Here is a 68,252-nt window from a genome sequence, read left to right as displayed (position 1 = left end):
CTCCTTTTCCAAAGAACCTTTCATTATCCACCGTCGCATAGGGAGGTTGAAGACGCCCACCCAATGCACTACTACGGCGATGGCTTCGACTTCTTGCAGACCTGCGTCGTCTCCTGTGACGGCCATCGGACAACTAGGAGGACGAAGAAGTGGAATCCGAAGAATCGCTGGAGCGCTGCTAGCAGGTGGCAGGTCCTGGGCTGAAGCAAGAAAATGCTTTGTGCTCTGGAAGCTCTGGGTTAGCAGGAGACATAGGTGATAGGCGTGACAGTAGGCTGACTCAGGAGAGGCAAATCCTATAACAGGACAGAAGAAGCGTCCCAGGGAGAAGCAGAGAATAACAGATTGTGCCTGTACATAGTGCATCGTGCACATGTGCCTGCACCCGCGCCACAACCTCATTGGATAAGCCATCTATAACAAATATGGGTTTTGGAGATTTGGGAGGGGGTGACTCTATGACTAGCCCGGCCTCACCTGGGACAGATCAGATGTTGTGGAGGCAGGTACAGCGAGACACGGCAGGATGAAAGCCATGAAGTGCGTGACTCTCCTCCTGTGCTTTTCCCTCTGTGTGCAGGAGAGGACAACACAGACAACAGGTGAGTGTACGGGAAAACTTCACAAACCTTACTACTAGGTGTTATAGAATTTCATGGAGGCTACAGGGAATCATGGAAACAGTTAACGTGCTACACTAATTAAGAATTTGGATTTTTTTGTGGTGGATCCTGAAAAGTTCTCTTGGTGGGTTGTCCAGTCACACCTATATTCCACTCACTCCCCCAGGGATCTTCCTCCCTTGGAGAGTGGGTGGATTCTTATCTCCAGCCTCTGACCAAGGTACAGACTTTGGATACTATGGACTGGTGTGATAGGTAAACAAGGGCCACATGTGATGTGGTGGCCCTGTACCCATCAATCCCATATGATTTGGAGTTACCGTTTCTGATCAAACACCTCCACACCCACAGTGAGAGTTTTTAATTAAGGCAACGGATTTCTTGTAGAAGAATAATTTCTTTACTTTTGCTGGTAAGTATTATTTACAGGTGCAAATATCTTGATATATATGTATATATACACATAAATTATATAGTGGAAAGAACTTTGTTTATGCCCAGGACAATCTACTTGCTGATGGCATACAATGGTGGCTCAGTGGTTAGCAATACAGCCTTGCAGAGCTGGGGTCCTGGGTTTAAGTCCCATCCAGGTCAAGATCTGCAAAGAGTTTGTAAGTTTTCTCAGCGTTTGCTTGGATTTCCTCCGGGTCCTCCTATTTCCTCCCACACTACAAAAAAACATACTGGTAGGTTGATTAGATTGTGAGCCCCATGGGGACAGGGACTGTTTTGGCAAACACTGTGCAGCGCTGCGTAATCTGTGTGCGCTACATAAATAAAGAAACTAAATAAATGAATGGATGGGGAAGTACATAGAGGGTGTGGAGAAGCATTTCACCAAGAGGATGGAGCACTTAGAACGCTCAGAACTTGAAGTTCACTTATGTTTTTGGCAACAACGAGGTTCTTGGATTTGAGAATTTAAAGTGCAGAGCGGAGGATAGAGGTTCTCCCTTACCGTAAGGAGGTCTCAGGTAACACCATTCTCTTGGCTTCATCATGTCATCCCAGACACGTATTTAACAACGTACCCTATGGCGAATGTGTCCGCCCTAAGAGAAATTGTTCAAGTCTATCGTCAGTGGAACAGGAACTGTCTTTAGCTAGAGATATACTCGAGGCAATTACTTGAAGCAAGGTTAGAAACTTGTCCCGTAACTTGTTACTAAGGCAAAAACCACCTACTAGGTGAAAAGAGACCAGTGACTTCTGTCACACAGTATAGCAGAGAGTTCAATGGGGTAAAGAGAGTGATTAAGACATTTTTATCTATCTTGGCACAGGATCCTGAATTATTTGAGGTGGTGGCATCTGGCAGCATGGTGGCTCAGTGGTTAGCATTACAGCCTTGCAGTCCTGGGGACCTGGGTTCAAGTCTCAGGGTCAACATCTGCAAAGAGTATGTTCTCTCTGTGTTTGCATGGGTTTCCTCCCACACTCCAATACATACTGGTAGGATGATTAGATTGTGAGCCCCATTGGGGACAGGGACTGATTTGGCAAGTTCTGTGCAGCGCTGCGTAATCTGTGTGCGCTATATAAATAAAGGAGTATTATAATTATTATTTCTTTCTAGAAGGGCTGGTACAATCACTGGACATGTTTCCCCTTTAATAGCAAAAATTCCAATACAGTCCTACAAACATGGATTCAGGCCTCGGGATGTCAGAAGCATGGACATGCAAGGCCTGCAGTTATATCTTCAGGAGGAAATATTTTACCTCTTATGCCACTACAAATGCTATAAAATTCAGACATAATAATTGCAATTCCCACAATGTAGTATGTTTTGCAAGCTGTACACAATGCGAAAAATAGTATGTGGGGCATGCTACACCAGCTGTAAAGGATTATCAATAAAGCTTCATTACAGACACCTTACAGCTGATCATTGCAGTCTGGAACTATAGTAATAGCATCTAGAGAGCTTCACCAGACGTCACAGTGGTCAGAGAGGTCCGTCTGTAACTAGGGGTCGTCTGTAAATCGGGTGTCCTTAAGTAGGGAACCGCCAGTATTTTTCTTTTAAGGCCAAACAGGAAGCCATTTGCAACACCCTCGCCGATGCAAGGCAGAGGAGTGGTTGCGAATACGTCCCACCATGTAGCTTGCAGCCTGTGTAGGGTCTAGTCAGCCCCACAGCATGTCACTACATCACACTACATAGTCCTTATAGGACACAGGGGAACATTGCAGTGGGAGATCCTGCCTGGCAAGGCAGGAGTTAACTGTTTTATGTGATGTAAGATGTGTCATCCAATCACATGTGTTACACTCTATTCTCTGTAAGCTGAGATGTAATTGGAGGAGTAGCCACCACCTGACCAGGGGAGTTACAAGACCCTGTCAGGAAACTTCCAGAAGAAGTGAGTCTCTCTCAGGAGAGAGAAGAGACCAGTTCTAGCCAGACCTAGGAGTCTGCAGAAGCAGACTGGAGTAACTCCAGTCTAAACTCTATACAGCTAGCATACCAGACCAGAGCAGGAAGAGCCTAGCCCCTGCCTGAAGAGTGGAACTAATAGCTAAGAGTTAGTGAGGAAAGGGGTATCATCCTACCTTCAAGGGTGATACCTGAAGCAATCCAGGACAAGCTGAAGCATCCTATTAGGACACAGCTACCTCCCAGCCTGCCCTCTGCATCCAGGCTGGCGCTCTACATCCTGTGGCTCCCTCCAACTGCATCTCAGTACTCCACTACTTTGTTAAGGCACGTTCCTGTCGGTTCCAATAAAGACCTGTAAGTTGTTTTTGTTCAACCTCTGCCTCCGTCTGGTCTCTGCTACTACGGCTGTCACCATCACGGGCACCCTGTCCACTACACAGAGACTCATACTCTAGACACCAAAGGGTTGCCCCAGGGAGATCCGCTATAGCAGCCTCTCCCTCATCATTTCTTGCCAACACCACCCTACTGGAGACCTGCCAGGCTGTAGGACAGCCCTCCAGTCCCCATACCAAGCACCGTGACACTAGCGTGCCTAGGCCGCAACCGCCAGCCACTCAGGTACTGCGGGCCCCGGCTGACTCCAGGCCCCGAGAAAAGGCTAGGCCCCGGTGGGGGATGTTGCACATTGAAGCAGGTGCTGTATTCATTCAATATTGTACTTTATTGTTTTTAAAAGATAGTAACCCCTTCGTGACTATGTTGCAGCTATGTGTGTCCGCATGATTTTTAATCTAAATAAAGGAAGATTTGTTTGACATCGTTTGGATCCCAAATTCGTTTCTTCAATTTTTTATAGTTATACACTTCTTTATAAGATGATATCTTTGGAAAATCTTTATATATCATAACAATTTTTACTTTTTATTTTGTGAGATTTTAACTTGGTTGGATAGTTTTATTCATTACATATGTTATTGTTTATAAATTTAGCCAATGACTACAAATGTGAAAAAATAAGCTTCTTTTATCACTTTATTAACCACTTCGCGACCGCCTGCCGTGTATTCACGGCGGCGGTCGGGTCGCGCTGCATGGAGAGGGCTCACGCGCTGAGCCCTCTCCATAGCCGGTAAGTCTTTGCTGCATATTGCAGCAAAGGCTTACCGGTAACACCCGCGATCGGTGCTAGCACCGATCGCGGGTGTTTTCACAGCGATGGCTGCCGGCAAAGCTGCCGGTAGCCTCAAAAAGATAGCGGCGCATGGGCGCCGCCATCTTACCTGGGATCGCCGCTCCCCGTGACGTCATCGGGGGGCGGCGATCCGTCTCCATGGTAGCCTTGGGTCTTCCGAAGACCCGAGGCTATTTCGTTTTAACCCCTTCATTACAATGTGCTGATAGCACATTGTAATGAATGAGGAGGAAAATCCCCATATACTGCCATACTGTAGTATGGCAGTATATGGTAGGATCGATCAGACAACCTAGGGTTAAAGTACCCTAGGGAGTCTGAAAAAATAGTAAAAATAAAAATAAAAAAAAGTTAAAAAAAAAAAATTATAATAAAAAAACCTAAAATTTCAAATCACCCCCCTTTCCCTAGAACTGATATAAATATAAATAAACAGTAAAAATCATAAACACATTAGGTATCGACGCGTCCAAAAATGCCGATCTATCAAAATATGATAACGGTTTTTCAATGCGTTTAACACCGTAACGGAAAATAGCGCCCACAGTCGAAAATGGCACTTTTTTTCCATTTTGAAAAATATAATAAAAATCTATAAAAAGTGATCAAAAGGTCGTACAGTCCTAAAAATGATATAATTGAAAATATTATCAAATTTCTCAAAAAATGACACCACCCACAGCTCCGTACACCAAAGTATAAAAAAGTTATTAGCGCCAGATGTTGGCAAAATCAAAAAAATAATTTTTGTACAGGAGGTATTAATTTTTGTAAATGTATGAAAACATTATAAAACCTATACAAATTTGGTATCCCCTTAATCGTACCGACCCAAAGAATAAAGTAGACATGTCATTTGGGGCGCTCAGTGAAAGACGTAATATCCAAGCCCACAAGAAAATGGCGCAAATGCGTTTTTTCACCATTTTCACTGCATTTGGAATTTTTTTCCTGCTTCCGAGTACATGGCATGGAATATTTAATACCATCACTATGAAGTGCAATTTGTTGCGCAGAAAACAAGCCGTCACACAGCTCTTTACATGTAAAAATAAAAAAGTTATAGATTTTTGAAGGTGGGGAGTGAAAAATGGACATGAAAAAACAGGAAAGGGTCCGGTCCTGAACCGGTTAAAGTTTTTTTTAATGAGTTTTAAACTGAATAAACTTTTATCAAAATCTGTTATAAATATGTACACCGTCATCTCATTGTTCAGCTACAATGCAGAGGATGGATGTACTTCTGCAATTCTGCAAACTATCAGCATAGTCTTTCTGCCTTGTCTTCTATATTCTCCCCTTTAACATGATATACCATATATACTCGAGTATAAGCCTAGTTTTTCAGCACAAAAAAATGTGCTGAAAACCCAAACTCGGCTTATACTCGAGTAAAAAAAAAAAATCAAAACTCACCTTACTGGCTTCCCCTGCTACTGGCTATATACTGGGGCAGGGGGCTGGCTATATACTGGGGGATATGGACTGGCAGGCTATATACTGGGGGGCAGGTGCTGGCTATATACTGTGGAGCAGGGTCCGGCAGGCTATATAGTGGGGAGGCTGTGACCAATGCATATCCCACCCTCGGCTTATACTCGAGTCGATAGATTTTCCCCAGGTTTTTGTGGTAAATTAGGAGCCTCGGCTTATACTTGGGTCGGCTTATACTCGAGTATATACGGTAAGTATTGTGTATGATGCGTCACAGAACCGGAAATACCTACTATTCAATTTACAGTTGGAAATCTCAGAAAAAGAAAGAGTTGATATCTCTGGTTCTATGAAGCATCCATGCACAATCCTTATGCACAATAATATATAGATATATAAATATGACTTCTAGTTAGTGTTTCTAGGTGCCGGGGTTCAGGAGATATAGCTACTTGAATATGGCCACTGTCATGAGGTTTATAAACGTGCTTTTTGTACGGGGCATGTGGAGATAGGAGGTATATAGATATATAGTTATGAAGGGGTTTATGTTTATGATCTGCTTATAATAATATGGGTTATCTATGTTCTTTAATGGTTTATAATGTAGCTCTAGGAAGGGTTTATCCCCTCACATTATTTTAACTTATATGGTTATGTCCTCCTGGTGGATCACGTGGTCTGGTGACTGAGGAGAGGGCTGTGAGATCATGAGTGAGGCTAAGCTGAAACGCGTGGATGGCTGAGGTTTACCCAAAGTGTATAATGCTGTATCATCATTTTCAGAATCAAAGTTGCGACCAAATGGAGTGCTGCATACGTTATTCTGCATTTTTCATATTACTTGGTATCCGGGCTATCCAGACAGCAAAACAGGTTGCAAAACTAAGAACGGTGAGCGTGTGTTACCTTATCTTGGATTTACTGTTCCAGTGACGTTACATGACCCTTTATGTTAATTTCTGCAACATTTCCTACACAAATCCCTTTAATTCTTTCTCTTATTTCCCCCTCCTTGTAAGATTCCCTACACACAGAAGTATATATAAGAGGTTTCACCCTGTAGGTATCCAAATCACTGCAGATACATGCAGGACCCCCTCTGATCTGTCAATTCACTGCTATTTACATGTAGAGGACGAAAAAAAAATGTTTTTCCGAAAACACTACCTAATCTGCTTATTATATCCCTAGAAATATATAGAAATATAGAAAATTAATAATTAGCCAACGGCGGCTAAGGTTCCTTTGTTTTGCAATCCACCATACTATAAATTTTAGGAACTTGGATTATATATTTGTCAGAAAATTACTAAAGACAAAAGTAGTCACACAAACAAAGTACAGGCGGTCCCCTACTTAAGGACACTCGACTTAAAGACGACTCATAGTTACAGACAGACCTCTCTGCCCACTGTGACCTTTGGAGAAGCTCTCTGGATGCTTTACTGTAGTCCCAGGCTGCAATAATCAGATGTAAGGTGTCTGTAATGAAGCTTTATTAATAATCCTTGGTCCCATTACATCAAAAAATTTTGAAGAGCCACAATTATAAAATATACAGTTTCGACTTACATGCAAATTCAACTTAAGAACAAACCTACCTATCTTGTAGGTAACCCGGGGACTGCCTGTATACTTTAAATACCAGTGTAACCTTAAAGTGAACCCGTCACTTTAAGGAGTGCCATTTCCATCTGGTGACAGGTTCTAAATACTACCAGTACTTTATAAAACTTTATTTCACATTACCTAGCAACTGCCTGCAGTGTTTGGTGAGACTCTTAGGGGGGGGGGCAGTTACAGCAGAATGGGGGTCATTTACTAAGGGCCCGATTCGCGCTTTTGCGACGTGTTACCCGAATGTTTCCATTTTGCGACGATTTTCCCTGTATTGCCCCGGGATTTCAGCGCACGCGATCGGATTGTGGCGCATCGGCGCCGGCATGCACGCGACGGAAATCGGGGGGTGTGGCCGAACGAAAACCCAACGGATTCGGAAAAACCGCCGCATTTTTTTAAAAAGAAGTGTCGCTGGACTCGCGCTTACCTTCACCCACGATGGCTCGGTGAACTTCAGTGCGTTCCGAAGGTCTTCTGCGCAGCGACACCTGGTGGACGTCGGAGGAACTACCTTAGTGAATCCCGACTGGACCCAAATCCTCTGCAGAGAACGCGCCGCTGGATCGCGAATGGACCGGGTAAGTAAATCTGCCCCAATGTGTTAGTCTACTCATGCATTCTTCCTGCCCTCCCAGGTTCCTATTAAATGCATTGAGCAGGCAGGGAAGGGGTGTTGTGTAGAGGAGAGGAGAGGAAGAATGCATGAGGAGACTGAGACACAGGCTGCTGCAGCAGCATCCCCACCAGGGACTCACCACACATTGCTGAGAGTCAGGTAATGTGAAATAAAGTTTTATAAAGCAGTGTCAGTATTCGAAATGCTGACAAAGAAATGTTTAAAATCACCAAAGACTATTAGAACCTGACACCAGCTAAAAATGACATTTCAGGGTTCATTTAAAAAATTGTGAATGACAGAATGAGAGGAGAGAATAATAGAACGTGTTCTCAAGGGGTCAGTGGGAGGCTGTAGGGTCATCAATACCACTTGAGAAATTGTCCTATATTCCTGTTAGCAGATTTTCGGCTGCTTTATATACATTTAAAAAAACAATAAAAACCCTTAATATCCATTATTTGTTCTAGGTTTGGCAGTGCGATCATACACAGATACTGCTGCCTGTCCTCCTATAGATAAAGTATTGTCGCCAAACTGTGTCACTGAATGCGATGAAGACCATCATTGTGAAAATGGCGGGAAGTGCTGTCCCAACGCGTGTGGGGGCAAATGTCTGCATAAATATAGGTAATACCACGGTGACTGTATGTGGCTTCATGTGTATAGCTTGAAACTCAACTTATTGTCACATTTTCTATCCACAGATGAATGAGACTACAGATATAGCGGTGTCCAACAACTACACTCACTCCTTCAATCAATAATCACTAAAGATATAGGGGGAGAATTAGAAGTTTCTGAGGTAAAACTGTTCTAGTTGACCATGGAAACCAGTCAGAGCTCAGCTTTCATTTTATAAACTAAATTGAAGTTATGGTGGCACTTATCGATCTCTGTTAGGCCGAGTTTGAGTGCATCCACAATAGGTCCCAACACCAGAAAAAGACCAAAGTAGAGAAATGGCTATTGCATAAACAAGTGTGGGCACGATCAAAACACGGTCTCAGAAATGAAATAAAATTTTTAATTTCAAACAAAGTGTTGGTTTTCTTCTAAAATATAACAAACATTAAATACAATAGAAATGGACAATATAAACACATCTACATACGAATGATGTACAGACCCTAGTGTGGACTTAATTCATCTTTTTTATATATGCAATGTCTTACTGACAGAAAGGTTAGTTTTTAACAATTAATAATAATATATAATCCTTATGAACAATATAGCAGTATATATCGTAATTCCAAATGTGTAGATTCCCAATTTTTCAACAGAAGGATAAGTCCTTAATTGATTCCTCTAGTGTAAACATCAATATATAGAATGGAAGGTAAAGATGAAAATTACATAAAAAGATCGTGAAAAAATTTCGTAAAAAGTTGCATGCATTAAAATGAAAAAGTTAAAAGGTAAAAATTTTTCTGAGGATACCACCGCCTCCCCCCACCGCGTGCCACGGAGCCCGCACTGTGAAGGGAGAGGACCGAGGAGTGGGGAACGTGCAGACTCGTCTTTCTTGGTGGCGTTCCCGGAGGATACACACGGACGCCGTTGCACGTGGAGGACGCCATCGCGTATCGAAAGCAGCCAACAAAGAAATCCCTACAATATAGAACTTCTCCAGACATCTCCGTTAACTAGAAACAGAAATACGGACACAAAGACAGCCACATAAGACCAACCAATCGTGAGTGCTCAAACTTCAAGTATTATTATAAAAGATCTGTAAGAGTCTGAACAGGTGTAGGGCCCTACACTCTGTGCAATTTTAAAACCTCCTGGATACCAATTTATCCTCAGAAAAATTTTTACCTTTTAACTTTTTCATTTTAATGCATGCAACTTTTTACGAAATTTTTTCACGATCTTTTTATGTAATTTTCATCTTTACCTTCCATTCTATATATTGATGTTTACACTAGAGGAATCAATTAAGGACTTATCCTTCTGTTGAAAAATTGGGAATCTACACATTTGGAATTACGATATATACTGCCATATTGTTCATAAGGATTATATATTATTATTAATTGTTAAAAACTAACCTTTCTGTCAGTAAGACATTGCATATATAAAAAAGATGAATTAAGTCCACACTAGGGTCTGTACATCATTCGTATGTAGATGTGTTTATATTGTCCATTTCTATTGTATTTAATGTTTGTTATATTTTAGAAGAAAACCAACACTTTGTTTGAAATTAAAAATTTTATTTCATTTCTGAGACCGTGTTTTGATCGTGCCCACACTTGTTTATGCAATATTCATTTTATAAACAGCTGTGGGAAAATGGAAGCTGAGCTCTGATTGATTTCCATGGGAAACTAAAAGAGTTTTACCTCAGAAACTTCTAATTCTCCTCCCAATAATCTAAATAAGTCAAAGAGGGGGGTGTAGTAATTGAGAATAAAGTCAGTACTGGTAATGATTATTAAAGGCATTTTCAAGGGGAAAACCTCTTCTGTCTGGAGGCTCTAGCATCGCTCTTGTCACCTCTTCACCAACATTCCCAGCCAGGCCACAAGCATCAGCACTTGCCAGCCATTCATTAGGACTCGCCAGTCTTAAAATTCTGGCGCCCATATCTACAAAGAGGCTCTGGGTTCTCAGTAAAATACGGGCGCAATCTACACCAGGCTGGACTTGTTTAGACCAGGTCTGATCTGGTGGAGTTTTCTGCTATAATCTCTGCCAGTTTTCCAGTGGAGACTGTAGTGAATCTGGTGGATTGGGCACTCACGTCCCTGCCCACGCACTAAACGCCCCCATTCCTAGCCACAACACGAGACCCTCTATGTCACAAAACTGGCAGAGAAGCCATGTTCTGTGACACTAGCCGGCCCATGTCTGTTCCCAGCAGGACACTCACAGGAATGTCAGATGGGTCACTGGGTTAGTTACTTTTTGCTGGAATAACAGGGAAAGAGGTTAGTCCAAACTTGAAGATCGTTCCTGCTTTTGATATGATGGTAAATAACTCCTACGGATAAATACCATGAGAAGAAGGGGTGATGTGCTTATATTAGCTGTAGAAACACCCAATTACACCCCCTAGGTGGCTCTAGAGCACAACGCACCTGGGATCAGATCCAGGATTATGGATGAGTTCTAGCATCTCAATGGGAAGTTATAAAATCACAGTTCTGGTTTCATCGGATATGTCTGGATCTATGGATTCTGTTAAGACCAGACATGACCTACTTCCTATGCTCCCATTGAGAGTTCAGTATACCTCCTTTTCCAAAACCACCAGAACAAAGTGAGATGCATTCGCCCCTGCTGCCCTGATCCCAGATGTGTATTTGGTCTCTGGCTGGAATTACTCCATTATGGGATTGGATTTATGACTCTTTTTTCTCATGGTAAAAAGTGGAAGGAACTCTGGTGACGTCAGGTCTGCGGAAGTGTTAGTTGCTAGTACCCCTCCCCCCCCCCCAATCTCCACATGGAGTAAATGACGCTCTCCAGCTTGTCTCCTGACTTAATTAAGCTATTTAAGATAAGGCTGGGTGAAGTGTGTAACATGTGTGAGGCATTGATGTACAAAGTGCCCTCTTCCTCATAAAAAACTGCGCAAAAATAAACAAGCACTACGGTGTCAGTCAATGATTTATTAGTAACATTACATATTATTTTGGATGTCGGCCTCCTGTACCTTGACACATCCCTAACATTCAGTGCCCCCTACAAGAGGTCATTTACAGTTATATGGGATGAGATTCGTACCACGTCAGGGAGGCTTCTGTAAGTACATGATCAGGTCCTCTCCATAAGTACCAACCTCTTTACAAAGAGGAAGGGGTTAAAAAAAAAAAAAAAAAAGACTCACTGAGTAGAGGCAAAGCCTGTAATAAGACAGAAGATGCCTCCCGGGCGGAAGGAGAGAAGAACCGATTGTGCTTTTTACGTAGTGCATTGTGCACATATGCCTGCGACCGCGCCGCACTCCGCTCCGGAGGTGATGGTAGTAAGCAGCAATCTGATTGGATAAGCAATCTCTAACATTAAGGCAAATATGGAATTGAACCGATTTGGACCCTACTGAGCTACGGACCATTGTTATAAGCAGCCTCCATCAGTACCTAGTAAAAAAAAAGAAGCTGGAGAGGGAGAGCAGCTGGCAGGTGAGAACTCTACCCATGGGACGACTGCTCTTCTCTAGAGCCGCAGACATCATGGAGCTCTGAGGACTGGGCCTGTGGCGGGGTGGTGGGCATGACTGTGTAATACATAAGCCCCCCCCCTCCCCCAGGGCAGACCTGGTTTGTTATACAACTTGTTAAAGAGGTGGGTGTGCACGTCCTCAATGATGGTCTCCAAATCAGCCATAGTGGTAGACAAAGTCATAACTGCTGGGCTCTTTGGGGATTGGAGGAGGCACCTCAGGGATCTGTATGTTCTCCAGATCCAGGAGACGCAGCTTCATCTCCATACTGAGCAAAGTGTCCATGTCACTGCGGGTCAGCTCACTGCTCATCTCTCTGCCCAGGAGAGCGTTCACTCCATCGATCCAGATGCAGTACTGATCAAGAGAGGGGAAGAGAGACAATCTAAAACTACTGGTCATTATGTGAGTTTATTCATAAAGCTTCTCTCTAGACAGAGATATCTTATCCATGGCCAGATTACAGTAAGAGCACTTGGGGCACAATTGTATATTATGAGGTTATGCAGCAGCTCAGGTGTGCACCCCCCCAACCGCCCCCCACCCTTAACCCAGTCCTCTACAAGGTACTAAAACAGCACATCACACTTAAGCAAAACAGGGATACTCTAAGGCCTCATGGTTGGCCTGATGGCTAGCATGTGGTCCCATGCATTTCTATTACCTCATACACACAGCTGTGGATACTATAACCCCATGTATGAGCCACCTGATATCCTTTAAGAGACAAGAGACACTTACTGGTAGATCCAGGCACTGTGACTATGGAAATCTTCTTATATTTGTTATTTATGGCCTCCTTTTTTGTAAAAAAAAATACTTTTTAAGTTATGCTAACGAGCAGTAAGGCTCCTGTGGTGCATTACCAGAGCCCCTCCACGCTGTAGCTTCACAGGCTGTTACACTGCTTCCCTCTCTGCTCCCTCAGCACTCCCCCTCCCTCTGTCTGGAGGAAAGAAGTGCTCCTGCACAGTGTAGCAGCCTGTGAGGGTCTATTGGAACTGCCCTAGAGCCCTTCTGGCTCATTAGCATTATTCTAAAAGTAGATTTTTGAATGAAGGAGACCATGGATAACAAATATAGGAAGATTACCACAGTCATGGTGCCTGGATCTATGCCTTACTAAAATGTATATCTCTGCTTCAGGGACAATCTTAGATGGAATCTCCAAGATGAGATTTTGTTAACTAAACTGTCAGGTGACAACCACTTACCTCGTATTTATTTGGTGCAATAAAGTTCAAGGTCTCGTCTGGATCGTACAATATGGAGAAGGCCAGTTCCAAGACCTCCTACATAGAAAAAATAATAATCCACATTGAAGAGGACATAGTGTGCGGACATAGTCATGGGCCATAAAATTCTAGTGACCCCACCTTGTTCTGCTTCAGGGCGCTCTTCTCCTTCATGTGCGGGCAGTCCTTCCCTGTCAGTACAGCCTTGATATCAGCCACCGGGACTGTAAGGAAAGTCATATGATGAGTATATGATGAAGATGTGTCCTTCCTCATTTTGGCTACATAAAAGACTTTTGGTGCAGCCTTCAACTAGAGATATCTAAAGCCAAGAGGAAGGACAGTAGAGGAGACGTTGAGGTGTTCTAGGTTCTTACTCTTCTCCTGCAGGGACTCATACGGCACCTCTCCTTGTGCGTTCTCCTCCAAGTCTCCATAGTGCAGAACCTTATGATTTAAGGCTAAACGGCAGAACCAGAACCTCTCTGTAAGAAAAAAAGCGATGGCCTCAGACAAGCCTCCAGGTACAGACTCAATGAAATTATACGAGACATCTCCAGTCACCTTGCCTCCGGCGGTTTCCGATCTTGCGGAAGCTGCTTCCTTCACATAAGCGGTTCAGCCGCTGCTGTTTGATTAATTCCAGGATTTCGGGTTGGATTTTCTCCCGCAATTCACTGAGTGAGGAAAGAGAAGACACTCAAAAACTTTCAGGAAAGGAAATACAGAGAATTTAGTGATACTGTATATTGCATTGTATTCATTACATTGCCTTACAGCGTGTGTTATTGCCAAGAGCTGAATTTATAATTCTACCCACTTCAGAGCTGACATCTCCCAGCATTCCTTGTTGGCTTGAAGTCTTGCTTATAACTTTTCTAATGCTGCTCATAGGCATAATACAATTCAGTCAAAATGGCCAATTACTAAGGCTGCCTAATGTCTGCAAAAAATATATTCTTCATACAGATGTTACAAGAAGATCCCAAGTGATCTGTTACTCACACAATGGGTGGAGACTGGAAGTCGTCCTGGCTGAGTCTCTCGGACTGGCGCAGGCGGAGGATTTCTGTGTAACTCAAACTCCGAAGCTTGTTCTTCAGCTGCTCCAATGAGTTGGGTTTGGAGGGCAGAGCGCGGGTGATCTGCTCCCTCACCACCTGCATCACCTAAGCAAAGTAGACAATTACTTAAAGGGGTTGTCCCAAGTTTGATTGTTATTAGCTATAGTCCCAGCAGTCTGATCCCAAGCGATCATGAGAACAGGGGTCTCTTCTGACTATTTGCAGTGATTACTTACATGTGTCTTGCAGCTCCATTCAATACTACAGCAAAGCTCTAGTATATCTCCAATATTCCTAATCTCTGTCTATGGGTCCCAGAGATAACTGAGCACTGTGCTTGGCAATTTCCAGAGTCCCCATGATATTGCATGGAGTGGTAAGAAATTGATGAGCAAAGTGCTTTTGTATGTCCAATATCTGAGAGCTTTGCTTCTAGAATTCCCATGGTATTGAATGGAGCTGCAAGACACATGCTCAACCTGCTGCTCCATAAATTAGTGATATCAGGACCTCTGTTCTTCCCAAACATTCCTGAGTTCAGTGGGAGTCCCAGTAGTCAGACCCTGTACTGATGTCATCAATAGGAGTCCCATAAATCCTCTTACATTAGCAAAAACTTTACTAGGGGGCTGGGGGTGGCTGTGAAAAAAAAAAAAAACCTACACTTACCTCCCTCGGCGCTCGCGCTGTTCTGCTCCACCGTTTGTTTACAGGTGCACGGCACCACCGCTCCGACATTGCAGCCCGTCTGGCACGGTCATCGGAGACCGGTGGGTGTGCCAGGTCACCGGAAGTTGTTGGAGCGGAGGTGCTGTCAGGGCAGCAGTGAGGACACTGGAAGCGTCGAGGGAGGCAAGTATAGGGGGTTTTTTTTCACGACCTCAAACTCCCCCCCCCCACCACCATTAACTTTTCTTTCAAGGGTCAGACAACCCTTTAAAAGTTTGATGTTATAGGCTCCGCCATCAGGATTGACCAGTATAATTACAGCTGTCTCCTTACTTACCTTTCCACTTGATATCCTCTAAAATCCTTCATCTCTCACCATGGAAAAAAGTTAAGGAAGATCTCATGCGTATACGATTATTCAGCTTTTCCCTGAGGGCATCCTACCTTATTAAAGTCCTCAGCGGTGGCTCTCATTTCCTTCCATGTCTTGTTAAGCAGCTGGATGCAGATGCAGAAAAACTCCTCAAACGCCTTCTCATGTGTGAAGAACATGGGGTGATAATCGTTCCGACCTTCATTAGCTGAAGGAAAGTATAAAGTATGAGATGAAAGGGATTCATTTTTATATCCATATTCAGTCACAATTCTGGGCTGTGCGCTCAATACTGTACAAGGATTTTCTTAAAACCAGATATACTTTGCCTAATGGGGCTAGATGGAGGGCCAGGGGGGTGTCCTGCCCCGGGGTTAGAGGGTTCTGGGAGCAGGTTCGCACATTTTTCTTTGATAAAATGGGAGTTGTTGTCCCTGATGACCCCCAAGCTTTGTCTCCTTTTGGTGGATCCTGAACTGTTCTAATCCACTGCAGAACGAGGTTTCCTTATTATGCTAGGAAGACAGAAACCTGATTTTGGATGGCTGCACATTCCCCCTCTCTCTCCTTGACTGGATCAAGGCTGTGAATAAAACTCTTCCACTTAAAAGGTGGCTATTTATTCACAGGAAGAAGGACTAGAGGTTCCATATCATCTGGGACAAATGGCTCGACTTTCCCTTTACCGCGGTTCCCCAAATTCCATTCTCTTTGCCGTGGAGACGATCCAGCCATGGTTGGGGACGGAGTCGCATACTGTATAACTGTACGCTGTTCTCTGTATCTCTCCCTTTTATACAGGGTCCTCCGAGGCCACCGTTTATGTGCTGTATCTTCTATGTAAATTTTATCTCCAAATGCCCTTTAATGAAGTTTATTTTTGATTTAAAAACCAGATATACAGTACTGACATTTGATTCTCCTGTAACCTGTTCTAACATAACAAGGACTGGCCATTTAAACCAGTACATTCAATGTTACTTACGCAGTTCTCCAACCTGCAGGATTTCACATAACATTTTGGTCAATTCGATAGCGCTGCGACCAAATGGACATTCGTGTTTGTCTTCTCTACTGCTATTCTCCAGGACAATCTACAGAGCACAGAAGTTCAATGAAAGGGAGATAATACTGACCGGCTACAAAAAGTGCAAAATTAAATGGAACCTGTCAGGGGTATGTTTGACAAAGTGGCAGCCATATTTCCTTATTGATCACATTGTTTCAAATTGTTCTATGCGGTTTAGGGCCACTTTAAAGAAAACCTCCACACTCCCCTAGTGCCGCACAGATCCTGAATAGTATATCCCTATTTCATGCACATGTGCAGTGATGCTAGGATGTATTTCCCTGACATCAGTGAACAATTACACAGAAGAACTGGAAGTGGGTCTGGTGAGATGCATCGCCTTATCGCCTGCACACCATTAGGTAACTGTGTGTTGTGGTGTGATAAGCTTGTGAGCTCTCTTCATACACAGTAGGTGTCTGCTGTATTATGTAGTACATCCACTGTAAACTGTTACGAATGGTGTTGTCGCCAATCACAATAGTCAACCTGTTAGCAGGAGCAGTGGTGCCACCTATCTCGTCATGGGGGGACTGATTGGTTGCAATGGCTACAAGGAGCCCAGGTCTATTACTCAAAAGTATCTGTAATATAGTCCCATAGGCAGGGATCAAGAGCAGTGAGTTACTCCATTTTAGACAGCCCCTCTAAACTGTCATAGACAAGTACTCATTAAAAAAAGACTCCACTGTCAGGAGACAAAGGGTTACTAAGTGATGGACTCACCCTAACGTAGGTGTCCTGATGAAACTTGGCCAGATACAGCATGTTGTCCAGCGCCAGCATGCCAGGGGGCGTCTGAATGAAATCCAACGCCGGGTTGACGTGATTCTGAAATGAAAGTATATGGATGTGTCAGCGCTTCTCTCCATCCCGAAAGGTGAATTCAGGTCTTCATTTGGCAGCACAAAATCTACAATTTCTATCAAACCCCGAGCTCATTATTATGGGGATCAACGCAGAGAGAAAAACTAAATTATACTTTCAAATCATCCGATGAGGAGACGTCAAGGGCACAGAACGAGTAAAGGATCACATTCACGTTGCACAGACTGTTTTCTTTTTGACTTCATTAAACCACAAAATGAAACATATCAATTATTTCTGATTTTATTTTCTGATTGTATATTTTATTCTTCTATTTTATATCTGCCTGATACATAGTGAGAACATTAAATCCTTTAAATCAATCTATATAGAGGTCATTGTACAGGGAGGGGGAGGAGATAAGCTGTGACATCATCTATTGTCAGTAGTGATGTAATGATTGGTCAGTGTTATCTATATAGAGGTCATTGTACAGGGAGGGGAGGAGATAAGCTGTGACATCATCTATTGTCAGTAGTGATGTAATGATGGGTCAGTGATATCTATATAGAGGTCATTGTACAGGGAGGGGGAGGAGATAAGCTGTGACATCATCTATTGTCAGTAGTGATGTAATGATGGGTCAGTGTTATCTATATAGAGGTCATTGTACAGGGAGGAGGAGGAGATAAGCTGTGACATCATCTATTATCAGTAGTGATGTAACGATGGGTCAGTGTTATCTATATAGAGGTCATTGTACCGGGCGGGGGAGATAAGCTGTGACATCATCTATTGTCAGTAGTGATGTAATGATGGGTCAGTGTTATCTATATAGAGGTCATTGTACAGGGAGGGGGAGGAGATAAGCTGTGACATCATCTATTGTCAGTAGTGATGTAATGATGGGTCAGTGTTATCTATATAGAGGTCATTGTACAGGGAGGAGGGGGGAGATAAGCTGTGACATCATCTATTGTCAGTAGTGATGTAATGATGGGTCAGTGTTATCTATATAGAGGTCATTGTACCGGGCGGGGGAGGAGATAAGCTGTGACATCATCTATTGTCAGTAGTGATGTAATGATGGGTCAGTGTTATCTATATAGAGGACATTGTACAGGGAGGAGGAGATAAGCTGTGACATCATTTATTGTCAGTAGTGATGTAATGATGGGTCAGTGTTATCTATATAGAGGTCATTGTACAGGGAGGGGAGGAGATAAGCTGTGACATCATCTATTGTCAGTAGTGATGTAATGATGGGTCAGTGTTATCTATATAGAGGTCATTGTACAGGGAGGGGGAGGAGATAAGCTGTGACATCATCAAGTTAGTAGTGATGTAATGATGGGTCAGCGTTATCTATATAGAAGTTATTGTGTAGAGTGGAGGAGGAGATAAGCTCCAACATCATGTTTTCTTTTGAGACAGTTTTCTTTAAGGGAACCTACCACCATGATTCTACCTATAAAGGTAGAACGGGTGGAAGGTAGATGTATGGGATGTGAGGATAGCCCCTTTGAGAGCCAATCTTCACGTCCTCGCTATCTTTTTAAAATCTTTAATACCCTAATATGTAAATTTTGTAAAGCGGCTACTGGGGCGTAGAGTAGCCGGGCATGAGGCTACACGTCGCGACTACTTCACGCCCCAGTAGCCTCTTTTCTCCTCCTACCCCAACATCTTCGGCGCGCAGCTCCTCGTAGCTGCGTGTCATCGTCCGAGAAGCCGGAGTTCTGCTTCAGGGTAGGAGGAGAAAAGAGATTACTGGGGTGTGGAGTAGTTGCGACATGTAGCCTCATGTCCGGGTACTCCACGCCCCCTTAGCCTCTTTACAAAATTTACATATTAGGGTGTTAAAAGATTTTAAAAAGATAGCGGGGACGTGAGGATTAGCTCTAAGAAGGGCTATCCTCACATCCCATACATCTACCTACCACCTGATCTACCTTTATAGTTAGAATCGTGATGCTAGGTTCCCTTTAAATGTTCTCTGTCCCCTACTGATTTATTACATCCCATATTTCTATACTTTGTGTTATTCATGAGTTTGTAGTGTAAACTCATCTTATATGTAAGTGGTGAAACCTTCCACCTAGACCTACAATCTCCTTTATTGGCTTATTTCCTAGCAGTTCTCAGGCCGTTGGTTACATGGAAGTGATACTCACAGTGAAGCCCAGCATCTTGTAGTCCTTGCTGTACATGGCTTTGCGTTTTTCAGTACCAGTGCCAGACACACCGCTACCATCAGACTCAGCATCAAATGCAATTCTTCTCAGCTCAAATATTATGTCTCTTTGCGCCTAATAAAAAGCACAGAAAACAATACATATGTATAAAGCCGGATATACGATCATGTGAGATATGTCACCCGGGGCCTTCTCCCCCCCCCTGTTAGTGGTGGAAGAGTGAATATCGTCAGGAACCAGTACTCCCAATGTTTGGGGTCTTTCCCCAGTGATGGCACTGTCCTTATACAAACAGTGACATCACTTGGGTCCTCCCTACTGTATAGGTACACGCTCAGAAAAGGCGGGGTGGGGATGCAGTACTGCAACATCCGCCCCCATAGAATTGAGTGGCTTACTACGTCTTTCAAACCTGCTTTTTGCACAGTATGCAGCATATACTGGGCAGACGAAGGCAAAAACTATGTGTCCATCTGCCAGTATATGTCTATGTATGCACTGAGCAAATATGTCAGAAGCCTTCCTGGCTTTTACATAAAATGTGGTATGAACCTAGCCTAATACGTAGTGTCCTGTCAGCAGGCAGCATGTCATAGAGCAACAGGAACTGAGCAGATGGTACATAGTGTCCTCTCTGCAAGCAGCATGTTATAGAGCAACGGGAGCTGAGCAGATGGTACATAGTGTCCTATCTGCAAGCTGGATGAGCTGAGCAGATGGTACATAGTGTCCTATCTGCAAGCAGCATGTTATAGAGCTGGAGGAGCTGAGCAGATGGTACATAGTGTCCTATCTGCAAGCAGCATGTTATAGAGCTGGAGGAGCTGAGCAGATTGTACATAGTGTCCTATCTGCAAGCAGCATGTTATAGAGCTGGAGGAGCTGAGCAGATTGTACATAGTGTCCTATCTCAAAGGGGCAACTTATAGAGCAGGGGGAGCTCAGCAGACTGATCTATAGTTTTGTGGGAAATGCAGCATGAATTATAGGCAGGGGGTTCTACTCAGTGACTGACAAAGTGATCTCTAAAATATATAGAGATAGTCATCAGTGAGTTGCTCCACCTACTGAGCACATGGGCAAAGAATGACAAATAAATTATGTTATCTAAACTCTGCTCTATAACATGGTATCCCCAAATCAAACACCATGCTCCACAGTAGCTGGTTCCCTTCCTAAGTTTGCTTCTTTGATAATTCTTATTTCTGGTGCAGATGATGTCACCTGATCATTGGGGTCCATTTTCGTCATCATCCGCTCCTCCAGGAGATTGAAGGTCAACACCTGCAGCACATAGAGTTGATGCGCCATCTCTGTCTTGATTGGTCGATTTCCTCGAATAATGTGCTAAAAAACATAGAGAATTGGGCATTATCTGCAAGTAAAACATCCGATTCATAAACATCTGAGTGGTGAACAGATTCACTATGCCAGACTATATAATGTCAAGGGCCATGACCAGAGCCGAGGGGGAGAGGAGGTAATCAGATGTGCCTGGCACTTGTGGGGAGATGTGCGCGTATCATACAGATCTTCACTTCTGCTGCTCAGCTATTAGTGCAATGTCCAGAACAATCCATCACCCGCCGCTGCACAACAATGCATCCAGATGGTGAGTAATAGCACTGGCCGGGGGTGAGCATCTGCCACCTACACGGACTGGCACCCGCACTCATAGCTAAGGCTCTGTTCACACTACACATTAGGTAGGGAGATATTATTAACATTATTACACTCCAGCTTTTTTGCATTTCAATAATTCACTCCCCTACTTTATAGGTTACAGGACTATATGAGGGCTTGTCTGCAGAACAAACACTGCTTCCAAGTGGCAGAATACATTTTTTTTGTTTCATTAAGTATAAGTAGATAACAGGATACTGTTATACAAAAGGTAGAACAAACCAGCACAAGAGTATAAGAAATACAAAGCACATGTCAATCCTGAATAGGGCAGTATATAAGTCGTGACCCATTACACAAGTTGTGCTGTAATTACTAATGGCGTATGTACAACCCAGATCTCACAATCATTCTATCAGGACCTGACAGATTGGACCTGTTCAGCATAGGAGACCATGTACAGAGTGACAGGAAAGTCGCACTATAGGCCCCACACTTTGTCAGGATACCTACTATTTTTATATACTAAGTGACTAAGAGTTTAATTGTCACCACATGGAGAGAGTGATAGTACTAAGTGCCATCCATTACACAACTATGGATTTTTGAGCTAAAACCAATGATTCCCTAAATATATTTTCATTTGATGATGCCAGGATTCCTCATCTATTACACCTAACAGGAGTTAATGGTACAGCCGAACTCAGGATGGATGATACTAGGTCCATTACTTCCTGCCCATAAGATTGGATCATTGGATAGTCCTAGACGAGTGATGGCTAACCTATGGCACTGGTGCCAGAGGTGGCACTCAGAGCCCTTTCTGTGGGCACCCAGGCCATCACCAGAGATGACTCCAGGCATCTTCCTGCAGTCCCAGACAGCCCAGGACTTGCTGTGCACAGAGCTATTTTAAAGTGACAGCTCTACCTGGGACTATTTTCTGCTATATTGGTGTCCTCAGGTGCTGGTATCAATGAAAACTGTGACAGAGCAGGGAGTATAAATCACAAATTAAATTTCTGTGTTGGCACTTTGCGATAAATAAGCGGGCCTTTGTTGTAGTTTGGGCACTCGGTCTCTAAAAGGTTTGCCATCACTGTCCTAGACCATATGCCAGTAATTGGCGTATAGCGAGCTACATCTAATTCACTCACCAAGGGGTACCCTCCCCATTCTTTAAAGTATCTTTGAGGAAGAAAAGTTGGATTATCTTATCATTGGCCGATGGGAAGATTCTAACTTCATTATTTAGATCAGTCGGGGGGTGGTTAATTATCATACACTGGCGCTTGTGCGCTGGCTAATGATAGCCCTGGCGCTCCTCCGGTCTAGTCGGATACATCAAGCGGCATCAAAAGATACATCTTGATGCATTCGGCGGGTGACTGCGCATATTTCTTTCCTACGTCAAGTCCTACCTGTTGTAGAAATAAGTGCAGCCAGCGACTTCTCATATTTAAGAAGTTGCTGGCAGCAGCAAGTGCACCGGCGTGGGGACAGAAATACTCAGCGCCGGACCACTCTCCCGCTGGCTGCACCCCTCTTTATGCCCTTCCACACCCGCCTGGACTGGAGGTGGCGGAAAGGGGGGAATTATCGCAAGTACTAGCAATACGTTAGCATTTGTGATAATTTTAGGGATTCTACACCACTTCAGTGACGTAAAAGTCCTGATACATACCCCCCAGGGAGTCTAACTGAGAAACCATAGCACTAATCGGATGGGAGTAAATTATAGAAGTCAAAGCTTGGACCCGTGAGAAGACAGAAGTAAGGGGATAACTAGAAAACACCAGGAAATTGTACGGACAAATCATCCTTGGGTGCATAGCAAAGAGAGTCAACTTTATGAATGGACTGTGGAACGTTACAGGCATGGCGAGGAACAATATAGGGATAGTTGTACTGCTGTATGAGGGCAGTTTTCATACATCTGTTTAGTTAGTACAGGTCCGTTTAACTGATTAAGTTTGCATCACTATTATAACCTGCCTCCCTCTTGATATGGCCACATCAAAGGAAAAACTACAACCAAGAGATGTGAAATAAGAACGGATAATGCAAGTATGTGCACTTGTGCCTAGTCAATGGATATCCCACTAATAACAGGATCAGTGGGTTATGTCCCCACATAAGGTGGCAGTCAAGCTTGTAAATGGATCAACGTCAATGGTAAAATGTAGCTTCTTATTACTTACATTCAGTATAATGGACCGGAGATGCTTCTGGACAAAGATATTCGCCATTTCCTATACAAGGAAAGAAGGAAAACAATTACCTGTAAGTCGGAAGTGTTAGCGAAACCAAAGTAAGCAGGGAAAGTGTCACGTGGAGAAGAAAAGGCTTGAAATTACTGAGGAATGTCACTAACAGTAAAGGTAGAAAGAGAATCCATGGGTGAGGAACAGAAGGACAACAGAGACTCCCACACGTGGTACTCACACTAACAGGAACCTCCATGATATTCTGCGGCTTCTCCTGAGTGCACCACGCACACAAACAGAAGCAGAGATGGGAGTTAAGAGCAGACAGCAACCAAAAGGACGCCACGGGATAAATACACAAGAAAACATGTAAGGACGTAGAGTTATGCGCGTCGTAGAGCATCAGCGGGGGGAATCACTCACCTGCCGCTTCTCCTCCGGAGCCTTCAGGAACAGGGCGTTGATGAGTGCAATGGCGTAGGTCTGGATTTCCTGGTTACAGCTGCAAATGAGGGGAAAAAAGCATCAAATCAGATTATACACAAAATATACCCAGAGCTAAGAGATCACTAAGAGGGATGGGTAGAGACTTACACTTGTAGGTGGCAAATCAGTTGTCCCACAGTGATTTCCTCAGCGATCTTATGGTACAGAGCCTGGCTGTTCAGCACCATGCTCTCTAATATAGCTAAAGAGCGCTGCAGAATGGACACATCCACTGACTGCTGGGATACATAGCCACAAATCTGAAGAGAAACACAAGAAACACAGAATCTGATAACATCCTAACAATATAGGCGGGTCCAATTGTAACAACAAGGACATTCAAATGAAAAAATTAAGTAAAGGCGATTTAAAAAATCGCTGAGGATTTTGCATTGTACTCAGCTGCTATATGGACTTATGTGTCTCTGTAGTAACAGACTATAAACAAACCATGTGTAGTCTGATCTTGCACGTATAATGTCATCTATATCCAACTATCAGAATTGTATGTTAGTGAGAACGCGATATGAGTAGGGGTTCAAAATACAATTTTTATTTACTTAAGGGAGTTGTCCAATCGTAGCAAGTTAGGCACTATCCGCAGGAATCGGTGGGGGTCTCAGTCATGGGACCCCCACAAATCATAAGAGCAGGGGTCCCATGTACTTCCTCCGTACCCCAAGATGACCGGAGCAGCTGGTCGTCCCGTTCATCTCTAAGTAGGTGACGGAGATTGCTGAGTATGGCGCTCAGATATCTCCGTCAGCTCCATAGAGATGAATGGGGCAGCCTGAGCATGCATGGCCAACTGCTCCGGTCATCTTGGGGTGCAAAGGGGGTACATCGGACCTTAGTTTTCCTGGTCTGTGGGGCTCCCATTACTGAGACACCACCGATCAGCAAGTTAGGCACTATCTTGTGAACAGGGCCTAACTTACTATGACCAAACAAACCCCTTTAAAGGTGAGAAGGTGTGGAGAAGGACTTATATTCATTAGAGCTTCTTCTCTGTAATTCTTGCTATTTGAGGGGCCCTAGAGAAGCTCCAATCAAATCTGAATTTTTCCCTCCTACTTGAAGCTGATCTCCAACAAACTTCAAGGATGTCAGAGAGCAATAATATAGCAATATGTTACTGCTGAGATTGCTGTGTTGGCACTCAGTTTGGGCGCTTGGCCTCTAAAAGGTTCACTGGGTTTAACAATCAGTAAAGGGTCCGACTACTGGGACAGGACCCACAGCAATTTAGAGAACAGGGGTCTCACTAATGGGTAAAGCGGCAGGTCAAGCAGGCGTCCTCGCGGTCTATTCAATAGTATGGGAGTGTCATAAATTGCTGAGCACAGAAATGGGGTATATTTGGCAATTCCATTCACTGTCTATGGAAATGCGAGAAATAGTCCAGCCCTGTGCTCAGCAATTTCTGACAATTCTTTAAAATGAATGGAGTAGGAGGATGAATCTTAGTCCTGACGCTCCACTCTTTAGTGAAAAGGGGACCTCAGTTCTCTGAATTTCTGGGGATCCCATTCTCATGATCGGTGGGAGTCCCATCAGTCCGATCCTCACTGATAAGTTTGTTATCCCCTATCCCTATAGGGGACAACTCAAATAGGTGGTACAACCCCAATAAATATGTTATAAAGTGGCAATAAACTTACCTGTTTTATAAAGGTTAGAGAGACCATGTCCCAAGAGACTATCCCATGATCCATTAACTCCAAGAAGGCTGTCAATGTGAAGGCCAACATCTCACTGTAACTGAGAAAGGGGAGAGATGGGGTTCAAGATTCCGCTAATAACCATGGATTACTATACCTGGCTACATCATGCATCATCTGGTTGGCACCAAGCAACCAAACAATGAACATGGAATCGGATCTGTATCCTAGTAGCTGCCAGCATCAAGTGGAGGGCACCACATCTGTAATTACAGCATCCAGTCACTACATGGACACAAAGACTCTTGCTTCCTTCTCGGTGTTTTATATTTACATTGAACAGGTTATCAACGTGTGAGCTATGTATCACCTCCCACCCATCAACTATTGAAGCAAAAACTTTAAACTCAATGGACAACCCCTTTAAGTGCAGAGGTTGCTAATTAGAGCTGAAGTCTTATATTACTGGCAGGCATCCCAGAAAAGTGAACGTGAAGCTCATGTGTAAGACCAGACACAAGGTTCTTTCCAAATACTGACTGTGACAAGAGCTTTGTGCCTCCTTCAACCAGTCGGGTGAGAACAGTCACTCCTTCCATATTAATGAACTCGGTAGCAAAAGTAGTGTCTGCGGAAAGCTTAGCCAGTTCCTTCATAGCGTCTAGCCTGGAGTCCATGCTGGAGCACTGTATCCTCTCCAGGAGCTGGCGGGCTGCACGGGACTGAGCAGAAGAAAAAATCACTGTTAGATGGATCGCAAAATATAGGAGGGGAATCATCTCAACCTAATAAGGCTGAGCTACACAACAGTCAATTTAAGTGAAAAGAGCTGTAATGTAAAGCATGGGGGAAAGATAGAGCAGAAATTTCATGGGGTTTTCCATGAATTGAAGAATCTTCTTAGGAGCAAGTCCTGCCACCCAGAGCACCCCCACAGCTTCAGCAGGTCATCTGCCATGACCCACTTCAATGTGAACCGATGCCTCTGAACTGTTCTGATAATAGGCTCCAGAAACATAAATAATTGAAAAATTGAATAATTGAAAAATAATTGATAATGTATATGTAATGAAAAGTTATACAATTTTCCAATATACTTTCTGTAGCAATTCCTTACAATTTTCTAGATCTCTGCTTGCTGTCCTGCTATAGGAAGCTTCATTGTTTACTTCTGAAAAAAACAGTCCCTGGTCATGTGATGTCACACAGGTGCACCACTTGTTATATCCCTGGTCATGTGATGTCACACAGGTGCGTAGCTTGTTATATCCTTGGTCATGTTATGTCACACAGGTGCACGGCTCATTATATCAATGGTCATGGGATGTCACACAGATGCACGGTTCATTGTATCCCTGGTCATGTGATGTCACACAGGTGCACGGCTCGTTATATCCCTGGTTATGTGATGTCACACAGGTGCGCGGCTCATTATATCCCTGGTCATGTGATGTCACACAGGTGCACGGCTCGTTATATCCCTGGTCATGTGATGTCACACAGGTGCACAGCTCGTTATATTCCTGGACATGTGATGTCACACAGGTGCACAGCTCGTTATATCCCTGGTCATGTGATGTCACACAGGTGCACGGCTTGTTATATCCCTGGTCATGTGATGTCACACAGGTGCACAGCTCGTTATATCCCTGGTCATGTGATGTCACACAGGTGCACGGCAGTACATGACCAGGGACCGTTTTTTATCCACTGGAAGTAAACAATGAAGCTTCCTATGCGATGACAGCAAGCAGAGATCTAGAAAACTGAGTGATACAAAAAGTATATTGGAAAAATAGATTAACTTTTCATTACAAAAACAATGTCAATTATTTGGTGAAAGTGCACACCCACTTCAAGGCCCTACACGGGACTTTATCACAAGTCACTTACACTTAAATCCATAATAGGAATCCATTCATAAATATAAAAGTGACTAAATATGATTAGTTCATTAACATCAAAAAGTTTTTAAGTAACTTACCGGTGACACAGCCAGGCGTAAGATGGTTCCATTCTTTATGTCTCCACGAGTCTGTAATACAACAAAGAGTTAACAGTTAAATAGCCCAGAAGACCCGGATATATACAACACAAAGAGAAAGAGCAGTAACATGAAGTGCATGGGATTCCATACGTAATCTGTCGCCCCCTACAAGCCATTTATAATATTCTTCTTGAGTCAGGGCGTTTTGGACTCCCCAAATCCTTACAACTAGAACGTGACTGGTATACTTACACCCCTGCACTATGATGGTGCACGGCCACTCACCTGCTCAGTGATGTACAGCTGGGGTCCATCCGCATAGCGAAAAGCGTAATATTCTGGATTTGGCAGGGACCACCTGAACGTGAGAAAAAAAATGGTGAAAAAAATATTTTTTTCAAGTATCTCTGAAATTATAAGACTGTAGCCACACAGAAACAGATTTTACACCAAAACATGCTTCACTAGTTAAAACCATTGTTCCCCAGACCTACAGGAAACAGACACGTATACAATACTCTATACATAGGAGGTAAGTGTCTTCCATCTTACAAGGTAGGTTCATATAGATGACACCTGAGCTAGCTGGAGGATCAGTATTGGGAGAGTGACCGAGCATTCATCTCCACCATCTCCATACACTCCCACCACTAGGGGGTACAACACAATACTATACAATCATTATAAGACATTGACATGAGTCCGTTATCTGTTATCTGCCGCATACTGTGCACGAAGTCTGTACCGGACCATACAAGTATGAAGAGAAAATCGTGACTACTAACCCGTCACACACCTCCTTGATAATCGACGCCAGAGGCCGTTTCTACAAGGGAAGAAAGATGTTACTACTGAGGAGTCCGAGTATTTCACTGGAATCAAAATAAAAAAAATTATGAAGACCATGTACCATCCGCAACAGGGGATTCATCTCCCATCCAACTGGAAGTTCTGGGAGAAGGGTCACAGGACCTGCTTCATCCAATGAGTGTTCTCCCCTAGACACAGGACGCAAGGGGACTTTACTTCCCGTGTTGTCCCCTGGTCCGATGAGGTCACATATTGGCGTGTCCCATAAACCCCCCCACCCTCCAGATCTTCCAGTCAGCGCCCCACTCCATAGGGACACCTGGTGCCCGGCCATACATACGGAAAAGATAGAGCATGCTCTAACCCAGGAATGGTACGGTAATACACATGTGCTCACCGTACCGTGGCCGGTTCCATATGCACCTATGGGCATGGATATCTGCCCCAGAAAGGCCTGTGAAAGGGGCCTAGGTATGTATTTGTTTTTTTGCTTAACCCCTTTAAAGGGGCTGCCTAGGCATAAGTTCCTACCTGATCTGACAATGTAAATAGAGGGATAGAACTGGAAACTTACTGACACTCAGTAATCATACATGCATCCTTAAAGGGATTGGCCACTTTACCTCATGTATTTTGTAATGTGTAAGCGTATGGGACGAGATATTAGGTAATTTACTAATATACATCTATTATAAGTTCTGCTCCGCTTTCTTGATATGTAAAGCAAAGACTCCTGTCTTTTATCTCATCAGCCAGAGATTCCTGTCCATAAAATGGATACTAACATAAAGTCTTGGCAGGGAGTTTGCTCATGGATAATAAAGAACACATGACCCTCCAACTGAGCCCATTTTATGGTCAGGAATCTCTGGTCTGATGAGGTAAAAGACAGGAGGCTTCACTTTACATATCAATAAAGCATGACAGAACTATTAATAGGTGTATATTGGTAAATTATCGGCTATCCTGCCACCAACACTTACTCACACATTACGGAAGGCATGAGGTAAAGTGGCCAATCCCTTTAACTCATAAATGAGACACATAACACCCAGCAAATATACTGCCTAGTGTATAATCCCAGCTGTTCAGCTCTGGGTGGGAGAGCTCCTGTAATCAGGGTACACCTGGGGGTACATGGTCCCATGTCACTGACCTGGTCTATTTCGATCAGCTGGGCATTAGCCCCGGGCCACTCGATGGCCACCTTCACAATATCTGGCGGTGGAGGCATGTCGCCGGGTGGCCAGCCTTCCGCTGGAGCGCTCACTCAGCTCTGAAAGAGGAAGAAAAGACAAATCAATAAAGTACTTCCGAATACCACTGGTTAGATATTGAGTGATGTCCCTGACTGACGCTCATTTCATCAGGGTAAAAGCCGTCGATCGATGGCAGCCATTTCTCTTTGTGACAGATTTCCAGATCTATTCCTACACAGAGAGCAGAACATTGTCTTCAATTCACCATCTGAAAACCCACCACACACGTAAGATATGAGACGCTACACCGGACTGATGTGTATGGGTCCAATGGTGCGGTCCAGTTGTTTGAGCAGGATTTTGCCCTACTTGACTTGTTGCTACTACTCTACCTAGGTCTGACTTGTAGCTACTAGGCCCCAATGCTGTATATGCAGCAGCCCCCACAACTACAGCGTATTATCTACAGTAGTAGCACCCCCCACCTTGTGGGCATCCAGCGAGGCTTCAGAGCAGCGCTCCTCGCATCTTCCCCTGCTATAAACAAGTCTCCGGTGCTGATGAGAAGAGAATTTCGCCCACACGCTGCTCCCGCTACACACACCCTTCACTTCCCTCCACATACAGGGGATTACGTCCGCGGAGGAGCTTACACTTGTGACTGCTGTAAAGTTAGTGATGTGCAGGGCACATATGGCCGATGATTAGGAGCTATGGCATCCAGACATCTGTTTCTATGGTGATTCTCGCAGAGTATTGCTCTGAAAGAGGTGATGTCACATAACAACAAGCTCCGCCCATTCATATCATCCCTCCAGCTATATACTGCGTATACAATCAGTGTATATATATTATAGATATATATAGAAAGTGTATGTCCCACCCGGTGCCTCAAACATGTGTGGGTAGGCAGAAGTCCCATAGACACGATGATAGCCCCATCTATAGAGCTCCAGCAGATACAGCCCCGCTGATAGGGAACCTGCAAATAACACCCCGCCCATAGGGCACCGGTAGTTTTAGCCCCGCCTATAGGGCACCAACAGATATGGCCCTCCCCAGGTACACCGAGAAACTAGCTTGCATAAAAATTAAACTCAATTATCTCTGCACTAACAAACAATTGAGAAACTTGCAGATATATTTGCATGTCCATGGATAGTTTGAGTCCAAAAATGTCCGTTCCTGCTCTGATTAACATATTTTTTTGTGCTCGGGCGTGTTCTATGGATCTGTCACCAATATATTTATTGGTTGAATTTATAGATCTCCAGGATTACAGGAAGGACGGCCGGACTGATGTCAGAGAGGTCTTACAGGCAGTGACATACAGGAGGAAGGACGATATTAGTCAGCGCAAAACCACAGCGTCCCCTCACGCTGCTCCTCACAAGACCTCAGTGGACGGAGTAAGACATAGTGTATATGTGTATGTATATATGATGTATATACCTGGTGGGCAGCTATTGGCATACCTCCCCCATACGGTGCCATTGAATACCACCCAAATGTCACCTCTGTCTAGTTCCTTACAATGATGGGGTCAAGTCCACTTAAGTGGTGTTAAAAACAATGAAAAACACATCTATATTCCAGGATTGTAGCTGGACTTGGCGCACTGGTGTGTGATATCTCATCACTGCTCTGCCCGGATGCTCTGATGTAATGTGCATGGAGTCTAAATGACATACACACAGGATTCACTACAAGTAGTGACATAATAATAAGATGGAGAGGACGCTCCGCTGATAAGACGTGTGCTGCATCTGCTGAGACATCGGAAGGAGTTGTGGGTAGGAGATAACACTCGAGTAGCCACAAGCAGCGCAGATATCATCTCTATTACTGCTGCACATTTGGTGGCGCTCCAGTCTCTTGCTGCTGTCATCAAAAGGTGTCACAAGTGACTGCTCACAACCCGCGCAGCCGTCTCATGAGCGCAGTGTAGTAAATAAGACACCCGCACAAACAATCTGCTCTCTGCATAGTGTGATCCTAATCTGCACCAGTACATTTAACCATTTATGTGCTTCTTCTTAGGGGAGATTTAGTGGCTGAGAGCAGACCTGCTCTAGGTGCTCAAAGAAACCAATCAGAGCTCAGCTTTCATTTTCCAACAGCTGTTTATAAAATGAAAGCTGAGCTCTGATTGGTTTTCATGGGAAACTAGAACAGTTTATCCTCAGACACTTGTGATAAATCTCCCTAATTGTCTTTATAAGGCAGATCATGCACATTAGATCAGGTGTCAGCTCTCCGGCCATTGTGGAACTACAATTCCCAGCATGCGCGCTCGTTGGCAGACATGAAGCTCACTAGGAGTTGTAGTGGTAACGTAGCTGACCATTGCATCAGAGAAATATCAGAAATGCCTACAGATCAGATCTTGTATTTGTTATCCATGAAGTTGTTGCTTCTAAATATCAACATTTAAAATTATGGTAATGAGCCTACAAGGCTACTAGTGGGGTTCCCAGAGTCCCTCTGTGCGTCAGATTCACGGGATGTTACACTGTTTCACTAAACACCCCCCCTCCTTCTGCCTGATGTAATCGCACTGCAGCACAGGACATTTCAGCCCAAAGGGGGAAAGGGAAGTGCTCCTGCACAGTGTAACAACCTGTGAATCCTGTATCTCCACATGGAACCGCAAAGCTGTTGCAATTTGAAAGATGAGATAAGGGAATCTGAAGTCACACTCCCCATGCAGCCTCTAAAAGTGATGAATCTCAGGTAAAAAAAATGACACTTCTCTGCTCATCTGCAGTTGACTTTGGAGATTTTTTTTTTTTTATAGGCCAACAGTGAGATTTAGCATAAAAGAAGAAATTCTATGAAAAAAATCCCATCTGAGGGGGTTGCTGGCTTTGTTGTGTAAAAGTTGGTGACAGAGTCCCTTTAATTATATGTTAGGCCCCTTCCACACTCGCGTTGCATTTCACGTCAGAGTTTGATCAGGGGGCGATCAGGGTTTGGTCAGTGAAAAACGCGCATTTTGCATCAGAGTGCAATCAGTTTTCAGTCAGAGTTTGTTCAGTGTCTCAGTCTTTCAAGTGCGTTTTCAATACAATTTCAATGCGTTTTTCACGTGCAGATAATCCGCGTGAAATGGACTCAGGACTGAGCTCTATCTTTTCTATGGCAATTGATGCGTGAAAAACGCATTGCACTTGCATTGCACTTGCATGTGTCTCAGAGTGCAATGCGTTTTTGATGCGTCTCCATAGACTTGGTGCGTTTTTCAAGCGCGTAACTTGCAAAAGTAGAGCATTTAAACCCGCGTAAAAAAAACATGCTTGTGTGCGTGAAAAAAATGCAAGTCTGAAAAGATCCATTGATTACAATGGGTCAGAGTGCAATGCAAGCTCTGCGCGTCAAAAGCACGTGCAGAAAACGCGTGTTAAAAAACGCAAGTGTGGAAGGGGGCCTAACAGTCTTTATCGACTAGCACTCAGTCCCACAATGTGAAGCTGTGACACATGGGACCCCACCAGTCACAGAATAGTGCAGAGGTCTCACAAGTCTGATGCATTCCTAGAAGTCTCAAAGGGTGATGCCACACACGGCGGTTTGAACCCGTTTTTGGTCCATTTTTAAGCAGTCCATTAAAAAACGCATGCGTTTTTGAAAAATGCATGTGTGGGTTTTTTAAAAATGCATTGTATTTGACAGGTTTTAACAATTATCTTAATTAAAACTGGTCAAAAACGGATGCGTTTTTAGACGGACTGCTTAAAAACGGACCAAAAACGGGTTCAAAATGCCATGTGTGGCATCACCCAAAGAGCCGTTTCAGAAGACCGAGTTAGGACCAGAACACAAGGTGCATTACATGAACAGGACTCCTTGCATCAAAGTCATACACGAGTCCCCGGAATCCCTATAATGATATTTCTGGTACAGCAGAGTTTTCCTAAGGGGAAGCAGGGACTCCTTGCATCATACATGACTATGATGCTTGGAGTACCCACCTTGGGGCAGTGTCTCATGGATAGAACGCATCATCTGATTCACGGCAGAAGAACAGAGGAGCAGCGCACACCCCCAATCCATTTAGATCTGGGATCCCCATTCTCATGATGGGCACCCAGCAGCACCCACCAATCCGATACTTACATTATACTCTCAGCCCTGCCCCTTTACTTATAATAAAGCATATAACAGAGCATCATGTTGTAATTATGTACGGCCTCTTTAAGGGATGTGTCCTGACATAAACCAAGTGAAATTAGAAAGTAAAATTAAACGCATCCCCCCCTACCGATACATTACACGAGACCCTGACAAGACCAGACTGATCTCCTGCCCCCCAATACAAATCCAACATCACACAGTCAATAGGTGATGGCTGGGGGTCTGGGCTGTTATCACAAAGTCTATAAGTGACGGCTGGGGGTCCAGACTGGATGTTGGGTTATGGCGGAAGTTGGTGTGTGCTGCGATATGTTGGGAATGTCTTGGGATGTTGGGGATGTGCTCGGATTTTGGAGGTGCTGGAGTGATGGGGTCCCGACACTCAGGGGTGATGGAGTGTTGGGGTGTCAGATCTCGGGGGTGCTGGAGTGTCAGATCTCGGGGTGCTGGAGTGTTGCGGTGTCATATCTGGGGGAAGCTGGAGTGTTGCGGTGTCAGATCTCGGGGTGCTGGAGTGTCAGATCTCGGGGGTGCTGGAGTGTTACAGTGTCAGATCTCGGGGTGCTGGAGTGTCAGATCTCGAGGGTGCTGGAGTGTTGGGGTGTCAGATCCCGGGGTGCTGAAGTGTTGGTGTGTCACATCTGGGGGGGCGGGGGGGCTGGAGTGTTGCGGTGTCACATCTCAGGTGCTGGAGTGTCAGATCTCGGGGTGCTGGAGTGTTAGATCTGGGGGGTGCTGGAGTGTTGGAGTGTCAGATCTTGGCGGTGCTGGAGTGTTGCGGTGTCAGATCTCGGGGTGCTGGAGTGTCAGATCTCGGGGGTGCTGGAGTGTTGCAGTGTCAGATCTCGGGGGTGCTGGAGTGTTGCAGTGTCAGATCTCGGGGGTGCTGGAGTGTTGCAGTGTCAGATTTCGGGGGGCTGGAGTGTTGCAGTGTCAGATCTCAGGGGTGCTGGAGTGTTGCAGTGTCAGATCTGGGGGGTGCTGGAGTGTTGTGGTGTCAGATCTCAGGTGCTGGAGTGTCAGATCTCGGGGTGCTGGAGTGTTGGGGTGTCAGATCTCGGGGTGCTGGAGTGTCAGATCTCGGGGGTGCTGGAGTGTCAGATCTGGGGGGTGCTGGAGTGTCAGATCTGGGGGGTGCTGGAGTGTTGCAGTGTCAGATCTCGGGGGTGCTGGAGTGTTGGGGTGTCAGATCTCGGGGGTGCTGGAGTGTTGGGGTGTCAGATCTCGGGGGTGCTGGAGTGTTGGGGTGTCAGATCTCGGGGGTGCTGGAGTGCTGGAGTGTCAGATCTCGGGGGTGCTGGAGTGTTGCAGTGTCAGATCTCGGGGGTGCTGGAGTGTTGCAGTGTCAGATCTCGGGGGTGCTGGAGTGTTGCAGTGTCAGATCTCGGGGGGCTGGAGTGTTGCAGTGTCAGATCTCGTGGGTGCTGGAGTGTTGGGGTGTCGGATCTCAGGGGTGCTGGAGTATTGCAGTGTCAGATCTGGGGGGTGCTGGAGTGTTGTGGTGTCAGATCTCGGGGGGTGCTGGAGTGTTGGGTTCTCAGTTCTCAGGGGTGCTGGAGTGTTGCGGTGTCAGATCTCGGGGTGCTGGAGTGTTGGGGTCTCAGTTCTCAGGGGTGCTGGAGTGTTGCGGTGTCAGATCTGGGGGGTGCTGGAGTGTTGCGGTGTCAGATCTCGGGGGGCTGGAGTGTTGGGGGTCAGATCTCTTGGGGGCTGGAGTGTTGCGGTGTCAGATCTCAGGGTGCTGGAGTGTTGGGGTCTCAGTTCTCAGGCGTGCTGGAGTGTTGCGGTGTCAGATCTCGGGGTGCTGGAGTGTCAGATCTCGGGGTGCTGGAGTGTCAGATCTCGGGGTGCTGGAGTGTTGGGGTCTCAGTTCTCAGGGGTGCTGGAGTGTTGGGGTGTCAGATCTCGGGGTGCTGGACTGTTGGGGTGTCAGATCTCGGGGTGCTGGACTGTTGGGGTGTCAGATCTGGGGGGTACTGGAGTGTCCGGGTCAGATCTGCCGGGTGTTGGGGTGTCCAGGGATGTCTTGGGATGTGCTGGGATATTAGGGATGTTGGGGGGAGTAGTCAGGACTGTACCAGACTTTCTGTGTATGGGAGCAGCAGATGAATGTCCTCCGGCAGTGAATGTGTTAATGGGTTAACCCTGTGTGTGCCGGGCTGCTCTCACACTGCGGATAGCGCTAAATATAGAGCCGTGATCACAGCGCCCGCCCCGGCCTGCAGCCCCCTCACCCGCCCGGACATCACTGCCCGGTGTCCCGCTACACCCCGCTAGGTGACCCGGATTAACCCCTTCCTGCCTCCCAGGGCCTCTCTCACCTCTTCCCGGCTCCGCCGCTCCCTTCAGTCTTGTTGCCGTGGTAACGCCCCGGGGGCGGGCCTTGCCAAGTCGTGTGCTCATTGATGCGATGAATCCGTCACTCAAAATGTGAAGCAGGGAATCTCCTGGCAGGAGGGGCGTGGCTAGTCATCTATTCTGCCTGTGATTGGTTGTGTCCGCTGTCACTCACCCGCCAGTTGTCCAGGACTCTGACTTTTATTAAAGTGGTAGATGGGAGCGTCCCACAATGCACTGCGGCAGTGATCCGGCCATAAGGGGTCAGAGAGTGCGGTCTGAGCTTTATAAAACGCAATTCACACCCTGCAGATACACTGCAGAAAGTTGTATCACTTCCATTCATCACATCAGGGAATTAGCACTGCAGGGATGTAGTGATTCCTATGTGATGTCTTGAGATTTCTGCGGGTCATAGGGGTCTTGTACCTACTGGGAAAACCCCAACATATAATTCACATTATTCCCTTCTGTAATATTCAAACAGCAGTGACTCAGAGCAGAAGGGAGGGATGTGCAGCAGTACAATAAAGAGAACTCAAAAGTCCAGCTACAATCCTTCAATATAAATGCATTTTTTACAGTCCTGCTGCTACACACACAAAGGTTACACAGATCTCCAGTGACAATGGCTGCAGCTTTGTATGGTCCAAGCGAAAGATTAAAGGGAACCTGTCAGGGCAATTTGATTTCTTTATGGTTTAGTGTTCCTTATCGGAATGTACTGTACTTTACACTTTCCTCGTCCTTGTCAAGGGAAGCCAGTATATTACATCCCAGCTACACTGCACAGGCATCACAGGTACGGCAAGGGTTGGATTAAGGTTGGTGGGGGCCCCTGGATGCAAAAACTGGTTGGGGCCCCCATTAAATGTAGTCTAGACAGGGTAGAGCTTTACCATATACTGCCCCCCCCCCCCAGCAATAACTATATACAGCTCCCAGAATTCACTATATACAGCCCCAAGTAATCACTATATACAGACCCCCAGTAATCACTATATAAAGCCCCCCAGTAATCACAATATACAACCCCCAGTAATCACTGTATACAGCCCCCAGTAATCACTGTATACAGTTCCCCAGCAATCACTATATACAGCCTCCCCAGTAATCACTATATACAGCCTCCCCAGTAATCACTATATACAGCTCGCAGCAACCACTATATACAGCCTCCCCAGTAATCATTATATACAGCCCCCAGTAATCACTATATGCACCCCCAGCATTAACTATATATAGTCTTCCCATCATTACCTATATAGTCCCCTATAATAACTGTATACAACCTCTTATAACTATATACAGTCCCCCTATGATAACTATATACATCTCCTATAATAACTAACTATATACAGTCCCCCTATTATAACTATATACTATAAAACCTATATACAGTCCAAGGTAAAATAATCTAATTGTAATTCCCCTTCCTCCGTTCCCCCGATGCGCCGACCGTCCTCATCTTCTTCCCTCATGGTTACCCTTGCGCCAGCAGCAGGGTGCTGCCATCTTGGTTAGTTCCAATTGTCTAATGGCAGAGCAGGGAACTTATTGTTCCCTGGCTCTGCCATAGGCTGAAGTCGGGGCATGCCCCAGATACGGCCCGGTCATCCTGGGTCAAAATACACATTGGGCGATTTGCGCAGTCACGTGACCACTTGAATTGCCCACATTTGGTGGGGGCCCTTTTAAAGGGGTATTCTCGTCTCGGCATTCAAATTTAATTTAACTCATCTGTCATATATATACATTTTTTCAAATAGATGTTATTAAAAAAATTACCTGTGTGAAGATAATTTATCACAAATGTAGTGATATGGTCCCTTAGAAACAAGACTGTGTCCTTGGATACGGCCACCTCTGCTGGAGGTTTTTATATGTGAAATTTCCGGGAGTTACTGCATGTTCCACAGCCGTCCTGTGGTAAGTGGTGGGGGCCCCGGGGCATGCACCCCCCTATAATCCAGTCCTCGGTACGGCGCATCCGAAATGAAGCTGTGGTTTTTTCTCCATGTACAGACTTCATAAAGATCGATTTGGAACCCTAAGCAAGAGCTCCATAAGGACCTGTAGTTGGTTTCGAGTCTGAAATCGACCTGACAGGTCCTCTTTAAGGTACAACTTGCAGCGGCCTGTCCCCCAGGATCGATCTCTGTATCTGCCATAGCCTGGCCCCCACCATGACACCTGTAGTTAACAGACCGTGAGACAAGGATCACACATGTGTAAAGTGCAGAGTCCAGCATTGCCCCAATCATCAGCTCATAAACCTCTGAGAGGAGCCGCGTTCTTCCTGTTAGTAGAAGAAAATCACTGCCCAGGCCAAGCCTTTATACTAGATCCAGGGAAGATTTGTGTCAATTTACTAACACATTTGCAGCTTTTTGATAAATGACAGCACCCGACTACTGGAGACCGAGAGTCAGCGAAACAAGAATAAAGAGACAAACAGTCAACATTCAATAGTGAATGTTCGCAGGCTTAAGAAAATGCGCAGGTCCAGGACCACTCCACCACTGGTATTAGAATTATTTTAGAATTTTTATGGCAAAAAATGGCGTACAAATCCTGATAAGTCTCCCCCAAAGTTTCTGAAGAGAGTGGATCAGGCTCTGCTTCAGTATATGTTGCAGTCATATTTCCCTCAATGAACTGGAGCCCCCACAGCTTTCAACCTTGTTGGACTGTAGGCAAGACCCATTTTTCACCATCTGAACCAAATAAGTTCATGTTCTTGTCATCAGAACACATGGCATGGTTTTACTAATCCATGACCTTAGTCTGTTTGTGATCAGTACAATATTTATGATGGAGAGGGTCTGGCCAGCTCTCCCATTCTACCTTTAGACTGCCTTCCCCTTTAAAACTGGAGTTCCCCGGATTTGACATCTATTTCAATAGTTATTTTTTGCCCCCGCCCACTGCCAAAAAGTAGTATTGTCACTTGCAGTAGATTATGCCTACTATTGAAGGGTTAACGTGTGCGACTTGCCGGCGGGCGCACAGTGCGATGCGGCGGTGTTGCCGCTGATGACGTCATCAGCGGCGACACCGCTACATCATATTGTGCGCCCGCCGGCAAGTCGCATAGACGCGACTGCCGGCACGTGAAGATAGAAGAGAGAAGCCGCCGCAGAGCATCGGGAGCTGCCGCCGAGGACCAGGAGCCGCTGCCGAGGACCGGGAGACGGAGGGTGAGTATTAATTTTTTTTTATTATTATTATTGACTCGTGTATAAACCGAGATGAGGTTTTTCAGCACATTTTTTGTGCTGAAAAACTCGGCTTATACACGAGTATATACGGTAAATGTTTTTTCGTCTAAAATAAATGCTGTGGCCTAACCACATACCCACAACAAGTATGGTGTAGCGTTCATTAATGGTTGATTAAGGGGGATTTTTAACAAGTCCTGGGTTAAGAGCTTATTTCGGGGTTTTTGGTTTACAAAGTCCCTACAGTCTAGACTACACTGTCATGGATAATGGGCTTGCATGGATCCCCTGCTCGAGCCAGCACATGTCCAGACCCATTTTAAGTTCCCCACTGACCATTTGGATGATCCAGATGAGGCATGGGAGAAGGTCACACTGTTTTTTATGTTTGGTTGCTCAAACATGCTTTCCGATGAAGTGCATCGAGCTGCCGAGCAGCGATCTGCGCAGGTGCCAGAGTGTGCGGATCACCACGCAGTTTGAGCTATTGTGTTGAGCTATTTTGAGGCCACCAAATTTACAGTGTTATACAAGCCGTGACTACATTACATTGTGCCCACTATGACACGCTCTGTTCACCTCTATGGGACTGTGGAAAAAATTGCGCTTAGTTCTGTCTTCATCGGTCCCATAAAAGTAAATGCACATAAAACTCTGTTCAAACAACATGCTAAGCGAGACCATTCCCCCCGGACCCCAATCTCGTGACCAGTGATCAGACATTTATCAATGCTCTAAACCCTTTAATGTCCATCTTGTAGTGTTCTAGAATATCACAGGGACAGGCCATCACATCTTGATTGTTGGGGATCTGACCTCCAATACTCCCACAGATTTGGAGAACAAAGGTCCATTTTGCTTTATTCGGATATATTCATGTTCCCAGCCGGCAGCTATGGAAGAAAGCATTAAAGTGAATGAGGCAGTGCTGCAGTTTCCTGCATAGCGGGAGGCCAAGAGTGTAACCGAGCAGGAAAATCTGTAAAGAGCACATACACAAATACATACATACAGTACAATACACAATGCATCATATACACAGACATACCCCATATACACATCACATCATATACACATCACAAATACACACATACAGCATATTCACATCCAAAAACCCAGATGCAGGGGCCCCCAGACACTCTGGGCCCCATAGGAGCTGCTATGGCTGCTACCCCTGTAGTTACACCTCTAAACAAAGGTTTAAAACAAACAGATCCCTAGGGACAATACCTGACACTGCCTGCATTCTTGAAAAAAAAACTACATCTGTGTAAGAATTTGTAAGATCAAAATAGTTTATGGTGGAATGAACTAATGGAACTAATATTTGTAATCAGGACAAAAATATGTGACAAAGATATGTTGCAGGTGGCTTAAAAAAAGTGACGGAGAACAAGATGAATATGAAGATAACCTTACTTTTCTTTCTATTCTCTTCCTCAATGGTGACACAACATCAAAGTCATAAAGCTCGGTCTGCACAGCCTTGAAGCGACACAAACCACAAGTGAAATGGAGAAGCATTGAGATCTATATTCTTTTGTAACCGCACCCATAGGTGTCATCTGCACCATCTGAACTTTGCCTGTTCTTTTATTTGCAAACTGCTTGCACTTGTATTTAAGAAGTGTCCGTGCACGTTACACTTTTGTGTCTTGGCTGCACTATACCCGACACGATACTGGTAGGTTGTCCCGGATTTTCCCTCCAGGTCCAGCACTTGCTGGGGTTGTCGCGGCTCTGTGTCCTGCATAGTAAATACTTTCAAAGCCCGAACTCATAGTACTGAATGGCTTCTACAGACATCAGGCAGGGAATCCTTTTGAGAGATGTGTCAGGTTAGTGGAGAGCAGGGACCACGTCATCAGGTTCAGATCACCATCTGTCCATATATGGTCACATCTCCTAGGGTTCCCCAGACACAAAGTTCAATTAAATAATTTTTTGTCCAGCCTGGGATTCAACCCCAAACCCTCTGAATCCCAGAAACGCATATCAATGTCTAGTAAAAATTTAATCATTGTCTAAGTCGGGGGCCTCCACCAGATTTTGCGCCCAGGGGCCCCCACCAACCTTAATCCGGCCCTGGCCATCCATATAGAGGACCCTGCACTCAGCTCCTGCCATCCATATATATAGAGGATCCTGCACTCAGCTCCTGCCGTCCATATAGAGCAGTGGTGGCGAACCTATGGCACGGGTGCCAGAGGTGGCACTCAGAGCCATTTCTGTGGGCACTCGGGTTGTCACCCCAGGACAAAGTTCACCCGAATGGAACAAATCCTCCAAATCTTCCTGCAGTCCCAGGCAACTTAAAGAGAACCCGTCATGCAAAATAACCCCCCTAAACTAAATATATTTTCATAAACTGCCATTAGAGAGCATTGCCTCTATCCCTTCATTGTCCCTCTACATGCCTGTAAACCTAAGCAATGAGGTCCTAAAGCTGTATGCAAATGACCTGTGAAATGTCCAATGAAGCATTAGCATATTCAAGCTGTCCACTCTATTCATGAGTGGGAGGCACAGCCACACCCCCAGTGCATGACTGACAGCCTGTATAATGGTGTGAGGCTGTATAATGATGTGCTTCCTGGTGCTGGCGCCCTCTGCAGCCTGTGTGTGTATAGGAGAGATACAGTAGCTCCTGGCTGCAGCCATGTTACAGCAGAACATGTCAGATTCATGTGTAGCTGATGTCTGTGTCTCTCACATGTATATTAGGACGATGCAGCATGTCAGCAGGTACAGCACACACACTAGCCATGCTTTACTATACATTACAGACAGACATGAGCAGGGGGAGGAGAGGGGAGGGGGAACAGGGGTGACATCACTGCCTCTGACCATGTGACCAGCCTCATTTACATGATAAAAAATAGATGATTTTACAATGAATAATGTATGAAATAACTAGATAAAGGCTGGGATGGGATCCTTGTGATCTGCTCCAACAGGTAGAGGTGACAGGACAAGTGACACAGACCTGATGACAGGTGTCCTTTAAGGGATGCTGCTCTCAGAGCTATTTTAAAGCGACACTTCATTGGCTGTTTGGAACTGCGGGAAAAGTGAGAAGGTGTGGACAGGGCTGCATTGTCTGTAGATCCTACTGCTGGACTTTCAATTCTTCCTCTACAGAGAGTGCCTGGAGAGAAGCTACAATGAGAGTCTGTGGCCTCTAGGGCTGATACAATTGAAAGATGTGGAAGAACAGGTAGCAATAAGTTACTGCTTAAAATTCCATGTTGGCGCTTCACGGTAAATAAGTGGATTTTGGTTGTAGCTTGGGCACTCAGTCTCTAAAAGGTTCGCCATCACTGATATAGAGGATCCTGCACCCAGCTCTTGCCATCCATATAGAGCATCCTGTCCCAGCTCCTGCCATCCATAGAGGATCCTGCACCCAGCTTCTGCCATCCATATAGAGGACCCTGCACTCAGCTCCTGCCATCCATATAGAGGATCCTGCACTCAGCTCCTGCCATCCATAGAGGATCCTGCACTCAGCTCCTGCCATCCATATAGAGGATTCTGCACTCAACTCCTGCCATCCATATAGAGGATCCTGCACTCAGCTCCTGCCATCCATATAGAGGATCCTGCACTCAGCTTCTGCTATCCATATAGAGGATCTTGCACTCAGCTTCTGCCATCCATATAGAGGATCCTGCACTCAGCTTCTGCCATCCATATAGAGGATCCTGCACTCAGCTTCTGCTATCCATATAGAGGATCCTGCACTCAGCTCCTGCCATCCATATAGAGGATCCTGCACTCAGCTCCTGCCATCCATATAGAGGATCCTGCACTCAGCTCCTGCCATCCATATAGAGGATCCTGCACTCAGCTTCTGCTATCCATATAGAGGATCCTGCACTCAGCTCCTGCCATCCATATAGAGGATCCTGCACTCAGCTCCTGCCATCCATATAGAGGATCCTGCACTCAGCTCCTGCCATCCATATAGAGCAGTGATTTTCAACCTTTTTTGAGCCGTGGCACACTTTTTATACTTAGAAAATCCTGGGGCACACCACCAACCAAAACATCACAAAATGACACTAAAACAGTCATATAGTTAATAATATAGATTCTAAATTTATTTTACTCAGTGTGAAACCTGGGCCTGTTTCGATAAACACAAAAGGGATATCCTGGCAGGAATGGTGGAAGGACACACACGAAGCTCTTCCTCAACAGTTCTCAGTTTCTCCCTGTTTTTAGTATATGGTGCTGATTATTATGTGGCTCATATACTGCAAAATAAAGGGGTACAATGAGAAGTACTATGGCCATGAGGCCAGAGTACAAGTGCCAGCTCATATACTCAGCATATAAGCTGGTACTTGTAGTACTCCAGCCTCATGACTATAGTATTTCTCATTGTTATATGCAGTATACTGCTGGAGTACTAAAAGTACCAGCTCATATGCTGAGTATTTTGCCAACCGTTCATATACTCAGGCAAAAGCTCATATAGTCAGCATTATTGGTGGGCATTACCTTGGCGGTGGGCAAATGTGAGAGTCTCTCCGCTCTCAGGATGATGCGCTGGCATCGGTGACGTCATTTTGTCGCGCGAGGTTCAAAGCTTGCGCATGTGTTATTGTACACGTCTCCTACATTGTAAGAAGCCGTGACTGCACATCGCTGCGCATTGCAGGGAAACAAAACACAGGGGGCACCATAGTTTGGGGAACTTTCCCCGCGGCACACCCGACCATGTGTCACGGCACACTTGTGTGCCACGGCACACTGGTTGAAAATCACTGATATAGAGGACCCTGCACCCAGCTCCTGCCATCCATATCGAGGATCCTGCACTCAGCTCCTGCCATCCATATAGAGGATCCTGCACTCAGCTTCTGCTATCCATATAGAGGATCCTGCACTCAGCTTCTGCTATCCATATAGAGGATCCTGCACTCAGCTCCTGCCATCCATATAGAGGATCCTGCACTCAGCTCCTGCCATCCACATCTCCCAACCTTACTGCATCCAGGACAGTCCTGGTTTTCGGGCTTTGTTGCATTCTAAAAAAAATGTGCTGGGACATCAACATCCGGCAGCTCCCTGCATTATCCCTGTGCCTCTGCTTCGGCTTTGTGTAGCAGAGCCTGCAGGCATTATGTAATGATGTCATCATTGTTTGGCTTTAGAGTTACATACAGCAGGAGCAGAGGGAGGAGCTGCTGCATGGGAATGGGAAAGGTGAGCATCTGTGTTTCTTATTTTACTGTGGATGCACATTAAGAAGCAGAGCTACTGGGTGGGGGGCACAATAAGAGGGTGAACTATTGGAGGGGGGGGGGGAAATAATGTTGCAAATGTTGCTTTGTGCAGCGCTGCATAATCTGTGTGTGCTATATAAATAAAGAATTATTATTATTATTATTAATGTGATGCGGAGTTGGGGGGACAAAATGTCAGGGGGAGATGGAGGCCACTAATTGGAAAACTATACTGTGCGGGTATAAGGCATGTTTTAGGGCAACCAAAGTTTTCGACCCAGTGCATAGTGCACTGCATCTTTTGTCCCTCTCTCTGTCTGGAAGGTCTGGTGGTATGATATCAGTAAGGGGGATAGCACGGTGGCTGAGTTGGTAGCATTACAGCCTTGCAGCACTGGGGACTTGGGCTCAAGTTCCACCCAGGTCAACATCTGCAAAAAGTTTGTATGTTATCTCCATGTTTGTGTGGGTTTCCTCCAGGTCTTACGGTTTTCTCCCACACTCCAAAACATACTGGTAGGTTGATTAGATTGTGAGCCGTATTGGGGACAGGGACCGATTTGGCAAACTCTGTACAGCGCTGCGTAATCTGTGTGCGTTATATACATTATTATTATATAATAATATTATTATTATTACCGTATATGATTAGGAGGTATTGTGTATGGAATCTATAGTCTGGGGGAACAGCCACATCAAGTATTGTACTGTTTATTGGTAGATAAGAAATAGCAGTTATGATAACTCTCTGACCCCTATACTACAGTGCACTACACATCACTGCCACCCTCTCCTCACACGTTATGACTAGTTTCCACGTGTACTGTCCCTTTAACTCCCCTAGCGAGTAGAGCACTTCCGGGAGGGGCGGGACTTAGCGTGCAGCCGCTTCCGGGTCGTGTAGCTGGTACACACGTGTGTTGCCCGTGGATCTTGTGCATCCGTGGACCCGGTGCTGTCACGTGACCGCGGTGTTGTCGGTAGGACCATGTTGACGGATCTGGATCTGATCGGAACCATCGAGGATGATGATGATGTCCCGGAGGAGCCGGAGTCTGAGGAGGACGACGAGGTAACAGCCCAGAACTACAGCTCCCAGCATGCCCTTACATGTGCCAGGCAGTATAAGCCGATGCTAGAGCACAGCAGTCTTCACTGAGGGAGAGGTTGTTGTGGTAAAAGGTGGTGCACAATTAGAAGAAGATAACAGATCATCCCTGTACAACAGTGCCCCCCTGCTCACAGGTCATGTCTGGTACAGCACATCTGTGCAGTTATATTGAATTGAGCTGCATAATCGTTTTTTACACCACATCCCCTTAGTGGTTAGATGATGGATAACCGGGGGTCCAACTTCTGGGACCCCCAGCATCAAGGAAAACAGATGACCAATAGCCCCCCCCCCAATAAATGAAGTAGTGACATCATCTATTTACTACGGATGATCACCGTTCTGCAGCAACAAAGAAGTGAATTCATCGTTGTACACACATACGTATATATTACGTATATAGACTCTTATCTTTAAAATTATATCATTCAGTGGCTGCTAGCAGAGTTTTATCTAAATTAAAAAAAAATTCCAGGTCGTGCACTGCATTATAACCACAGAACAAGGAACCTGAGAGCTGTCAGACCCCCGGAGCAGTGAGGGATTGGAGTGACTCCGCTGCTGAACATCCATATCCATACAGCCGTTAGACTCATTGGTATAGTCTAATGCATTATAGTGTACCCCTGTGCATTACAACAGGTTGGTATGCTGCAGCATCAATCTATGTGGACATACCCGTTAAGGAGTGTTCACCTTTCCAACTGATTCCAAGTTTCTTTCTATTTGAAGCTGTCTAGCAGCTACTTACTCCACCCTTGGAGGATGCATGTGTATGGAGACAGTCAGGAGGAATAGCTGTCCAGTTATGGAGCATGCTCAGGTGACAGCTGCTTATGCATCTTCATTCCCATGATCTCCATCCTGATATTGCAGAACCAGCCCATCGTCCTTAACCGAAAGAAGCAGAACAATGTGAAACGCAGCGGAGACTTCAATACAGACTTTGTGTTTGGTGAGCGGGATGGCCAAGCGGATGACAGCTGGGTGATGGACGATGTGATGAAGCAGCTGAAGAAGGTGAGGCTCCCGGGAGTGCAGTGGTGGGATGGGATGATATACTCCTATAGGTAGATTGTGGGGCTCATCTGTGACTTATATCATCCACAGAAAGTGGCCACCAGTCTGGATGAAAAAATCGAGACTGTTAGGAAGAGGAGGAAGAACCAGGTAAGTGAACGGTCATCCATCATCTCTCTGCTGCTTCCAGTAGGAATTTCTAAAATGTTCTTTTTAAACTCAGGAAAAAGATGAGAAGGTTTCTCAAAAGTCAGAGACAGAGGAGGAAGTGAAAAGTGAGGAAGAAGAAGAGGAGGAGGGGGAATCTTCAGAGAATGAGGAAAGTGAAGAAGAGTTCTCATCAGGAGAAGAGACTGTGCTGACCAAAGCTGGTGAGAGGCGCAGCTCGTGTACCTCCCCTGTGTAGTCTTATGGCATCTCCTCGAGTGTCCTAATTCTGTTACCTCTTGTCAATTCATTGTAGACACCCTGAGAGTAAAGGAAAAGAAGAGGAAGAAGAAAACTGGAGGGGTAAGATTTGCTCAAGATTGGGGTAGGAGATGCAGAGGTTGGAGTCACAGCCCAGCCCTGGAGTCTGAGAACCTAAAATCTCTCTCTGCCCTATATCAGGACACATTTTGTATAAACAATGGGTGATCGTTTTGGGAAGTTTCTCATATTTTGTGGTTGGAGCCAGGAGCGTGACCTTGCGCCTCTAGGGGGCTGGGACCTTGCGCCTCTAGGGGGCTGGGACCTTGCGCCCTGAGCTGTAACCTCTTCTGTACAGTACATGGTGCTCTGCTCGACTGAAAAGTGCTGTCAAGTGATTGGTGGAGGTGATGGACAATTCCAAACCCTCCAGGAAAATCCTTCTCCCCTCTGTAAATCCTTATTATTATATGTTATTATAAGTTATCTCCCATAGAGTTATATATGTTGTACTGTACCTCTGTATGACTCCAATGGCATGTCTAACGGTACCATACGGAGCCCGAATAGGATGCAACATAGTGTGGTACCTTGCGGAGTCCACATATGTTGCCCACACAGGATGGAACATGTTATGGCTCCATAGTTCATTCGGTTGTGATTCTTATGATTGGTTGTGTTGGTGTCCGGCTCCATCTGGAAAAATTGACTCTTTCCCTTCTTTACAGAATTCCTTTTTTGAAGATGCTTCTCAGTACGATGAAAATCTGACCTTCCAAGACATGAACCTGTCCAGACCCTTACTAAAGGTATTGCAATATATTAAGGATTGTAAAGGGTACAATCACAATCGTCCTCCACTACAGATTTTGCATGTATGTCTAATATTTTTAGCCTTATTTCAGACTTTTTTTTTTTTTTCTGCAAGCACAAAACAGGATAGTAGTAGAGGCATCTTACTAAAACCAATCATTATGTAAGGCTCTGGTTTGTAGGATATTTAATTATTATTCTGTGACTTCTCATCCCCCCAATATTCAAAGAATCTGTATTGATTTTTTTTTTTTTTTGGTAGACTACATTTTGGATTTAAATTTTTTTTATTTTTTATTATTCCCTAGGCGATTTCTGCCATGAGCTTCACACAACCAACCCCCATCCAAAAGGCCTGCATCCCCGTGGGGCTGTTGGGAAGAGATATGTGTGCCTGCGCTGCTACTGGCACAGGTGAGAAGATGACTTCAAACCTGGCTTTATTACTGCTGTATAATGTCCTTCATGCTGCTGCTTATATGTATATGAGAGAAAGTGATGGGGGGGTCATGGTTTCCACTTCATGTATGGGATTTTCGAAGGCAAATTATAGGATATGTAAAGTTACTCTTTAAAATCTTATACAGATACATTATCAGATACATTAGGCATTGTCTGATTCTGGGTGATAAGTTTGGAGCAGTATAAGACTGGCTAGTCTAAGTTTTAGATACACAATGTTGCATGACTTTACAAACACGTGCAGTTGCTATATGGTACAATTGTGGCCTATACAGTGTCCTGCCACTTACTCATTTTTATTGTCTTATAGGAAAAACTGCTGCTTTTATGCTTCCGGTCCTGGAGCGTCTGATCTACAAGCCACGACAGGCTCCCGTAACCCGTGTGCTGGTTCTCGTACCAACCCGTGAGCTTGGCATCCAGGTGCATGCAGTGACCAGACAGATCGCTCAGTTCACAGAGGTGACATGCTGCCTGGCAGTGGGTAAGTGCTCGGAGATCCCACTGTGCTGGGTCATAGGTCATTGAGGTTTCATGGGGTTTTCTGCCCCTGATGAGATTTGGACACTGATGACCTGTCCAACATGATCTATTGCTTTTATGTTACAAAAACCTCTCCTTTCTCTTCTTTTAGGTGGTCTGGATGTTAAAACGCAGGAGGCCGCCTTACGAGCTGGACCCGATGTTCTTATTGCCACCCCCGGAAGACTCATTGACCACCTACACAACTGCCCCTCGTTCAGCCTTGATGCTATTGAAGTGCTGATTCTGGATGAGGCCGATCGGTAAATACTCTGTACTTACTTAATAATATGGAAGGATTCCCCAGTCATTGTAAATGATTTTAAAGGGGTTGTATGAACATCAATTGTTGTCACCTCTCCGATGTGATCAGTTTAAGTCTAACTGCTGGGACCCCTGACAATCACGACAAGCGGTTCTCACTTAAAGAGGGGCAGATGGAGCATGGGTCCTGCCTCCTACGGGAGCGTCAAATTGCTGAGCACAGCAATTCGCTTTCGCTTTGGCATTCGCTTTCACAGTCTTTGTAAGTGCCAGAAATATTCCAGCGCTGTGCTCAGCATTTTCTGCCGGTCTCTTTGTATTAAATGGAGCAGCAGGATCCATGCCACTCTATCTCAGTAGTCGGACCCCCGACCGATCAGATTGTTATGTTGTCATATTGTTGATGGGGCATAACATTCACACTTGAGAAAACCCAAAGTGAAGGATGCCTGGCCAGAGCCATCCAATATCATGGTCAGTCCTATAAAGACTGAATGACGAGGCAGTCTGCATACTCCATCGTCTGGAGGGCACCTGACCTGTGGATAGGTGATTGCCGTGAGACCTTTGTGTAGTGTGACTAGAGATCTGTACAGCATCTCCTTCCATTACATACCATTATCGTATCCTCCGCTGTTTTCTCTCCTCAGTATGCTGGATGAATACTTTGAAGAACAGATGAAGGAGATCATCAGACTCTGCTCCCATCAGCGGCAGACATTGCTTTTCTCTGCGACTATGTCTGAGGAGGTAACGCTGCAAAAATGATCAGTCCTACTCACATATCCACATCTCACACTGCAAATGTATTGAAGATTTTCCCCCCCCCCGGAAATTCTTATCTTAACCCGGTGACACCGAGATAAACCTCCAAGCTGTCTCCTCCATCTCCCCCATAATATACACGGCCAGATCAGTGGTATCTATATTTGGTTCCATAGTCATGTCCCCTGCTACTTGGTGTCACCAGTCAGGACCTTGAAGCTCTCGGACTGTGTTTGGTAGGATTTTCCCAATCTTGTTTTACATTGTTGACTTTTCACAGGTTGAAGATTTGGCTTCTGTGTCCCTGAAAAACCCAGTGCGCATCTTCGTAAACAGTAACACTGATGTTGCGCCATTCCTGCGTCAAGAATTTGTGAGGATCCGACCCAATCGGGAGGGTGACCGGGAGGCCATCGCCTGTGGTGAGTGCACTTAGGACCTGTCATGTCCCCCTCTGAGTATAATTTGGATCATCTTGTCCTTTTGACAAGGCAACGCGCCCCTCTCCTCTGTTATTCCTAATGGAAAGGCATGGATTGACAACTGGGTGTTATTATTCCTATTGAAAATAAGACCGTCCCTTCCCCTGCACCTTCCCCATTTTGGGGATCAAGATGAGGTCCTGTGTACAGGCACATTGATATTTTGGTTATTATGAGGTGATATATTTTGGGGCTGACCCTCTTCTCTTCCAGCTCTCCTCACTCGCACCTTCCAGGACCACGTCATGCTGTTCACTCAGACCAAGAAGCAGGCGCATCGTATGCACATTCTCCTGGGGCTGATGGGGCTGCGGGTCGGAGAACTTCACGGGAATCTCTCCCAGACGCAGCGTTTAGAGGCCCTTCGGTAAGTAGGTCCGAAGTCTCTAGAGCTCGGCGCTGAGAACTGGTAGTCTGTGAGGCTTTTACAATTTCTCTCTCGTCTTGCAGACGGTTTAAAGATGAACAGATTGACATTCTGGTTGCTACAGATGTTGCCGCTCGAGGGTTGGATATTCATGGCGTAAAGACGGTGAGTAATGGGAGAAATGGCGCATGGGATTTATTGTCATGGCACAATTTATCCCAATCTGTCCCCTGTGCAAAGGGATACAGGATAAAAAGCTGAATGGTGAGGGTCTGACTGCTCTGATGCCGAGCGATCTGTAGAATGGGTTTTTTTTTTCCTAATGATCATGTGTCCAGCTGCTCCATTCAATAGTTTCAGATTGTTGGAAATTGCTGGGCACCACGCTAGGGTATTTCTGGCATTCTCACTCATTGACTGTGTGAGTACTAGTGATACCTGAGTGCTGTGCTCAGCAATTTTCAACAATCTCATAATATAAAATGGAGCATCAGGACACATGCTCAACCTGCCTATTCACCCATTAGTTTTGGGACCACCATTCTCGGGATTGCTGGTGGGGGTCCTCGTTCTCGGGATTGCTGGTGGAGGTCCTCGGGATTGCTGGTGGGGGTCCTCGTTCTCGGGATTGCTAGGGGTGAGCAGTTGGTCCTTCGTCCATCAGCTTGCTTGTTGGGGGGATATGATGGCTGAAAAATGTTTTAGTTCTACTAAGTTAGTGGATTTTTTTTTCTAATGTCGATTATCTTATTTTGATTAATTTGTGGTATTCTTACATAAGGTAATAAATCTCACCATGCCGGCCACCGTCAAGCATTATGTGCACAGGGTCGGCCGTACGGCGCGTGCTGGTAAAGCCGGGCGCTCTGTATCACTGGTGGGGGAAGAAGAACGCAAAATCTTAAAGGAGATTGTTAAAAAAGCTCAGGCCGCTGTAAAGGCGAGAATCCTTCCTCAAGGTGAGAGGTCATCGGGGACTTGATAGGATAAAAAAAAATGTTTTCCCATTGGATTCATTGTGACCTGTTTTATTTTATTTATTTATGTTTTTTCAGATGTCATTTCTAAGTTTCGGGAGAAGATTACCAAACTGGAAAAGGAGATCTATGCTGTACTGCGACTGGAGAGGGAGGAGAAGGAGATGCAGAAATCTGAGGCCCAGGTGGGGGAACTTGTATTAAGACTAAACGTCCATAATTAACACTTATACCCTACCCTAGAGGACATGTTTCTCATTGTTAGGGGTCACATCGCTGAGAGACCCCCTTTATTTACACATGCTTGTCATGACCACTACTACTAGTGGTTGTGCCGCCTTACCCACCTTTCTTGTGAAAGTAGTGTGGACCCTATGGCTCTGGAATAAGGCTGGGGGGGCACGTGGCCATGGAGCAGAGGATAGGACTGTGCGGCATAGTGATATATTCTTTAGCAGGGAAGAAGGGACTCCTTGAATTATAAATCTCTTCAACCACAGTCATGCGTTTTATTACTCCTAAAGGAATAATAATGCATTAATCTCTCCTGCGGGATCCCATGATTCCAGCAGTGACTATGGAGACACTGGAGCTTCCAGCGTCTTTCAAATAGATGTAACCACTTAGTAGGGTATGAAATGTCAATTCCTTCTTTGAGGTGAAATCTCACCCATTACCTATAAAAAAAAAATAAAAAAATAAAAAATCTGCTCCAAAGTCATATGCAAATGATCAAAGAAGAGTCAGATTTGCCTGAGATGAGTTAATTTTAGAGGCTGCAGGGGTAGAAGAATCTCACCATATCAGGCTAGTGATTCGTTACTCCACTCATAGTTACAGATCCATAACATAACTGTCATTTTCGGCAATACAGTCTCCTTTGCTCAGCAGCTTTACCTGGGGAGGGTAGGGTGTACATGTGATGTCACCTTTAACTCCCAATGGCCAACGGATGATGCATCACATTAGGGAGAGAAATGTCAATGAAGAAATAAAATACAAATTGTAATATATTGGACTTTTTAGCAAATCGTTGTTATTTTTCTATAGATTAGTGTAGCAAAAAAGAAGTTGGAGCCGGGGACTGATCCCGAAAGTATGGAAAGAAGCTGGTTCCAAACCAAGGAGGAGAGGAAGAAAGAAAAAAGTAAGTCACATTTGAAAACTTTTTAAAATTTGAGGTCCAATCCTTAGGTAGACGGTCATCCTCCAACCATTTGATTCCATGGGTCTGTCTTTTGCACCCTAGGTGGCTGTACAGGGTATTGTACCTTAGTCCCATTGTAAGAATCTAGATGCAATGCCCCTGCACGGCCACTGGTACGTGTATGGAGCAGTGTGAATTATGGAGAGGACACAATGCTCGGCAGGGGCACTGAGCGCTAAACTACACAACCCTCAACCTAGAGATTAACCCCTTGTAGAATATAAACAAACAGTTCATAATGAACTTTCCTGACCCCCTCCAGTGTCCAAGGCTCTTCAGGAGTTTGATCTGGCAATGAGAGGAAAGAAAAAGAGGCAGAAGTTCTTAGAAAATTCTAAAAAGAAGAAAGAACTGACGGTAAGTGACTTCCATATTGTTGTCCCTTTTTCCATCTTTTGCCCTCGTCTCTCCCTAGTGACGTGTAAGTCATTGCCCCCTCCCACGTGACCTCTGTTTCGTCCCTCCCACGTGACCTGTACTCTTTATCCTTGTACAGCCAGAGGAGCGCTCCCAGTTTGAGGTCCTGAAAGCTCAGATGTACGCAGAGCGCGCAGCCAAGAGAGAGCGCAGGCCGAAGAGAGCGAGGGCCATGCCTCCTGAGGAGGAGCCTGCGGGTAGGTACTTGGGGGCACAGTGCCAGGAAATATTTTGTGGTTGTGTAAATAAATTTACTAGGAATGACACGTTTTGTACTATACATTTACAGCCAAGAGCTCCAAACCTAAGAAACAGAAAGTGAAGACGGTGTTTGATGAAGAACTCACCAACACGAGCCAAAAGGCGCTGAAAAAGTACAGAGCGGGGTAAGTGACCACACGTGATCATATACTAGGACACAGCCCCAGGATAAATGATGGTCTGCAGCCACATGTTCTGCTATAGTTCACTGCTGCGATATGTAGTAGCTTTTATATGTAAATTACTGATGAATAATGGACAGAGTGAGAATGTAGAAGTCGCGGTGCGGATGGGTTTCCCTAGGTCATCCGACCCGATTATGATGAATTGCTTGTATAGATTTAGAGATTTTGCTACACTAAATCAAGGGTTAATGTGACCCCTAGTACAGGTAATGTGATATTAAAGGGATATTCTAGAATGGAAACATTAATCGCTTATCCATAGGATAGGTGATCCGTATCGGATCTGCGGGGACTGACAACCGTGATGTCATATCCATTTGTCAAGGAGCCAGTGGACCTTATTAAAGTGAATAAGGGGGCACTGCATTAAATAGCACAGCCACTATACAATGTGTGGCGCTGTGTTTGTCGTATAGAGACTACAGCACTTGTACCGCATTGAGGGCACTGGGCAGTAAGTTTCCAAGCAGCTGAACACCTTCTGGATCATGTTTCCTTCATGACTCAGTGTGGTGGCATCATCCAGAAAATCTACTTTGAAGTGAGATGGAAATTGGTTTATGAAGTCAAGGAGGCCGAGAGTTTAACACCGAAGTCAAGCTCTCTCTTCCTCAGAAAACTCTTTTCACTGTAATTGATGGTCTTGCATCCAGAGACATCACTAACCAGATCTCCTGATGCATGAGGTCCATGATGATCACCTTGACTTCAGTGATAAACTCTCCGCCTCCTTGACTTTATACAACCAATTTACATCTTACTTCAAAATTGATTTTCAGGTTGATGCCACTACACAGGAGCATGAAATAAAAACTAGGTTCTCTTTAAGAATAGATGCATGATTCATTTTTCAAAATTCATCTTTAATTTTATATTTTTATATATGGTGATCCATACACCTCCAATAGCGATCAGCAAATGGTTCTTTTCATTTCCATATTGCAGTTTGTCCTCTGGTAATTTTTTTTTTTTATTTTCTCCCTTTTAGACCCTCATTTGAAGAGAGGAAGAAGCTGGGAATTCAGCAGCGCAAGAAAGGCAATTTCAAGTCAAAATCTCGGTATGTATCAAGATGATAATATTCACTTTAAAGGGTACCTACCACCAGGATGAATGGCTGTATGCAAATGAGCCTGAGGGGCTTCAGCCTCCACAGGTGTTAATGGAGCCTGGAGCCCCTAAGGCAACATTTGCATACAGCCATTCATCCTGGTGGTAGATGTCCTTAAGTGTTTTCCAGAGATTAAAAAAACAAGGCTGTTGTTTTCCAAAATCAGCCCCATCCCTGCCCATAGTTCCACTGTATAGCAGCTCAGCTGCAATACCACACGCAACACATTGTTAGGTGTGGCACTGTTTTTGGAAGAAAAAAACCTTACTTTTTTACTCTCTGGAAACCTGGGGATCAATAAATTTCCAAATTTCAAATAGAGAATTTTGAGTTTCATGGTGTGGCCAATACTAACTATTCCTAATATATTTACCAGGTATCGCAGGAAGTGATTGTACGCACTTTCACTAAAGGCTGAATAACATGTGGCCCGGGACCTGCTGGTAGCTTCACCGTGACCATGAGAGGATACAGGGCCGGGAAGATACAACAGGGATATCATCTCTCTGGGCGAAGACTATTGGACTTTATTGTGTTCTGTTGATAGTTCTATGATATATAAAATACAATTTTATAATTTTCTTCTATTGGATTTGGATATAATCAAAGACTGTGTCCTGCAATGTGTGACCACCCCCACCAGGAGCTGCGAGACCTCCAGAGCTTGTCCTGATGCTGTATGATGATCCCTTAAAGGAAATCTACAATTTCCCCATGTGGTAGATCCCTGCAGTGTTAACAGAAATCTGTTTATTAGGAGCATTGCTCCTGTAGATAACATTTCAAAAGAACCTTTATTTTTATGCAACTTAATCTGACGGGTTCCTGGAGGGGGGCGGGGTAAAAAGAGCCGCCGCAGGGGCCCCTGGCAATAATGCATCCCCTGGAGCCCTCCTCGCTCCCGCTGTTTTGGAAATCTCGGATGCACAGTGATAATACTATGAATGAGAAGGGCAACCCAGATTCCCTGCAACCCAGAGGGGCTCTAGTGATGCTCCTTGGAGCCCCTCAGATTAATTTGGAGAGGAAGTAAATGGGTTTGTTTCAACTTTGTCGGGGCATCCCATTGTCACTGATGTGTGTAGCAGCAGGACGCCGCTCAATTCTCGGCGACGTGTACTTGTCCTGCCACTGCACCCATTACTGAAAATGGGATTGCCAGTCTCTGGAGAGCTGGTGGTCCCAGTTGTCGGACTCTCACCGATCACTATTGCCTATCCTGCAAATTGGGGGATGACTATGGAAGTTGAGACAACCCCTATAACATTACTAGTATGTAAATGAAGCTCTAGTCACTTCTGAGCGTTACTGCTTCTTTTAAGGACAATCTTTTAGGTCCAAAATACCTATACAACCAATTATTATGTCATGTAGGGGTCTTAATGGGAGCAAAGATATCTTTGTAGCTAACCTGGGTTAGTAAGGTGCATGTTCTTGACGACTGGTTCCCTTTTAAAGGAAATCTATCATCAAAATTAAGCCAGATAAACCACAGTCGTTTACTCAGATCCAGGCACTGTGACTGTGATGATCTTCTTATATTTGTCATCCATGGACTCCTTCCTTCCAAAATCCACTTTTAAAATTATGTTTAGGCGCCAAAGGGCTTTTGCGAGTGTTATCTGAGACCCTCTGTGTAGTGTTTTCACAGGCAGTTACACGGTCTTACCCTCTGCTCCCTCAGCACTTCCCCTTCCTGCTGTATACTCAATGGCACACAGGTGAGACAGTGTAATAGCCTGTGAAAACAGAGCATGGAGGAGTCCGCCAGGCTGATTTTTTTTTTTTAATTCCTTTATTGAGAGTCAAGTGAATCATACACTCACCGGCCACTTTATTAGGTACACCATGCTAGTAACGGGTTGGACCACCTTTTGCCTTCAGAACTGCCTCAATTCTTCGTGGCATAGATTCAACAAGGTGCTGGAAGCATTCCTCAGAGATTTTGGTCCATATTGACATGATGGCATCACACAGTTGCCGCAGATTTGTCGGCTGCACATCCATGATGCGAATCTCCCGTTCCACCACATCCCAAAGATGCTCTATTGGATTGAGATCTGGTGACTGTGGAGGCCATTTGTGTCCAGTGACCTCATTGTCATGTTCAAGAAACCAGTCTGAGATGATTCCAGCTTTATGACATGGCGCATTATCCTGCTGAAAGTAGCCATCAGATGTTACAGGGTACATTGTGCTCATAAAGGGATGGACATGGTCAGCAACAATACTCAGGTAGGCTGTGGCATTGCAACGATGCTCAATTGGTACCAAGGGGCCCAAAGAGTGCCAAGAAAATATTCCCCACACCATGACACCACCACCACCAGCCTGAACTGTTGATACAAGGCAGGATGGATCCATGCTTTCATGTTGTTGACGGCAAATTCTGACCCTACCATCCGAATGTCGCAGCAGAAATCGAGACTCATCAGACCAGGCAACGTTTTTCCAATCTTCTACTGTCCAATTTCGATGAGCTTGTGCAAATTGTATCCTCAGTTTCCTGTTCTTAGCTGAAAGGAGTGGCACCCGGTGTGGTCTTCTGCTGCTGTAGTCCATCTGCCTCAAAGTTTGACGTACTGTGCGTTCAGAGATGCTCTTCTGCCTACCTTGGTTGTAACGGGTGGCGATTTGAGTCACTGTTGCCTTTCTATCAGCTCGAACCAGTCTGCCCATTCTCCTCTGACCTCAACAAGGCATTTCCGCCCACAGAACTGCCGCTCACTGGATGTTTTTTCTTTTTCGGACCATTCTCTGTAAACCCTAGAGATGGTTGTGAAAATCCCAGTAGATCAGCAGTTTCTGAAATACTCAGACCAGCCCTTCTGGCACCAACAATCATGCCACGTTCAAAGGCACTCAAATCACCTTTCTTCCCCATACTGATGCTCGGTTTGAACTGCAGGAGATTGTCTTGACCATGTCTACATGCCTAAATGCACTGAGTTGCCGCCATGTGATTGGCTGATTAGAAATTAAGTGTTAGCGAGCAGTTGGACAGGTGTACCTAATAAAGTGGCCGGTGAGTGTATATAGAGATAGATATATATAGTTAGAGCATTTGATGTATGTTTAGATGCACAGAGCAGATGCAATTACAGAAGCCAAATAAAATTAAACTCAAACTGTGGGGTAGGGTAGGAAAGAGGGAATAATAGAGGGGGAGGGAATGGATCAGGTGGGGGGGGGGGGGGTGTCTAGTCTGCCAATGTAGTGTACTCAGGGCAGGCTGATTAGTTTTAACTTTTAATTACAACTAGAGTTTAGAAGGAAGAATCAGGGATAACAAATATACCGTAAGTAGATTACCAGTGTCATGGTGCCTGGATCTATCAGTAAGTGAGCTCCTTGTAGTCATCTTGTTTCTGTTGCTAGAAATCTGTATTGAAAGCTTGTAAATGAAGGGACTGCCAGAGCTGGCTGTAAACTATAGGTACCTGACAATATCAATATCACAAGTCAGGCCCTATGGATGGGATATGGCCTAACTTGCTGAGACCCCCGCAAATTGCAAAAACAAGGGGGTTTGACTTAAAGGGAACCTACCACCACGAATCTACCTATAAAGGTAGATCGGGTGGTAGGTGGATGTATGGGACGTGAGGATAGCACTTTTTAGATTACCAGAGCGCAGGCCCGAGGATGCGCGATCTTGGGAACGAGGCCGAGTTACTGCGCATGCGCAGAACTCCGGCTTCTTGGACGAGGGCGCGCAGCTGCCAGGAGCTGCGCGCCGAAGATCACAGGGTAGGCGGGGGAAAGCGGCTACTGGGGCGTGGAGTAGCCGCGCCGTGTAGCCTCGTGTCCGGCTACTCCACGCCCCAGTAGCCGCTTAATAAAATTTACATATTAGGGCAATAAAGTTTATGCTACGCTAGCGGGGACGTGAGGATTAGCTCTAAAAAGGGCTATCCTCACGTCCCATACATCCACCTACCACCCGATCTACCTTTATAGGTAGATTCGTGGTGGTAGGTGCCATTTAAGAAATGCATGACTTAAGAAATGAATGGAACAGAATCGTCATGAACGGTCATCTGCTCCATTAGTCTGACGGAGCGATGGAGTCCAACAGACAGCACTGAGTACACCCCCCCGCAATGATAAGCAAGTTAGGCCCTTTACACGGGATAGGGCCTAACTTTTCTATGTGGGAAAACCCCTTTAAAGAAGGTAGAGCGCACGGCAAACCCCATGTTCAGCCCAGGAAGGATTATATAAACAATGATATTAAGCTTAATATAAAACCTCCCCTGTGGTAATTAATCCATAGGGGTCTAGTCACTTCTGTATGATTGGTATGGGAGCCATATATAATGTGTGCCCCCCTGGCACTGTACAGGTGCACCGAGGAGGAGCGAGCACTGCTTGCCCCTCTGCATGGAGAATAGAGCCACATGGCCATGGCAAGTTGAGTACATGTGCTCACCGTACCGAGCAACACATTACAGGGTGCCCATCAGCAGAGTTTACTGCTGCAGTCAGGTTCAACCATGGCACCCAACAGGCACTTCACAGCAGCTGTGCAATACTGATGCCCCACCATGTTTGCAGAAGGCTCAGTCCCTCAACCCTCCCCAGTTACAACTGGCCAATGTATATTTAAGCTGACTGGTAGTGAAGGGGTTTAAAGGGGGTCAGTGCTGCACACAGGTCACATGAACACTGCACTGACTGAGGGCACTTGGAAGATACAGGGCAAGGGTGTATGACCTGAGCTGGTGTGTAATAGGTGTTAAAGGGGTTGTCAAGTTTTAAAATTTAATAGATTTGCTGCATTAAATTCAACTCTCACATTGCAGTATGTCAGACACCACTAAGCTGTACAACCAGTTATCACAAGTATTTGCAGAGTTCAACCTTTTACCTACTAACATGGACACCTTTCCTTCAACATTAGATCTAGGCTAACCCTACAAGTAGCACAACAAGCCCTACAGATTCTGGTCTACTTTATAAGACATGTTCATGACCAAGTAAATGTTTAAATCATGAATAAAAAGCCACCAAGATGGAGATAGTTTATTTCTTTATTAAAAACTCAATTTACATAGAAAATAAAAGTTACAAAACATTTAACCAGAACAGTTCCATGTGAGAATGAACAGGGGAAGTCATGAAGCAGCGGGGATCAGGGCCGTGTCGGCCTCATGCCGGGAGGTGGAGGACCTAGAAAGAAGATTAAAGGATGTTACTATAGCAAAATTAACCTATAGTTAAAGGGAATGTCACCAGATTTTACACCATTAAACTATCAGCCCCTCAGGGTATGAAAAATAAGGGCCATATTTGCCCAAGAGTCAAGCTTAGAGGCCAAGAATCACCACTTCAGACAACCCCCCACCCTACTACAACACCTATAAACATGTTTTGGTGCCATTAAATAATCACAACTAGATTTTGGATTTAAATACAAATCCAGCTTCATTTTTCAAAATTTTCTGTATCTCTGGTTCTGTAGCAGACAGATCCACAAGCCTGATGAGATCTCAAAGGGGAGATACTTATCTAACAAGACATTGAATGCATGTTTCCAGGTATTGCTGGCAAAATGACTTCACGTGTGTTTGTCACTAGGCAATGGCGAGCTATCACAGAAGAAATTTTAGGAAGGACATTCCATACCCTACTACATGGGCTGTGAGATCAATGGGGTAAAATAGGATGACAGGTTCCCTTCAAGTGCTGTCCATGAACTATACAATTCCTAATTTAGAGGTTGTTCAAAACAATGGCACTTACTCAGATCCTGGCACCAACTTCCTTATAAAGAGTAGCTTTTAAAATGCCCCTCTGTGCTGCAGCATGACAGGCTGTTACACTGCTCTGAAACTTCCTCTGCTGTTAGATTATATTAGGCAGAAGGAGGGCTAGACAGTATGCCTGCAGACCTGCAGCACAGAGGGGCTCCATTGCCACCACAAGAACCCAAAAGGCTCATTGGCAGGGTTGGAGGCCATGGATAACAAACAAAAGATTACCAGTCAGTGCCTGGTTTGGTTTTTAAACGATTTTTCAAAGTATTCTCTTAAAATACACCTCCTAAATCATGAAATATAACCAATGGTTCACTTCAGCAAAATACATTTCCATACCAACCATAATAATTCTTACCTCGCATTCCTGGAGGTGGTGGCCTCATGCCTGGTGGTGGTGGCATACCCATAGGGCCTCCCCTGCCTGGGGGCATACCCATTGGGGGACCCATAGGTGGTCTCATGCCTGGAGGGGGTCCCATCATACCTACAATAAGATACAGAAGATGAGCGCTATACCTCAAATAGACATGCATTAATCTTATAAATTTGATGAGATCTCAGTGTAATCCTGCTTGATTATTCATCAGAATCATCAGACTGAGGATTTTCATCATTGATCCAACCCTCACAAGTGAAAGTTGGGCAGTGCCTGCACATACCTGGTGGTGGCGCTCCTCTGCCCATGGGTGGTGGACCTCCACGGCCTCCTGGATACTGTGTTGGGGCGCCAGCAATACTAGCCGTGGCTGCAGCTGCCGCAGCAGCAACATTACCCCTACTTTGGGGAGTCATTACCTATAAAAGTGACAAATACAAGCAATGAAATCATTACTTACAAGTACAGGAGGTAGTTCCATGTGACCCTTCAATTTACAGCCATCATACATCTTAACCTCAACATAGACACCCAGTATCGCCAAGGAGGCAATTTACAACATATCCCAAAACTAAACCCTTAAAGCAAAGCATGTATGGGGGAAGAAGGTACTAAAGTCCAACTTAGACCGGTGCTAAACAAGTGGCAAAACCCACCTATAATCCTGTAAGGCTGGAGAACAGTCTTCCCAGCCTCATATCTAGTAGAGATGATTTTTGGGTCTTGAGCTCACCTGTTGAGATGGTCCTCCAACACCCCTAACCGGTCCAGCTAAACCAGCAGGTGCTTGTGGCATGGGAGCCCCAGCGGGAACACCTCTTCCAGCTGCACGGCCAACTCCTGGTCCTCCAGCTGCTCCGGCTAATGGCACCCTTGCAATACCAGTCTAGATCAAAGAGTAAAACATACTATTAGTATTCCAGTGGTAAGTGTCCCACAATTCTGGCTACACAGTCACTATGGAGTCTTACATCTTTTGGTGGTGGCCCCTCAACAGTCATGGACACCAGGTTCTCTCCCCGGAGTAATACCAGACCCAGTACTCGCTTCTCTTCACGTTCGGGCTGTTTGGAGTTCTTAGGCCTAAGAAGAAAGAAGGTTTGTGGTCATCATGGATCAGTACTCCAGTTCACCAATTAGACAGGATCCGTACCCCACTCCGACACTTACTTGATCTTCCTGAACTCATCGCAGTCACACAGGATGAGGTTCATGTGCTTGTCAAAGGCTTTGAAGGTTCCTATAAAGATGCGGCCATCCTGCAGAATGCATCGCATCCTGTAGTCAATGTGCTGCAGCATCTTGCTGCTTTTTCCCACCGTCTGAGAGAAAAGACAAAGATATAGGTTAACACATTAACTGGACTCCATGACACAACCATTCAGACAGGAGGGCACATTATACAGCAGTAGCCAGGATACACCAACCCTGGTCATTCTCTAATGGGATACCAGGAGCTACACAAACCATAACCCACCCATGAAGAGCACAGCCAAACATTATTGCTTGGTATTGCAGGTCAGTCATTAAAGGGATAGCCCCTATTTTAGAGGCTATCCCCCAGCCACAGGGATAGGGTATAACAAGGTGACTGGTGTGGTCTGGCTGCTCCATCAATACCAATCTCCTGCACTTGTACTACTGAATGGAGCAGCAGGACGCAACCTGCCACTGCACCGATCTCCACAAAGACCCCCTTCTCCCCTCATCAAGGATATTATGCAAATTTGGTACAATACCTTTAAACCCTTTTCCACACAATGACATTCCCCAACATGGTGCATGAAAAGTGCTCACGGCTACTAAAACCTATACAAATTTACCATCTCAGCGCAACAACCCAAAAAAAATAAAGGGGAGGTGTCATTTGGAGCGCACAATGAAAGCCATAAAAACAAAGGCCAAGAAAAGTGACAAATGGGTTGTCTTAGTTTCACTGCATTTGAAATTTCTCTAGTTTCCTAGTACACAGTATGGAATATTATACATCAGTACTAGAAAGTATCATTTGTTAATTAGATAACACGCTCTCATTCAGTGGCGTACACAGGAAAAGAGTTATGGGTTTTTGAAAGATTAGAGGTTAAAGGGAAAATCTACCTTCAAAATTCATCATGATAAACCAGGGACACTCATAGACCCTGGCAATCTTTACTTGTTATCCAAGGCCTCCTAAAATCAGCTTTAAAATTATGCTAATGAGTCAGAAAGGCATATGTGTCTTCACAAGAGGACACTGCTGTAGCTACATAAGTTATTACACTGTAAAGTAGTGCTTCTGCACAGTGTAACAGGTTGGGAAGTTGAATCATTTCTTGCTTGTTAGGAAAGCTGATTTTAGAAGGAAGGACTTTGATAGAAATATATTATATATCTCCATAGTTAATATCCCAGGTTTATCAGGCTTCATTTTGATGGCAGATTTTCATTGACCAATCTCCTCTACTTGATGTTATCTGCTGCAGGTTGTTTGATAATTCACCACAAGTATGGTGGACATTCTACCAAGTATCCCACCTACGCCCAGCAGATGTATACACTGAAATATCCTCCATATATACACTGTGCCTGCTGCCCCTTCCCATGTATTACATCTGTTGTGGATGGTGATGTATCCAGCTCAACACCAGTGTAACAGAGCCTATAGGCACCAGGACAAAGGAGCTGCATGATGCTTACAGGCCCTGCACATCCATTCATGGAGAGGAAACGCTCTGATCGTTGAGGGTCCCAGACAAAAGCCCCCCCACCACATCTTCACAACTTGTGATACCCCCTTACTACAGGAATAAGCCATGTGCATCACTACAGCGTGAAATATGACTACTAGTAGAGAGTACTGGGGTCACATCTTCCACAGTGGCAGGCTCCTCAATACACAGGACTCATCGGCTACATGGTAATTATACACGGAACATACTCCATACAGGAGCCTCACCCTATAGAGCAGCCATTGTTCCCACTCCTTGTAATACAGAGACCCATCTGCAATCTCTGGGCAGTGACCCCAAGGCTGAAGCCATTGCGCCTAACCTTGACCTGAGCAGAGGAGAGGGCAACGCCTGGTAACGCATAGGAGCCAGGTCACTACACGGGGCTCCGGTACAATGGCGGGAAGCGGGACACCGGTGCCTTTGAGTAGTGCACAGTCCCCATCCACCACACACATGAAATACCAGCACTCCCTGAGAGGCTATGGCCGCCGGCACCCGCCCGGCCCGTACTCACCATGGCTGCAACCTGGATGCCGCGGATTCACGGCCGATCCAAAGAATGAAAAAATTGCGCCTGGGAGACGCTCTCCAGCGGCGCTCTTTATACCGGAAGTAGTGCAGTAACCGGAAGCCGCGCGCTGCCTATACGTACAACACAGCGACCAGCGTGAGCGCTACTTCCGGGAGAGAGCGCCCCCTGCCCGCCGCTCAGTGCACTACAGACAGATGGAGTTCCAACTGTTGCAGTGATGTGATGTGATTTACCTGAGGTGCAAAACAACCTATTTATTTAGTTATTTTTTTAATATCCAATTTCCCCTAATTGGTATTATTTCCCTGTTTGTACCCAATATATAATACTCCACAATGTAGCCCCCTACTCACCATATAAAATATACCCCCTTTTCTGTTGACCCCTCAATTATAATTCCCCCCACTTCTACTACCATCCCTTTCTTTTGCCCCCAAAATTCATAATACCCCTTCTTTTTCCTCATAATACCCATTTTGAACACTTTTGCGCCCTCACATGTGTGTACAGCCTAAGACTACCCATCTATATGCCATCTGTATCAGTGGCGTAACTTGAAGCTGATGGGCCCCAGTGCAAAGTCTGTGCCAGGGCCCCAACTATAATGTATGTTTTTTAGTAATAGTCTTCTCATATGGGAAAGTGACACCATAAGGGCCCCCTAAGCCTCTTGGGCCCAGGTGCAATCACAACCTCTGCACCCCCTCAAGTTACGCCCCAGATCGGTATGCAGAGTATCATCCCGGTGCCAGCCTGGAAGCTTTGCTTAAGATGTGTGGATGCTTGAACATCAGCAACGGGAGGTGAAAAACGGGAGAATGTACAAACTACAGCGGGGGTGGGAAGTATCGGTATTGGTAACACTAAGATGTCGCTCTCTCAGGTTCTACACAGCATTGATTGTTTGTGGCCTCCATGGACTCAACATCACCCACCTTTATGAAAAACTCCACCGTTATCTCTGCCAGTTGCACCCAGCTTTCCTGTAGTCCTGTCTGGCTGCTCAACTGGATCTTATATACCGTTTCCGCTATTTCTAGAGATATTTGTCTTTCTCCTTTTAATTTCATTGCAGAAATCTAAAGCCGGACAACATCAAGCTGTATGACGAAGGCCACATCCATATTGTGAACCTGGGGCTGACCCAAGATGGCGTCACTGATTCCAACTAAATGTATGATGAGGCGGGCACCTTCCATTATATGGCCTCTGAGGTGCATTTCCGGACAGGATATGGAGCAGAAGTAGCCTGGGGATTGAACAGATGCTTCCCATTTTACATCGTTTAACTGCAGCTGAACACTTTCCTACCAAGACCACCAACAAGCCTCAATTTCCATCTTTGCTTGATCCTGATGTGCCAAATCTGACCAAAAAACATCTGCGCATATATACTGAGGAGCGCCTGGGTGTAGTAAGATACAAGAGCATTTATTCTTCTCCACCATCGGCTTGGAGTAACTGGAGGAGAGCGGAGCCAAATTGACACCATTTCAGCCCATTCTGAAGAAGGAACATCTAGAGTAGCTGCCGGACACAAAAGCCAGTCACCGATTCATTATATGTCAGCAAGTTGGTCCTGGTAAGATCCTATTCCTCCGCGGATAACTATGATCAGATATCTCTTACATTGCCACCACCATTGTCCTTCTCTACTCCCTTGGTCTGTACCAGTAAGATATTGATTCAATGGACCAAAGCACATGAATGTGTTTTTCACAGATCCTTCTGGAGGTTGTATAGGAGATCCTATTCCTGCCTGTGTTTGCAGCTAATATCTTCCCATAGACATCTTTGGGAAAAGTAAACATACTGAGGACACACAAGTGCAGGCCCCATTTGCAAATCATTTGCTTTTTAACACAATCATGTCACCCTTGAAGAGGTTGGGAGAATCTAGCAACATACTTTGCCAGCCTTGCTTTTTATGCAGATCACCAAAAAACTGATGTCACATGGACTGTTTTGTCCAAAACTCCCAACATTCCCAGATCCGACTGGAAATTTTGTGCTCTGTCCTTGGCAGTGGGAGGGTTGTCCTTGGGCATCAACTGAGGTGAGAGGGAGGAGGTGAGAGGCACAAGGTGAGATGGAGGAGGTGAGGGGCACAAGGTGAGAGGGAGGAGGTGAGAGGCACAAGGTGAGAGGGAGGAGGTGAGGGGCCACAAGATGAGAGGGAAGAGGTGAGGGGCCACAAGATGAGAGGGAGGAGGTGAGGGCCCACAAGGTGAGAGGGAGGAGGTGAGAGGCACAAGGTGAGAGGGAGGAGGTGAGGGGCCACAAGATGAGAGGGAGGAGGTGAGGGGCCACAAGATGAGAGGGAGGAGGTGAGGGGCCACAAGATGAGAGGGAAGAGGTGAGGGGCACAAGATGAGAGGGAGGAGGTGAGGGGCCACAAGATGAGAGGGAGGAGGTGAGGGGCCACAAGATGAGAGGGAAGAGGTGAGGGGCACAAGATGAGAGGGAGGAGGTGAGGGGCCACAAGATGAGAGGGAGGAGGTGAGGGGCCACAAGATGAGAGGGAAGAGGTGAGGGGCCACAAGATGAGAGGGAGGAGGTGAGGGGCCACAAGATGAGAGGGAAGAGGTGAGGGGCACAAGATGAGAAGGAGGAGGTGAGGGCCCACAAGATGAGAGGGAAGAGGTGAGGGCCCACAAGGTGAGAGGGAGGAGGTGAGGGGCACAAGGTGAGAGGGAGGAGGTGAGGGGCCACAAGATGAGAGGGAGGAGGTGAGGGGCACAAGGTGAGAGGGAGGAGGTGAGGGCCCACAAGGTCAGAGGGAGGAGGTGAGGGGCCACAAGGTGAGAGGGAGGAGGTGAGGGGCCACAAGGTGAGAGGGAGGACATATTAGAGAAATCTTGTCACAAATTTGGGAGCTAAATGTTTTGCCTATTCACTTCAGAAACTCATTTTTTGCAGCTTGAGAACAGCAAACGTTCATGTATAAGTAACTTTAGTAACTTTTGGTTTAGTTTTTCTAATGAGTGGCCTCAGGAAGCTGACCATAATACACATTATCTCCAAAATAAGAATCCCAAGGCCATACACTCCCCTCCACAGATGAGGAGGAGAGAGATACAGAGCAGATGTGTAGAATGGAATTCTTCTTAAGTAAGATCAGCATTAAACAATAATATTCTGTCCCGATATTAACCCATTTCTACCATGTCCAAAAACAGGATCCAAAATGAACAGATCTAATTTAATTTTTTTCATTGTGTCTCTTTTCATGTATCGTCACAGTGTAATTTAAAAAAGTTATCTAAGACTACTGAGGACCAGTCCCTAGGATATTAGGTTGGTGGGTGATCAGTGGTACCTGATAACAATGGGAATATTGCCTCTACCTGTGTCCCACACGCTGTACAATGACCCTTTTTAATCCCCCCCCCTAATTTGCCTGATCAACAAATAATGCCCCTCCTTATAATGCCCCTTTCCTCTAGCCCTTATTTACAATGTCTATCAGCCATAGTTCACTTTTAGATGCTCCTACTCATGATCCCCTCCTTGACCCATCACTAATGCAAACTTTTTTGATAAATTCCTTACTTGCAAAATTTTAAATGCATGTAAATTAGAAAATTATATAACCCTCTATTAATAATACAAAGTAAACAACTCTTTTTTATTAAGGAATCTCCCTAGAAATCAGGATGTATTAAGAAACCATTACTATGACCATTGAATGCCACAATGCAGAGCGGCACAAAATGCCACCCTAGAAGCCTAGTACTGCACAATAGCTCCACACCAGTATCCCCTAAATACTGCTGTGCAGTTAAAAAATTACTCCAGAAATATCAGGCAATACATAAAACTGACCCCAGACCAGGCAATAAATTATCATACAGAACCCAGACCTGGTGGTATGTAATAATCCCAGGGAAGCCATACCGTGTGATGAGCCATTAATGTGAATGTTATCCTATGCTAGGGTATGGGATCCGGGGCTGAGTAATAGGACGGTGCTCACCACCCCTCGTCCCATTTTTTTCTATCCAAAAAGTTGGGAGGTAGGCAATAAATAATTACACATATTCCACATACCAGGCGAAATATAATAATACATACTTCTCACCAGAAAAAAAAAAAATTATAGAGCCGGCCCCAGACCTCACAATAAAAAATGCA

The 68,252-nt window shown here is 45.2% G+C and overlaps 3 protein-coding genes across 7 annotated transcripts; 1 reads left to right on the top strand and 2 right to left on the bottom strand.

The window, feature by feature from the left end:
• Positions 1-11,482: 11,482 nt before the first annotated feature.
• On the bottom strand, positions 11,483-37,717 carry ELMO2 (engulfment and cell motility 2). Of its 5 annotated transcripts, none has more exons than XM_072112042.1 (22): positions 37,696-37,717; positions 29,394-29,513; positions 28,213-28,253; positions 27,713-27,785; positions 27,425-27,475; positions 25,981-26,162; positions 25,441-25,540; positions 23,888-24,039; positions 23,717-23,795; positions 23,532-23,567; positions 23,288-23,338; positions 20,688-20,810; positions 19,443-19,577; positions 17,188-17,292; positions 16,378-16,486; positions 15,464-15,600; positions 14,292-14,455; positions 13,851-13,963; positions 13,664-13,771; positions 13,428-13,510; positions 13,266-13,343; positions 11,483-12,408 (listed from the first exon to the last, which is right to left on the bottom strand). In XM_072112042.1, exons 2-22 carry the CDS (start codon positions 29,469-29,471, stop codon positions 12,208-12,210), a joined length of 2,199 nt encoding a protein of 732 aa, XP_071968143.1. In that variant the 5' UTR covers positions 29,472-29,513; positions 37,696-37,717; the 3' UTR covers positions 11,483-12,207. The 5 variants fall into 5 exon arrangements, with proteins under 5 accessions (XP_071968143.1, XP_071968141.1, XP_071968144.1 ...); XM_072112040.1 differs by lacking the exon at positions 37,696-37,717 and adding an exon at positions 35,892-35,980; XM_072112043.1 differs by lacking the exon at positions 37,696-37,717 and adding an exon at positions 30,090-30,110.
• A 7,496-nt stretch (positions 37,718-45,213) lies between these two features.
• On the top strand, positions 45,214-55,321 carry DDX27 (DEAD-box helicase 27). Its single transcript, XM_072112039.1, has 21 exons — positions 45,214-45,434; positions 46,350-46,493; positions 46,584-46,643; positions 46,717-46,864; positions 46,957-47,003; positions 47,630-47,710; positions 48,023-48,128; positions 48,487-48,660; positions 48,811-48,961; positions 49,613-49,712; positions 50,008-50,149; positions 50,423-50,576; positions 50,660-50,741; positions 51,358-51,535; positions 51,632-51,738; positions 52,604-52,700; positions 53,023-53,117; positions 53,257-53,374; positions 53,467-53,563; positions 54,612-54,683; positions 55,111-55,321. Exons 1-21 carry the CDS (start codon positions 45,351-45,353, stop codon positions 55,124-55,126), a joined length of 2,253 nt encoding a protein of 750 aa, XP_071968140.1. The 5' UTR covers positions 45,214-45,350; the 3' UTR covers positions 55,127-55,321.
• A 4,428-nt stretch (positions 55,322-59,749) lies between these two features.
• Positions 59,750-64,257, bottom strand: SNRPB (small nuclear ribonucleoprotein polypeptides B and B1). Its single transcript, XM_072112038.1, has 7 exons — positions 64,101-64,257; positions 62,043-62,194; positions 61,844-61,955; positions 61,606-61,758; positions 61,156-61,291; positions 60,852-60,980; positions 59,750-59,906 (listed from the first exon to the last, which is right to left on the bottom strand). Exons 1-7 carry the CDS (start codon positions 64,101-64,103, stop codon positions 59,869-59,871), a joined length of 723 nt encoding a protein of 240 aa, XP_071968139.1. The 5' UTR covers positions 64,104-64,257; the 3' UTR covers positions 59,750-59,868.
• Between the last annotated feature and the right edge of the window lie 3,995 nt (positions 64,258-68,252).

This window comes from Engystomops pustulosus, chromosome 6 (assembly GCF_040894005.1).
Source record: "Engystomops pustulosus chromosome 6, aEngPut4.maternal, whole genome shotgun sequence".
Classification (NCBI taxonomy): domain Eukaryota; kingdom Metazoa; phylum Chordata; class Amphibia; order Anura; family Leptodactylidae; genus Engystomops; species Engystomops pustulosus.
This window is presented reverse-complemented; position numbering and strand designations above follow the sequence as displayed.

Coding starts and splice junctions, on each gene's coding strand:
- DDX27 (XM_072112039.1), top strand. CDS start 45,351: ATGTTGACGGATCTGGATCTGATCGGAACCATCGAGGATGATGATGAT. Junction 47,004..47,629: donor GGAAGAAGAAAACTGGAGGG/GTAAGATTTGCT, acceptor CCTTCTTTACAG/AATTCCTTTTTTGAAGATGC. Junction 53,564..54,611: donor CTGAAAAAGTACAGAGCGGG/GTAAGTGACCAC, acceptor TCTCCCTTTTAG/ACCCTCATTTGAAGAGAGGA.
- ELMO2 (XM_072112042.1), bottom strand. CDS start 29,471: ATGCCTCCACCGCCAGATATTGTGAAGGTGGCCATCGAGTGGCCCGGG. Junction 23,568..23,716: donor CTCCGGAGGAGAAGCGGCAG/GTGAGTGATTCC, acceptor TGGTGCACTCAG/GAGAAGCCGCAGAATATCAT. Junction 13,772..13,850: donor CGGAAACCGCCGGAGGCAAG/GTGACTGGAGAT, acceptor TTTTTCTTACAG/AGAGGTTCTGGTTCTGCCGT.
- SNRPB (XM_072112038.1), bottom strand. Junction 61,956..62,042: donor GATGAGTTCAGGAAGATCAA/GTAAGTGTCGGA, acceptor CTTTCTTCTTAG/GCCTAAGAACTCCAAACAGC. Junction 59,907..60,851: donor ACCACCTCCAGGAATGCGAG/GTAAGAATTATT, acceptor TCTTCTTTCTAG/GTCCTCCACCTCCCGGCATG.